This window comes from Siphateles boraxobius, unplaced genomic scaffold (genome assembly GCF_051911475.1).
Source record: "Siphateles boraxobius isolate OS27281-9 unplaced genomic scaffold, OSU_SipBor_1 7, whole genome shotgun sequence".
NCBI lineage: Eukaryota > Metazoa > Chordata > Actinopteri > Cypriniformes > Leuciscidae > Siphateles > Siphateles boraxobius.
In genome coordinates this window covers 7418925-7491013 of record NW_027509197.1, presented here as the reverse complement: position 1 = coordinate 7491013, position 72089 = coordinate 7418925, and the positions used below count along the sequence as shown (strand labels likewise).

The 72089-nt window shown below is 38.5% G+C and overlaps 2 protein-coding genes across 2 annotated transcripts; one reads left to right on the top strand and one right to left on the bottom strand.

Annotated features, from left to right (window-relative positions):
• The first annotated feature begins 18460 nt into the window (after window positions 1–18460).
• On the top strand, window positions 18461–28884 carry pou1f1 (POU class 1 homeobox 1). The gene is made up of 7 exons (XM_077216828.1): window positions 18461–18575; window positions 23041–23190; window positions 23306–23404; window positions 25330–25575; window positions 27305–27469; window positions 27591–27651; window positions 27741–28884. The coding sequence occupies exons 1-7, from the start codon at window positions 18461–18463 to the stop codon at window positions 27949–27951; spliced, it is 1047 nt and encodes a 348-aa protein (XP_077072943.1). The 3' UTR covers window positions 27952–28884.
• Window positions 28885–29777: 893 nt separating this feature from the next.
• chmp2ba (charged multivesicular body protein 2Ba) lies at window positions 29778–50748 on the bottom strand. The gene is made up of 6 exons (XM_077215505.1): window positions 50567–50748; window positions 40143–40234; window positions 36695–36889; window positions 34743–34845; window positions 32791–32897; window positions 29778–32382 (listed from the first exon to the last, which is right to left on the bottom strand). The coding sequence occupies exons 1-6, from the start codon at window positions 50598–50600 to the stop codon at window positions 32263–32265; spliced, it is 651 nt and encodes a 216-aa protein (XP_077071620.1). The 5' UTR covers window positions 50601–50748; the 3' UTR covers window positions 29778–32262.
• Between the last annotated feature and the right edge of the window lie 21341 nt (window positions 50749–72089).

The window sequence follows — 72089 nt, the reverse complement described above, 5'->3', positions numbered from 1 at the left end:
TTCCAGCAAATGTACAGCAGTTTCAGGGTCATTAGGGTTAGAATTATATTTTACATAATTATATTATATTCATTTTACTCAATTGACTTTATAAATCTCTCCAAACTAAGGTCAGTGCTCTCTCCAAACATTGAACATGACCATTGAAACAGACTCTTAATTTAGCAAAACAGTTCAATTCCACAGAATAATTAAGTACCTCTGACATTTATTCAAAGAAAATACTGACATCAAAGTGTTCTCTATTGATTACATAACACATTCAGCTACAGACACACAATATTCTTTTGAAAAAAAGCTTGCTCATATTATAAGTGATAGAAACTTTGGGATCAGTAACAGTGCGTAGGAAATTGCATACTATGGGTACAACTATGGGTTTTGAATTTACTTCATGCCCAATAAATATATGTTCTATATAGTATGAATGTGTCACGTTGGTTTGGGTTTTGTTTTCACTTTCACATTTCATGTCTTTTATTTTGTAATTTAGTCACAGTCATGGTTTCCTGGTTTGTCCTGTGATTCCCTATCCCGTCATGTGATCCTGAAATGTGCTTCCCTAGTCTCATTTTCTGATTGGATCCCTTGTTTCATGTGTCACGTTCTCATTGGTTGATTGTTCATTGCTTCCAGGTGTGTCTTGTTAAGTCATTGGTCTTTGAGTATAAATAGCCCTCATGTTTCCATTTGTCTTTTGTTGAGTATTGTCCCTGTAACCGTTCTTGGTGAGTTTCAAGTCAAGTCAAGTCAAGTCAAGTCAAGTCAAGTCACCTAACAGAGAACCTACCTACTTCACTGTCATTCATAAATTCTCTCCCGTGGCCTCATGGGATAGTAAAGTCTCCATCGAATGCATACTTCAGAATCTCATCTGGAACTAGTAGGACATTCGGGAACTTTGATCCATCAAATTCTGACATGCTACTGCTGTAAGTGGCTTACTGTTTTTCGCACACTATATAGTAGGGAAATATTCAATTTTGGACGAAACGTAAGTTCTTTGTTAAAATAAATTAATACGTTTATTCAGCAAAGACACATTAGAGTGATTTAAAGTGACTAAGGAATTTATATTAATGTTACAAAAGATTTTAGTTGGTATCATTACCAGCATATGAAAAAAAAACTGTGTAACTCATAACTTTTACAAAACTGTTTATGAAAATGATGTGTTCAGATGGCTATAGATCAGAGGAAATATGTAAAATCATTTGAGGAAAAACTGGATGTGTATTTGTTGGATGTGTAACACTTTGAATATAGCGTGTGGGCTCTGTGAAACCGCATAACGCACAAGTTTTAAACAGAGACGAGCAGACGAGAAACAGATGGACCGAAAAGAAGTATGACGACGGGTTTCCAGGCAGCTGCTGATTTTTGTTCATTACAGGCAGAAAACTCTCCTCATCTCTCTGTTCTCCAATCAATCTGTTCCTCGTACCCTGTCTGTCCCTTTCCCATTCTGCCTGCATCTTTACAGTCCGTCCTTCATTTCACAGAGCCTTATATCAAGTCATCTGATGTTTGTCCTGGTGGTTAAGGAGCCATAAAATGATCAATGACTGAGTGGGTTTTTTTCTCAGTCTTTTGTCTTCCACTAACAGCTTGTCACCAAAAGACTTTCCTCTTTAGCTTCTGCCATTAGTCTTGTGAGACATCACAGAACTAGGTAACAGGACTATCAATACTAAAAGACTAACATTAGTATTGACTGCAGCTGAAGTCAAGGCAGACCATTGTAGCGACGGTCTTTTATTCTCAAACGTCTACATTAGTTTTACAGTATCAGGACCGGACCCAATTCTCTTTTGAATTTGCTGGATCATTCCTACAGTTTGGTGGATTTTATGTCCCTATGAAACAATACTAACAATACTAACACTTTAGTTACATCATTAATGAATAACTACATAGAACCAAATGAGTAACGCAATATAAACATAGAAATACAGTAACACTTTACAATAAGGTTCATTTATTAACATGAACTAAGAATGAACAGTACTTCAACAGCATTTATAAATCTTAGTTAATTCAAATTTCAACATTTAAAAATACGTTATTAAAATCAAAGCTTGCATTTTGTTAACATTAGTTAATGTACTGTGAACTAACATGAAGAAACAATGAACATCTGTAGGTCTATTTGTATTAACTAACATTAACAAAGATTAATAAATACTGTAACAAATGTATTGCTCATTGTTAGTTCATGTTAGTTCATACATTAACTAATGTTAACTAATGAACCTTATTGTAAAGTGTTACTGTAACTACTTTTAACTAACAAGAAACTCTGATTAATGAATTAGTAATAGTTAAACGTGATAGCTCCCTATTAGCTAATCATTAAAGTCCCCCTGTGGTGAAAATCAAGTTTTTAATGTTGTTTATATGTCTATGTGGTGTTTTAATATGCTTTAAGACAAACCATGTGCAAATTCACAAGTCAACACCTTCACTGAGTATTTTCTCCTTAAAACTGCAGTAAACCAAAGACAGTCTCAAAAACGCTGTTTAAAATCGCTGGTGTTTCTGACATCACAAACTTGTAACCAATCACGTCAAAGTGTGATCGAGTGGATCTCTGAGCTACTGTGAGTGGAGGCGGGGCTATAATTTGCATATTCATAGAACCGCGCATATTAAATGAGGCAAGGTAGAGTTACATTCAAGCTATTTTAGGACATGACAAAGAAATTCGAGGAAAAACGTTTATATATGTCATTTTGGTGATCAAAGATAAGTTTTAAGGGATACAATTATTGACTAGGTTACTTTAACTTCAATTTTTTCCATACCTCACAGAGGTACTACTAAGAACTACTATATAAAGGTTCAGAATAAATGTGAACAATGCATAATTAATTCTAACCCGGTTAGTAATGAATGAAGTATTACCAAATCCTTCAGAATGAATTACTCATTATTTAGAACAGTATATTCCAATGTGAAATTCACGATTACTTTCTAATAAAGACTGAAGTCATTGTAAGCATTTGAGTTTTTTTGTGAGGTGTTGGATTGTAACGACTCAAGTGTTACTATGTCCTTCTAAAGGAATTACAAATTAGTGAAGATCATGGTGATGCAGCAATGACTCAAGTATTACCAAAAAGGCCTACTAATTATTTGTAACAGTATTATAAAGCATGAGAAACCATCACGGTCACACATCATGGCAATATTCCAGGATGACAATGTCAAGATTTATCAGGCTCAAATTGTGAAAGAATGGTTGGGAGGGAGCATAAAGAAATATTTTCACATATGAATTGGCACCTCTGAGTCCAGACCTTAAATTCATTGAAGGTCTTTGGGATGTGCTGGAGGAGACTTTACAGAGTGTTTGACTCTTGTATTGTTACGAAAAAAGTTATGCACCTCTTGGTGGAAATGAATGCTGGAAAGGTGCATACATTTTTGGTCAAGATCTTGTCAACTCATAATTTATACTCACAATTTGAGCCTGATGAACCTTGACATTGTCATCCTGGAATATGGCCATGATGTGTCTCATGGTTGTTGAAAAGCTATACACTTCATTAATTAGGGTTAGAAGAACTGTTGCCAAACACATACTGTAACATGCTAGAAACATTATAATCACCACAATAATGATCCAATCATATCTCTTAAGCATTTGCCTATTTAAATATTTTTGTTGTTGTTGTATTTAGTCAGCTTGAAGCAAAAGCTTGACAAGTGTTTTTCTGATAGACAGACATTTTCTCCCTCCGATAAGACTAAAAATAACTGAATTTTTCCACCAACTCTACTGAATTAGTGAATTAGTGAATAATATAAAGGTCCTTGTGGCAGCAGAGAAGTCCTATGTTTTTCCCCACTTTATTTATTCTGTTCACACCAAGTTTTGTTCTTCAAAGGCTGTTCAATATAGCACAATACACCAGTTGCACATGTTGCTAGATATTTTTTAGACATCTTTTGAAACCACTTTGTGGAAACTAAGGTCCCAGCCTCTCGCACATGCTGACTTTCAAATGGAGCTGCCGCTTGGGCTCTTGTGGATCTATTACCATAATGTTTCTGTCATTTCCTTTGCTTACGCCCTACACCGAAACTCTAATTTAAAGTGACTTTCCAGACACTTGTATTATGTAAACCCCAGTGTATCTGCTTTGAATGGAGATGAGGGGAGATGAGTCCCAACAAAGCTTAAACAGTCAGAATGTCATCAGCTCTTATGCGGCAATTTGCCATTTTACAAGGACACTTCACATTATCCTTTGATAACACTCTGAATGGTGTTATATCAATAAACTGGCCCAGAATCCAAAAGCTTACGGGGAACTGCCATGAGCCTGCTATAGTTAATCTTGAATCTCTGTCCGGTAAGATAGTGGTAAGCCACTTTGATCAGAAACTGTTTGATCTCAGCCTCCAGACTCATATTAAAGGACCAGCAGTAGCCTATCATTAGCCGTGGCACTTTTATCTGTAAAGGCTGCATCAAAGCCACTGCTCAGACAATACTATTCATAAATGGTGATGGAAATGCCATCTGGTTACCATTTTTACTGTGCAAAAACATTGAAAGTCTGATTGTTTATTAGCAGGGTTTTTTTTATTGTTTTTTTACGCAAACTTTATTTGTGCATTATTTTAATTTTAGCAACAAAAAAAATTCCCTTGGTTTCTAATCTTTAACCTCTTGCCTTTGCTGATTAGCGCCTGTCAACTAAAAGGAAAAGTGAAGCTAATTATTATCTGGGCTGGAAACACAGATGCTGGGTAGATGAGAGTGTTGCACTCTGAATATAAGATGAGGATGTGTCAGACCCATAACATTATGACAGCTTCTGACTGAGCCCTAAGGGCAACTGTCAATATTTACTGAGTGTCAAGCCCATTCAGATAACCTCATGATGACTCATGCCCACCACATATTTAAGTCAAGTGGATTTTGAATCCAACTCCCAGAAAAAAAGTATAAATTATAATGTATAATTGATAATATCTATCTATCTATCCTTTTTTCAAAACCTTCTCCTCCTTCTCCTTCATCAACCCTAACAGCGGACAATTTTGCCACATTCTTCATAAATAAATAAAACATCATCAGCGTCCAATTTACCAAACCACAAACTGACACACACATCTTACAAGCTAACACACACATTCTACCCTCCTTCTCTCTGCTTTTAGAGGCAGAAATCTCTAAACTCCTCCTTTCCAATCGCCCTACTACCTGTCCGCTTGATCCTATTCCCACTAATCTACTTCAAGCCATTTCTTCCTCAGTTGTGCCCGCACTCACGCACATCATAAACACCTTTCTTCACACGGGTACTTTTCCCACAGCATTTAAGCAGGCTCGGGTAACCCCACTGCTTAAGAAACACACTCTAAATCCAGCACATACGGAAAATTACAGACCGGTATCCCTTCTTCCATTTGTTTCGAAGACACTTGAATGAGTTGTTTTCAACCAGATCTCTTCCTTTCTTACACAGAGCAAGCTCCTGGACAACAATCAGTCTGGTTTCAAAAGCGGACACTCAACTGAGACTGCCCTACTCATTACTTCTTAGTAATTGAAGCTTTAAGACTAGCAAGAGCAGCTTCCAAATCCTCAGTTCTCATCCTGTTGGATCTGTCTGCTGCCTTTGACACAGGTAACCACCAGATCCTCCAGTCAATCCTAAATACGAAGGGCATCTCGGGGACCGCACTCCAATGGTTCAAGTCTTACCTCTCAGATAGGTCGTTCAGGGTGTCGTGGAGGGGTGAGGTGTCTAAGACCCAACATCTAGCTACTGGGGTGCCTCAGGTCTCAGTGCTTGGACCACTTCTCTTCTCCATCTACATGACATAACTAGGATCTGTGATTCAGAAACATGGCTTTTCCTATCATTGCTACGCTGATGACACACAACTCTACCTCTCATTCCAGCCTGATGATCCATCAAGGTCAGCCAGGAACCTTGGAGTTGTGATTGATGATCAATTGAACTTTATAGACCACATTGCTAGAACTGTCCGGTCCTGCAGATTTGGCTTATACAACATCAGGAGGATCAGGCACTTCCTATCAGAGCATGCTATACAACCCCTTGTCCAAGCACTTGTTCCATCCAGACTGGACTTTTGTAATGCTGTCTTGGCAGGTCTTCCAGCTTGCACTATCAAACCTCTGCAACTGATCCAGAATTCTGCAGCTAGATTGGTCTTTAACAAGCCGAAGAGAGCACACGTCACACCTCTCCTCACAAAATTGCACTGGTTGCCAGTTGCTGCTCGCATCAAATTCAAGTCACTGACTTTTGCCTACAGAACAACCACTGGCTCTGCTCCCTTTTACCTAAACTCATTACTTCAGACTTACGTGCCATCCAGAAGCTTGCACTCTGCAAGTGAACGCCATCTTGTGGTGACATCTCAAAGAGGCACTAAATCTCTTTCTCTGACCTTTACCTTGTCAGTTCCCTGCTGGTGGAATGACCAGAGCGGACCAGAGTCTGTGTCCATTTTCAAGAAACGGCTTAAGACGCATCTTTTTCGGCAACACTTTATCCATTAATACTAAATGAATAAATGAATAAATGTAAATGAATAAATGTAAATGTAAATCTATCTATCTATCTATCTATCTATCTATCTATCTATCTATCATCTATCATCTATCTATCTATCTATCTATCTATCTATCTATCTATCTATCTATCTATCTATCTATCTACCTATCTACCTATCTACCTATCTACCTATCTACCTATCTACCTATCTACCTATCTATCTATCTATCTATCTATCTATCTACCTACCTATCTATCTACCTATCTATCTACCTATCTACCTATCTACCTATCTATCTATCTGTCTGTCTGTCAGTCACTGCTGTCATCATCAATGTACAATATCTAATAAATTTCTATTACAGTTTTTCTCAGTCGCTTTGGTACATTTCTCGAGTCATCCTCGACATTTGCAAAACAGTAAGTGCATTTCTCAAAACAATTAGTACTAATGGCAAAACACCATGGATTACCTGTAAAAGCCAGTCTCATGCTCAAAATCCTTAGTTTATCTCTCAAAAGTAAATATCTGTTTTAATGAACATGTCAGTGCCATCAGAATGACAAGTCCTTGTGTCATTGTGTACGGATAAGACAGTCAAATTGCTTAGTCAAGCTGTCAATATAACAGTGTACTCTAGAGGGATGTTCTGATGTAAACTATGGCTAAAGTTTGATGACAATTATTGTAAATTGTAGGTTTCACCTTGTGGGAGTTTGATTGCAAAAGACTGGACAAGATTCACATTTATGCTTTTACTGTTTGTACTGTAACTTGACAGACCATGTCATTGCGATACAGAAAGAAAAAAACAGCACTACATAGCACAAAGAAGAAAAAAAAGTAGAAATGTGAACATAGGACAATCTCCTTAGGGAAAACTGTACATGTAGGCTGTAGGAATTACAGTGCAGTCTTCCTACACCTCCTGACGTTCCTGTCTGTTGGGCCACAAATTCTCATCCACATCGCAACGAATATCTTCTCTTGTGATGTAGCGTGGAAATAGAGTCTTATCCAGCCTCAGCAGGCGTCTGCTGTGATGTCATCACACGCTAAATCCATGGCAGCCAGAAGGGTCATCTGTTTATGTGGCTGGTGATCAAATACTTTCCATCTCCATGCTGAGAAAAATTCCTCAATGGGTTTAAGGAATGGGGAGTAGGGTGAGAGGAACTCCATCAGCATCATGTTGTGGGCCGCAAATCATTGCCTGATGATGTTGGAGCGATGGAAACTGACATTGTCCCAAACTATCACGTACTTTGGCAGGTCATCTCCAATCTGACCCCTCTCTTGTTCAGGGATGAGATCCCTGTAGAGAGTGTCTAAAAAGGTGACAAGACGCTCTGTATTGTATGTCCCAATAATGGGAATATGCTTTAGCACACCATTCTCAGAGATAGCAGCACCCATGGTTATGTTCCTGCCCCGTTGGCCTGGCACATCAACTGTAGCTCTGTGGCCAATTATCTTTCGCCCACACCTTCTGCGTTTTGTTAGGTTGAAGCCATGTAGATGAAGCTGTGCGGTGGTTCACTTGCTTCCAGTTCCATTATAAGCTAAATCCAGAAGACACAAAATGAGTTTTATGAATTACATGCATTTTCATTTTGGGCAAGATACAGTTACATCAAATGTATACAGCACATATTGCATCTTCTTTTCTACAGCCATAGCAAATTTGTAAAGTTCACACTTACTGTACTGTATATCACTATACGATGTTGTACTGTTTACTGTGAGGTGCAGTTGCTGCATGCTCATACATGTTTGACCTTTACATACTGGTAGCACAGCTCCTTCACTCTTTCACCATTTCTTTCAAATGGAACAGTGTACAGCAGCTTCTTATTCATTTGGTGTCTTTTCAGCACCCTGTCAATGGTTGAGATGCTGAATGTTCGGCTGTTTTAGTCCTCTATAATGGCACTCTTTATCTCCCTTAAGTCTTATGGCATCTACAACCATGGTGCGAATAGCCTCTTCCTGTTCAGGTGTGAAAAGGGGCCCTCTGCCACCCCTGTGAAGTTGTCTTGCAGTCCTATTTGGAAAAAAATATAGTAATGCAAAACACAAAATTGAGTAAGATAAAGTGTCACTTTTTAAAGTATACTTACTGTATATTGTAAAATACAAGTGGAATACTGTAATATTGTATGAAGCAGTACAGAAAGTATACAGTATTACAGTACAGTGCCTATTGTTAGATTACATACCTGTTCTGTCGATGAAAAGTCTGAATGATTGAGGACACAGTTGTTCTCCCAACATTTGGCTGCAACCTACAACCAGCCTCGGCCATAGTAAGCCCATGATTGAGAATGTGGTCGTTGGCTCTTATCTCATCAGGAACGTGCATATGTCCTCGGCCTCTTCTGCATCTTCCTCTGTTTAGCCTCCCAACTCCTCCGCCACGCAGCCTCACTCCTCTTCCTCTTCCTCTTCTTCTTCTCTCTGGCTGTTGACCCCGTCCAATTCCTTGTCCTTCCACTGTCAGACATTGTAACATTGTGTTGGGCTCTGGCTATATATATACTTGCCAGTTGATGGTTCATGAGATGCACCTTCGTTAGAGAAGTCAAGATTCACCTTGGAGCAATTTACCAATTCAGGGCAGGTTTAGAAAAAAAGTCTAATGGAAATGTATAGAAATATGCTTGACATATTATGGCAACTTGTCATAGTTGCATGTATTTTGCAACTCCATTTTGCATGTAAAGACTTGTTACATGTATAGTTATGACCTAATGCCTAAATGTTGCGGGGGGTGAGACTATTCAACAGAGACCCATTATAATACATTTTGATCAACATGACATAAGCAATTGATAATATAGGAAACAGCAGAGAATTGTACATAATCATTTGAATGGATGTACCAAAGCATTTGCAGCTTGTTCAAAGAAATGAGAAACTGCTTTTTTGATGTGCACAAGTGGCACAATGATGTGAAGATTGAACAGGTAGTTTTGAGAATTTCAATTCTGATCTGAGAAATGTACCAAAGCGACTGAGAAAAACTGTGAATACATGTAATAATATGCAATTAATATATTTATTTATTTCATTTAAATATATTTTTTATGTTTTTTTTTTAAATGTCTTGAAAATTCCCTTTATACTTGTATGGTTTGGAATTTAAACCCTACAAGCTACACAAAGTCTGTACCACTAGATGAACACGTTTCACACTCGTAAGAAGAACTGCTAAGTTATTAAAACGTGTTCTTTTCTTTGGTCGTGTCTTATCTTGCCTACAGCTCCCATGGTGAGTCAGGTGGATGAAGCCCCCTATATTCACAACTCTTGAAATAAGTCTAAGAATTCATATAGGTAAGCTAAATAGAATATACTTTTGAGTAAAATGATTAATGAGACAATAAATTGTTGTGTTGTATATAATGTACGAATATGCAAATATTGTAAAGATAAAAGATTTATATGTATGACAATAATAATAAGAACACTCTACCGCACACTATTGATTTTACTCTATTTTATTCAAAGCGAACAACGCGTTTCGCATACAACGTCCTCAGGTTCGCCCAGGAGCGACCAACGCGTTACACATATAGTGTTATATGTGTAACGCGTTGGTCGCTCTGTATAAAATAGAGTAAAGTCAATAGTGTGCGGTAGAGTGTTCTTATTATCATTGTCACTCAAGTTCGTTCCTGCTATCTACCTGCACCTAACCAGGCTGTGCATGGACCTTGGGCTGAATTGGAAGATTTATATGTATATTCATTTAAATGACTTGAAATTACCCAAATAAGTCAGTCTGGATCAGGGGTGTCCAAACTCGGTCCTGGAGGGCCACTGTCCTGAAGAGTTTAGCTCTAACTTTACGTGGTTTCCCTGTACAACTACGTAACTCCCTGCTTCACTACCATAGTACGATTCATCGTTGGAGAAATCAACTTGGCTAGTTAGTCAAAACTGTTTCCCGAAACCATATTGTCGCAAAGTGGTCGTTCAACCACCTTGGTTTATGAAGTCAATCAAGTGGTGGAGTAATAACTTCTTTTAATGAAACTGTTTGAGATCTAATTAACGCTAGATGTTTTGATATAAATTATAGACAAGGCATCTGAGGACTATTTCTAATTTTTCTCAGTTATTTTGCTTTATTTCCAGACTCAATCATAGGCTCGTTTTTACATAGTAGAGCATGTTCGCACATGTGCAGTCTTCAGAAACGGTGCTTTAAATCTCTTGACAAACTAAAAGACGTAAATGAAATTTGTATGTAGGCCTATTCTAAATAAAAAACACGGGTTGTACTGCATGTCAGCTTGCTTATTTTGCTCAAAATAAGGATTTATTGAGTCCACATGTCATGTAAACTAGAAACTATGCTTCTAACCACAGGTCGAGAGCTGTCGTTCCAGCCACGCAAGTTTGCGATGCTGTTTGCGAATATTTGTTGGAACGATGGTTTCGGGAAACACCGACTCGTTGAATAGCGACAGAACTTGCAAACATAGTTGGCTAATGATGCTTTTCGGAAACGCACCCCTGTCTGGAAGTTTCTAGTAAGCAAAGTAAGAACTTGATTGATTCAGGTGTGTTTAATTGGGGTTAGAGCTGAACTCTGCAGGACAGTGGTCCTCTAGAAGAAGAATTGGAGACTCTAGGTCTAAATACAGGAAGAAATCACAGCTTCTATCAACACTACTAGACGTACACGTCAGTAATTTGAGGTCATGCGCAGCCCTTTTTGTGGCTGTTGTTGAGTGCTCTGAATCTTCAGGCGGACATGAAAGGGCATTGTTCTGTGCCGAAGTATCACTTTAAGGTTCACAAGTAGACATTGTCTGGAAAAGCCTTTATTACTGTGTTTGAACCACTTTTACCTACTGTCGGTTTCTGAAGGTCATACCCTAACTAGACATTTTCCCTGGTTAGATGAGAGATTTTATCTTTTAAAAGCACATTATGAATACCTGTAATATATGATTGTCTATGAAAGAGAAACTAAAGATATTCCAACAATCATAAAATTATGTTTTGGTATACAGACAGGTTACTATCTAGTGTCCATTGCTAGACAGCAGCATGATATGCAGAGCGTATGTCCGTCCTCAGCAGCAAGTGTTCCTCACTCGGCCTGTTGCTTAGTTACAAACACTTTCTAAATGTTTCCATCTTACGTCGGTGGACGATGTGGATGTAATCAATTTTGCTGTGGATTTTATCCTTGTCACCATTCATTGCATTACATATACACTGATTTCGCTAATTAAAAGATAAAATGAGTATTTCTTCAGCACACATTATGAAAATGCACTAGCTAGTGAAATATTTACAGGAAATTGTCACGAGATTTGGACTTATTATTGAATCACAAAAATCAATATTTACAGCCAATCGCTGTATACTGCACAGACTGGACACATGATGAAAATCGAGAAGGTATGAATGAAGCATTTGGAAGCTGCATAATTAAAACATTTAAATCTTCACAACCCGATGTTCACTGATGAAAGATGTGAGACTGACAGGGAGAAAGAGAGTTTCATACAGGTGGAGCAACGCTAAACTTTATAAACATCAAGCATTTATTTCAGTAATTTGTTTTTAGGGAAATGATAAGTGCAATAGGGCTAGTTGAGCGCAGTTCAATTTGTTGAGAAGAGCAGACTGTCGCACCGATGGATGATTTTGGAGGCTTTTTAGTCCACGGGAAAAATATACAGAGAGGACAAAAAGTCATGTTCTGCTTGAGCGGTAAGTACTTATTTTCTATTTTGTTATATAAAAAACCAACAACAAATGAGTAACCTAATTCAGTAAGTCTGTATATGTCTATATTTTGTGTTTTTTTATTTCTTGAGTGTTTTCTCTGTGTAGTAAAAGGCCCAACTTGTGAAAACACAGATATTGTTTATACATTTTTTATTATATATGCCAAATCATATTATGCAAAACACATAGCTGAAAGTTGCTGCAAAAATATGAGATCAAAAATGTAATTGGAAATAAAATGCCCGTATTTACAGTATTAAAACAACTGTTTACTGTAAAGCAAGCTATATGTAATATGAAAATGCACTTATAATCCATGCACAATCTTCAAATAAGCAGTACCGAAGCTAATTGAGGTTGTAGAACAAACAAGTGGAAATGACATTGGATAAATAACTGATAAAATCATGTGGACTGATGTGGTGACTAGCAAACCCTCCCTGCTTTAACCTTTCAGAATCAGAGCTGATGTTGAATATACTGATGAAATTACCTTTATTGGCTCTGTTTTGAATGTTTATGCATTAAAGTCTGAATGACTGATCCCTCTCGGCAGATGTTTCAGGAATTAAACATAAGGTTCTCTCGATATATTCATCAGTACACTGGGTTCAGCAATAAATCATGTTTGCATAATGAATTAAGGTATTAAGGATGGGAGCTGCCATTTGCTTTGCTCCAGAGCGGTGGCCTGTTTACGTGCAGATGACATTCATCACATGCTTAATGTGCATGAAACGAACACAAGCAACAAGCTCCTGTCTAGAGAGTGAAACAGAAACAGAACGACGTTCTTTCAGCACTTTAGAATTATGATTTTAGCATTTCTCATCACACACTGTGAGAGTGAAAAGCAAGGGTAATAACTGTTCACCAATGTAATTTACAATGGCCCATTCCTTCTTTAATTTCCTATTGACCGGAGGATCCGTGCCTGATCTGTCTGACTTTGGATTTGAATTTATAAATGTTTCCTAATGCATAAAAATGGTTCTAGCTGTGAATAGTTTGCATTTGAACATTTGAAACTTGCTTACTATACATTTTAAATGGAAAATACAAGCAATTAGATGCTTTATGAACCAGACTTTACCAAAAATGTTCAATGTAAACATATACGTGTGTGTGTGTGTGTGTGTGTGTGTGTGTGTGTGTGTGTGTGTGTGTGTGTGTGTGTGTGAAGCATCTAATTGCTTGTATTTTCCATTTAAAATGCAAGTTTCAAATGTTCAAATGCAAACTATTCACAGCTAGAACCATTGATATATATATATATATACAAACTCAGTATATGCATGTATAATGCATCATTGCTGAATAACATAATTAATTTGTGCGTGCGTGCTGTGTGTGTGTGTAAAATCAAACATACAAATTAATTTTTTTATTCAGCAATGATGCATTATAAATGCAAAATAAACGAACAAACAAATGCACACTCAAACAAACAAACAAACAAACAAACAAACAAATACTGTTTATTTTATTCATCAAAGAATACTGAAAAAAATCCATCATGGTTCCCACAAAAATATTAAGCAGCACAACTGTTTTCAATATTTATAATAATAAGAAATGTTTCTTGAGCAGCCAATCAGCATATTATAATGATTTCTCAAGGATCATGTGACTCTGAAGACTGGAGTAATGATGCTGAAAACTCAGCTTTGATCACAGGAATGAATTAAATTTTAAAATCAAATAGAAAACAGCTATTTTAATATTTCAGTTTTTACTGTTTAATCAGTCTGGGTTAAAAAAGGCTGTTTACAAAAAACATTTAAAAATCTTAATGACAACTGATATAATATAATACAATATAATATAATATAATATAATATAATATAATATAATATAATATAATATAATATAATATAATATAATATAATAGTTTGAAGTGGTAAATGTGTTTGTATCCCTTTTTAAAGTTTATGTTCCGATTTTTGCTATCCTACTGTTATACAGTTAAAGCTTATTAACAGAATTTTACCATTGTTTTTCTTGTTGTCCGCGACCTTATCAGAACAGACCTGTGACCCATTTTGTGGTCGTGACCCACCAGCCAGTCTAATCAATAAGGTGTTCCATACACACACACACATTTCCAGAATTAGGATGGTGTACAGTCCATGTGTGCCTTGTGTTAGAAGGATGTGATACCTGTGAGAAGGTGTGTGATGGTGGTGTTCCCACTGCAGTGCTGGATCAGTGCGTGAGGTGTGTGTATGTCAGGCTGGGGCGAGGACCCGGTCAGGACAGGTGCAGGTCCTCAGCTCATGCTCCCTGCACTAATTACGTTTCGGGGCTTTGTGTGTCCGTGCTTGGTTACTCTGGCAGCCTACGAGGACTGAACGTGCAGGGATTTACCCGAGAGACGTAATAAACGCGGTTTTACTTCTTCAAATCACATGTCCTTTGTTCATTCTCATGGGAAAGGGTTTTCTTCATGGTCCCCTTAATCCTGTGCTTGAAGCCTGTTTTTATCACTTTTCCCTTTTCTCTCTCTCTCTCTCTCTCTCTCTCTCTCTCTCTCTCTCTCTCTCTCTCTCTCTCTCTCTCTCTCTCTCTCTCTCTCTCTCTCTCTCTCCATCTATCTGTCTTATATACCTACCATCACAGAAGCTTGTTGCTACAATAGGGGTTATTTTAGGAGCAGACACTAACTCACTTGGGACATGTATTGCACTCAGCTCCATCGGCCTCTTCCTTTGACAGTCTGAAGGATGGGAAGGTTCCGTCACATATTACAGGACTTAACGGCAATTACAATTCAGACTGTTTTATTGTTATAAATACTTAATTATTTTTAATAATAATATGTAATATCTGCATTCATTTAAAATTCCAGCCATTAATTCTTTAATAAAATTGTTAGTGGGACATTATTTTGTTGTGAAAATCTATGTGCAAAATTTAGGTAATTCTGGTAATTCCCCAGAAAGTGTGACTTTTGTGGGTCACAGAATCAGTGTTTGTTTTCACTAAGGTTTTCTCCAATTCCTTTGTGTTAGCATTCTTCTCAATGGCAATGACTTGGATCTATCTATCTATCTATCTATCTATCTATCTATCTATCTATCTATCTATCTATCTATCTATCTATCTATCTATCTATCTATCTATCTATCTATCTATCTATCTATCTATCTATCTATCTATCTATCTATCTATCTATCTATCTTTTAATTTGTCATCTTTACTCATGCACAACAGACGCATTTCAGCCAATCACTTGAGCTGTGAATGACAAATGACTAGTACTTAAATTATTATGGATAAAATTAACATAATTAACAAAACCTAAAAGACGTATTAACAGCTTTCCTGTAGCTCAAACAGTTGAGTGTTGGCGCTTGCAACGCCAAGGTCATGTTCGATTGTAAGAATGTAAATGTGTACCTTGAAATGCAATGTTTGCATGGATAAAAGTGTCTGCCAAATTCATAAATGTAAATGTAAAAAATAAAGATGAAGAAAAATAATAATTACAACAGGGGCTTGGCCCCTAAAACCAAGACAATAATAAAATTGAGAAAACACCACCAAATTACAAAACATTCTACTACATTCAAAATAAAAATCGAAAATATAAATATAAAAACTTTAATAGTTGTGAATAAGTTGTCATGAAACTCTAGTTGGTGCAGGTTGATGGTCCTTAACTCAACCTGCTTGTAATCACATCGTTATCTATAGGGCGTGATCTGATGGAGGTGAAACCCTCCACCCTCCCCAGCTCCACCTGTATAGATCTGCTACGGGTAATTCATGTACACTATATTGTACAGAAGCACCATGTCTTACTTGCTCACAGCAGCGTGTCGTGTTTATTCAGTCTTCAACAGCGTATCGGATCTATTCCACCAGACCGACCATATCAACATTTTCTTATCCATTAGCATGACAAACACTCAGAGACCTGTCATGACACAGTTTTCATAGTCTATTTTATTGCTTGCATCAAAAAAGTCTTAATAGTACGGACTCTAAATTCTGATTGGATGAGCTGTTTGTGTTCACTACTTAGACTAACAAACTATATCACTTAGTGTTAATAACTGTTCATTTCGGTTATTAATGTCCTTATTTATTGTACATTTGTTTAGGTTTTTTTTATATATTGATGGCATGTTATAAAATGACAGTGATTAGAACAAGCATCTCCCATGATAAATTCACTAACTCATGGCGTCTCATGGCTAATGGTGCAGTCATATTTACCTTTGTATACTGTGGCATAAATTCAGTAATCCTCATTATCAGGGGTTTTGCGTGAGGGAATCGTGAGGCAAAAAATTGTAAATCCATGACTGAGACCCAAATTATTTCCATTTCTGCAGTACTGGTTTATCAGTGTGAGATCACAGACTGCCATACAACTCTATTAGAAATATTCGCTGCGTCTTCCTCAGTATGCAAAGGGAGAAGTCTTCAGGCGATTACTTTGTCATTCAGACACAAACCATGAAGGCTCGCCATGTTGTGTTGATCTGAACTATTGTGCTGTACCTGAGCCGCAGTGAGTCTTCAGACAGGCACCTGCTCACAGTGATCTAGATGATCACAAATAAAGCAAGTTCTAACATCTCCGTCTCAAGACTAGGGCTTTTGAGGCTTATTTTTAACAAAAACATGAATGTGCCAGCACAAATGCAACAAAAACTAATTGACCAGTGACCAGATGGCCGGCTACACACAGGTCAAGTAAACATCCATCATGTGGAATCAAGCCAAAGCAGGTTTCACTAAACTAAAATGAGAACTTCTTCTGCATATATTACAACAAGTCATTAGAATGATTATATCACACTGACAGTTGATAAGCTTAAGATAAACACCTTTTTTTTTTTTGGAAATAAAAGAATTTGTGTTTGAATGTTGACATGAAAATCCAAGCAGTATTCATCCGCATTTTGACAATCTAAAATTACTTTGAAAATGTTTTAGCTAAAATTATTCCACATACATTTTTTTATGACCTCACATTAATTGAGAAACTAGATGAAATATTTGTGCTCAAAAACAACCATCAAAGCAAAGTTTCTTAAAAAAATGCTGTATGTATCTTAAAGTCTTTAAAAAAAGAATAAAGAAATAATAATAATGATAATTATAATTCCACCAATGGCTCCAAGAAAACAAGATTAACATTGACATTCAGCAATAGACATTCAGCTCAAACTCTAAAACTATAATGAAACACAAAACAATTAAATTCAAAAATTTGTAATAATAAAGAAAAAAAATATCAAATCAGTGTATTGGCTAACATAGAGTATGCGTGTATAATTTTAATGTAAAATCTTAACTTTTAATAAAAAACGTGGTTATACTGTATATGTTACATGTTTAAATAACCAGTGTCAATGCGAATTACATAATCAGATTACTTTATCAGTTACTTTTTCAAATAAATAAGTAATGCAAGATACTTTGTTCTATATTGAATGACACCTCTCCTGTGGCCATGAAATCACATACAGACGTGAATTTGCATTTCCTTCATCCTGAGGCTGATAGATTTCACTTTTGGTGTGAAAGGGCCTTTACTTTTGCCAAAAACAGAAATAGCACAAACAAACAGCCCAGCTTAGATGAAAAAGTAACACAAAAGCACTGTAACACATTACTATCCATACAAAGTAACACAATATTGTAATGCATTACTTTGTAAAAAGTAACTTTCCGAACACTGCATATAAATATAAAATGATTTATAAATATTGATGAGCTCCTTAAAAAAAACTTTATTGAAATACTTATTGAAGTAAGAAAAAATAAACCTATAATACAGTGGTTTAATTCTATAAAGCTAGTAATACCATAGATTTTTAATTATCATGCACTCATAAAGAATCCCTAAAATTGTCGATGATAACTCCATATGTATGCGATCAGACTCCCTCGTTGCATCTAAAATGTAAATGTAAACACATTCTGGAATGGCTAATTACTCTTAAGTCTCATAAGCCGTGGTTTGTCAAAGCAGTCACTGGTGTTTGTCGGAAGCCACACACAGTGGAAATGGACAGTATCAGATTGCACCTCTTTGCCCTGATTACCAGAGCTGTGCCGACAGCAAGAGCTTATTAACATGGATGAGGGGGTCTGAGGGGGCTCAGCATAAATACCTGCACACGCCCCGCTCGTGTCACACAGGTGAGTCATGACCTGCCAGGCCTTCAGCTCCAGCGATTCCTTCACGACTCTGAGCGGAGATTCGCTGCTCATGCACCACAGCGGAGCCGCAGACTGCCTGCCCGCCAGCATGGGCCCTCCAGGTAAATCTCATGCTTTTCGACAATCATAGCATTGAGGTTCTCAAACGCTGGTTTGCAGGGGGAAAACAATGCGTAATGCTAATAATACAGTGCAACTGATTGTATAATGGAGCGTAGTTAGGATAGCTAAATAAATAATCTTATATATTTTGTTGGTGGTGTCTAACTGTACAGTATCTTTGTGCAAATCCACCTGGCATTTGGTGATAATACTAATGCGATACTGGGTGTTTGTTCCGTGTGTTTGGCTGGTAAAACACTTTTTGTATCTATTATTTATACATAGCAATATATTTCCTTTTTTAGGCTCTGTCATGTTAATAATTTTTGCAGTTCATGGTAGTAAATTTCAATGTTGATTTTTTTTTTTTTTGAGTGTTATGAATTTGAGACAAAACAAAATGTGGGGGTCTGTACGGTTTTTTAATGTTGCTGAAAGAAGTCTTTTATGTTTGCCAAGCCTGCATTTATTTGACAAAAATTATTACAATTTAAAGTTACATTGGTTTACACTTTATTTGGTAACACTTTGTTTTACAGTGTCATGGTTACATTGTTATAAATTATGTATAATTACATTAAACTAACCCTAAACCAAACCCTAATCCTAAAGTAAGTATGTAGGTACTTAATTTTACTATTTAAATGTGCTTAAATGTATAATAACAGTGTAACAAAGACACCTTAAAATAAAGTGTAACCCTTTATTTTAAGGTGTCCATGTTACATTGTAATTATACATTTAAGTACTAAGTAATAATAAATAGCTTCATGTACTTACTTAGAATTGGGATTTGGTTTAGGTTTAGTTGCATGTTAGTATGCATAATTTATAGCTATTACTACAGTAACTAGATGTAATGTGTAACAAGGACACTGTAAAATAAAGTGTTACCTAATAATGTGAGACATGTTAAAATGTATTTATTCCTGTGATCAAAGTTGCATTTTCAGCATCATTACTCCAGTCTTCAGTGTCACATGATCATTCAGAAATCATTCATGCCGATTGGAAACATATTTTATTTATTATTATCGGTGTTGTGCGGCTTAATATTTTGTGGAAACTGATACTGTTGTTGATTCTTTGATTAAGAAAGTTCAAAAGAACAGCATTTAATTGAAATCGAGTTTCTTTGACATTATACACATCTTTAAGTTGAAAAAAGTTCCAAATATTATGGAATAAGTATTTGTTTTTATTTATGAAAAGCATAGAACAAGAGCAAGGTGATAAGGAGAGGCTGGACTGTGAACGAATGTCCTTTCGACCTATTCTATATGACCCTAAAGTTGTCCTATTATTTGGTATTATCTCCAGTTCTGGCTGCTGTCATCACTCAGCATCTGTCACTGAGGAAGTGACCTTTCCTGAGATCACATCTCTTTTTCCCAGGGGAAATACTTTTGGAAAAATATCAGCAAATCAAAAGTATAATGCATTGACCAGTGTCTTTTTATTTGTGACCCTGGATGACAAAACCAGTCTTATGGGTCATTTTGACAATAATGTTTCACATGAAAGCTGAATAAATAAGCTTTCCATTGATGTATGGTTTGTTAGGATAGGACAATATTCGGCCGAGATATTAACTATTAATAACTATTTGAAAATCTGGAATCTGAGGGTGCAAAAAAATCGAAATATTGAGAAAATCGCCTTTAAAGTTGTCTATTTATGCTCGCGATTGTGCTGCATTCACAAACAAATATAAATGTTTTATACATTTACGGTAGGAAATTTACAAAATATATTCATGGAACATGATCTTTACTTAATATCCTAATGGTTTTTGGCATAAAAGAAAAATTGATAATTTTGACCCATATAATGTATTGTTGGCTATTCCCACAAATATACCCGTGCTACTTAAGACTGGTTTTGTGATCCAGGGTCACATATCAGAAACACTAATTTCTCTTTTGTCTCTTATGTTCACCAAGGCAGCATTTAGTTGATCAAAATACATAAAAGCAGTAATAATGGGAAATATTATTACAATTTAAAATTTTTTATTGTAATATATTTTAAAAGGTAATTTATTCCTGTGATGCAAAGCTGTATTTTCTCCTGTCTTCAGTGTCACATGATCCTTCAGAAATCATTTTTATATGCGGATTTGCTGCACAAGAAACATTGAATGAAAACAGTTGTGCTGCTTAATATTTGTGTAGAAACCATGATACATTTATTTCAGGATTCTTTGATGAATAGAAAGTTCAAAACAGATTTTTTTTTAACATTATAAAATCTTTACTGTCACTTTTGATCAATTTAAAAGGCCCTTGCTGAATAAAAGTATTATTTCTTTTTTTAAAAACAAATGACTGACCCCAAAGTTTTGAAAGTGTACATTTAGTTCGATGTTTTTTGGCGACACCGCTCACAGCCACTATAGGGAGCAGAGAAGCGACTGCCAAGACAAACAGTAATTTGTTGCAATAATTCAAAATGATGTAGACGTGGCTAATCAGCTCAATTTGCACAGCTGTTACTTCTCCGTAGATAATTATCAAAGCAGACATATTATTACTTTGACATGTTGATTGTTAAATTATCGGGTACTTCTTTTCGTCCCGGCTTTGTCTCACAAGCGAGAGAGCATTAGTGAAAGTCTTGACAGTAACTCAATGCATTGCGTCAAATCTCTGCTCATTGTTTGCCATATAAATCACAGTCCTTGCATAATTACTAAAACCGTGCCATTTAGCTCGAGCTCTGAGCCAGAAGATGCAAAACTCTCGAATTGAAATGTTTTGGCATTTCTATTCATACACGTGACCTCTGTTAACTCAGCCGCGCTTCCACCTGCAGAAAGTGAAGCCTGAATGTCAGAGTATGCAGAGATCTGATAGTTTGAAGGGCTGTTTATCATAATGCGGCTGTTAATGTATCTGAACGTTTAAATCCTGATACTAATGATGGAATAAACCAATGTGTTTTTTTATAAGCTGATGGCGTGGTTCACTACTGGACAAGGCCAGGCTATATGAGGAGATCATCTCGAGTGTAGTGGAGGTTGTTCTCAGAAAGAGTTTGATTACCACCCACAGGTTTACTCTGATCTGAATCAAACTCAATTGAATGTTCTGCAGATCTGACAGCCGGAGGTCACTGCGCATAATAAGAACTATTATCTGCATTTACATACCTGCTTTCCTTCATTAAATGAGCTTAATTTTATTTTTCAGAGGCATTTGACGAAGGAAGAAATGATACGATCTGGTATTCATTATTACTGCAATAATGAATTATTTGTGTAAATGATCACCTTATGAGACGGGACTGTGAGGTTCGGGAAATGTGGAAGCGCTTCTTTTACCAATTTAGAGCAAAGTAATCAGTTTGCCTTTTGCACAGCTCTGTTTCAATCAGTGAAAAAGTTTGTTATTTGTATAATTTTCAATAAATTATATTATGCACGCATACAATATGAATAGGAATATTCAATTCAATTCATTTCAAAATTGCTTTATTGGCATGACTGTAAATAATACAATATTGTGAAAGCTTGGAATACATAGAATAATAATAAAAACAACAAAAGAATAGAATATTACAATATTATAACATAACTTAAATTTAAATAAAGAGTGTAACAAATTAGAACATGTGTGAACATTTGATACCATAGTGTTTTAACACACACACACACACACACACACACACACACACACACACACACACACACACACACACACACACACACACACATTGAGGGTCACTGTGGTGGACAGTAGGGAAACACACTGAGGTCACAAAACACACATTACGCACACATTCTCCTGCTGTCTCTCAGGCTGTGGCACATGGACTCATATCTGGCAGCCAGTGTGGCTGTCTGTCCCTCTCCTAATATTATCTTTATCTGTTGTCATGGCTGCAAATATCTTTATTAAGTTAGTGAGTGTGTTTAAGTAGAGGTCTCTGATTAAACTGTATTTATGACAGTCAAGGAGGAAGTGTGTCTCTGTCTCGATCTCTCCTGTCCTACAGTGAACACACTTTGCTCGCGGTGTAACCAGCTCTTTCTGTGTCTACACACACACAATTTGGCAGGGAGTCGAAATTCGGCACAACACCGGTCTCGATGGCTAGGCTGTGTTCACTCCGTCTCTGCTTTGTGTGTCTCACACTCTTGAGATATTCTTCCAATTCATAATTAGATTTCAGAGTTCGATAGAATTGTAATGCAGGCTACTTTGTGTTTTAGTTTATTGATCCCAATGTTCCAGATATGTATTTTTAGACTGTTTGATAATTGGTTTATTTTGATGTTTGTGTGAGAAGCAGTGCTGGTCTGAGACTGGTTAGTGTTAGTAGAGTTAGTCAGGTTAGTAAGATAGAAATATCTATCTATCTATCTATCTATCTATCTATCTATCTATCTATCTATCTATCTATCTATCTATCTATCTATCTGTCTGTCTGTGATCATCCCAATGATATTAGTGTCTGGTTTAGTCCACTCAGGTCTCCCACTGGTCCAGTCGTCCAAGCGCTCTCACATGCATCTGTCCACTTCCGCTCTGAGCAACGCGTCAGCCAGCCTGCACTACCCGATGCCCCCGTGTCACTATAGCAACCAGCAGACCACCTACGGCATGATGGCAGGTACGTCAACTTACGCACAACTTACGCAACTAAGAGAAGTATTGCTCTTCTGAGCATGTATTATCGCGCATCATAAACACACAGAGAAATACAGTGTGTGTGTGTGTGTCTCCAGCACAGGAAATGCTCTCTGCCAGCATCTCTCAGACCCGCATCCTGCAGACCTGCAGTGTTCCTCATGCCAACATGGTCAACGGAGCCAGTTCACTGCAAGGTACAACCTGAACCCGTGCCGCTCAAACCTTCAGACCCTTCACATGATGACACGACAAACACGGAGCGTTTCTCACTCCTGTCGAGCTGTTGCAAACACAACAGCCACACGTACAGATTGAAAAGTCATTCAGAATAAATCATTTAGGCTATCAACAGAATACAAATAGTTACCAGTGACAAAAACTGCAGCGCGTGTGGTGCCATTCTGCCTCTATTACTTTACCAGGTGATTTCCTTTTGTTTGTGCTTCCATCTAGTGTATGAAGCAATAAATAACAGTTCTATTCAGTACTCCATACAGAAGAGATCCTTATTGTTAAAAAAACACCCATATGTAATTTGTTTGCCTTACTGTGGTTCTCTACATATTTATTCAGCATGAATATTCTTCATATTCTGTAATTAAACACACACCCACAAAATTGCCGAATTCAGTAGCGGCAATAGAAATTGCCGCTACTGAATTCAACCGAGGCCAAATCTGAGCACAGTGCCATGTGATGCAGAAGCAACAGTGCACTGAAAACATCCCGCCACTAGAGGGAGATGCAGATCAATTTATTGCTATTGTAAAGATAGAAAATGTAAAGCCTCCGACTTAATTGGGACTTTTTCTATATCCCCGTGAGCCTATAATTAATACAATCATTTGGAAACATTAACATTTTTAATGTTTTTGAAAGAGGTCTATTATGCTCATCAAGCCTGCATTTATTTAATTAAAAATACAGAAAAACAGTAATATCATGAAATATTATTACAATTTAAAATACTTTAAAATATTATTTATTTCTGTGATGCAAAGCTGAATTCGGTGTCACATGATCCTTCGGAAATCATACGCTGATTTATTGTCAATGTTGGAAACAGTTTATTTTTTTGGTACCTGTGATACTTTTTTTAGGATTCATTGATGAATAAAAAGTTAAAAAGAACAGTAGCCTATATTAATAAGTAATAAATGGCTGATGAAAATTCAGCTTTGCATCACAGAAATAAATTACATTTTGAGGTAGGCTATATTAAAATAGAAACCATTATTTTAAATTGTAATGTTTTACAATATTACTGTTTTTTCTGTATTTTTGATTGAATAAATGCAGGCTTGATGAGCATCAGAGACGTCTTTCAAAAACATTTTAAAACAACTTATGACAGGTACTATATATATATATATATATATATATATATATATATATATATATATATATATATATAAAGATGAAAATCATCACAATATCACAATTACATGAGGGTGAATAGGTAAAAAAACGTTTATTAAGATATATTACAGGAGTTTCTTTTTGTTCTCTCTCTAATTGAAATATTTCAAAGGTCAAATCAGTGTCTCTAATATCACTTTCAATAGATATTCCTATAACATTCCTAAAGCCAGCACTTTAATATAGGCTATCATTTTTCACAACACATATTCATTTTTATAAAGCATAACAGCAATGACCCCAATACCTGACAGATCTCACTGAAATAGATAGAAAGACATTTTGGCAGTTTCACTTTATATTGATGGTCCCTTTAACGCATTCAGTTGACTATAAGTAACGTTGCACTTACATATCTACTAACTCTCATTAGAGTATTAGTAGACTGGTAGGGTTAGGGTTAGAATACGTTGACATATAGTTGCAAACTAACTTATAGTTAATTACAGTAGAATATCTGTTGGAGGACCATCACATAAAGATATAGCAGATATTAAGCAGACAGTCTGCCAATACTCTAATGAGAGTTAGTTGATATGTAGGTGCAACCTTACTTATAGTCAAGAGAATGGTCAAAAGGGGTCATCAAAAGAAAGTGTTGCAAGTGTGTGTCACAATACAGTTTTCTTTTGAAGTGAAATGATATTCTGTCTAAGAGTCATTATTCCCTCTAACCACTGTCTGTCCTGCTGTCCCGCAGGAGCTCTGGCTCCACGCCTCTACAAGTTCCCGGAGCACGGTTTGGGCGGGGGCTCGTGTGCTCTGACCCACAGCTTCCAGCCGCTGCCCCAGGCCCTGCTCACGGATGAAGCCTCTCTAGGGGACATCAAGCAGGAGCTGCGCAGGAAAAGCCGGCCCCTGGAAGAGCCCCCCGATATGGACTCGCCTCAGATCCGGGAACTGGAGAAGTTTGCTAATGAATTCAAACTGAGGAGGATCAAACTAGGTTTGTCTTTTGAGCTGGACTGTGTTGAAAGTCGTTTACCATATAAACTTTGTAAGCAACATATTTTGATTCGTTTATATCAAACCAGTTTAGCTAGTTTATAGATATAGTTATTTCTGTGATGGTCTATTATTATAAAGCTATCACCCCTAACCGCACATAAAAACACAATAAATATTTGGTGCGTCCCAATTTGTTTACCTATCCACTATTCTGTCATTTTGTAGTGTAAATGAGTGGGTGGTGTTCACACTGAAAATTGCACTTCAAATACCTGAATAATGGATTTAATTAACCGAAAAAGACTTCATTAACTCAGCTATTGCAGCTACAAAGAGTACTTATTATGAAGATAATATATATTAAAATAGAATTCTTGATGAATAACATATTTAAGTATGAACTAAACACAGTTGTAATGGTGAAGTTGCAATTTAGTACAATTAAAATTGTAAATGGAAGCATAATAGAGTTTTAAAATCATTTGTAATAGTAATTTCCACTGAAACAGGAAGACAGGGCGGGGCATATCATAGCCCCTCCTCTTTAAAAAAAATAGCCAATAGGGTTTCGTTTATATCCGTTGAGCTCGGCAAAGGCTAATTTTCCTCCTAATCTCTAACCGTTTCTCCTCCTAATCTCCTCTATATCGCTTTAAAATACAGCATTCTGTAGCATTCAAATGGTATCTCTCGTATACTCGTGACATTAGCATGAAACCAGATTTCATTCGCCCCAATGAAAAGCATATTTATACTCCCTGTATAGTGCATTATGTGCTATTTACCTTGTAGAAAATAGTAAATGTGTGAACAAATGACCAATTTTAGCCACAGCTTCAGCGTCTATTTATAATCAGGATGGTTAAAATTCGAGATAGCATTTGATTGGACAGAAAATCTGATGAGAAGCTGAAGTGCAGAGTGATGTCATCAAGATCTTTGATCCATATTGATCCCTATCCAAGTTTTGAACGCTTAAAATATATCTTCTAAATGTGAATTTTTGTCATTGTTTTGGAACACACTAGCGTATAGATAACAGTAAGGCTAACATATTCATACAAAATGCCAAAAAACTTCTGCAAAACAACTTTAATACAGTATGTCAACACATCGAAATAATTGGATTCCATTAAAGCGTGACGAAAGATTATTAAAACATATTTAAAATGTATACATTTTTAAATTTTACTTTTAAATTACTCACCCTCATGTCGTTCCAAAACCGTAAGAATTTTGTTCATCTTCAAAACACAAATGAAGATATTTTTGATGAAATCTGAGAGATTTCTGTCACTCCATTGACAGTCTACGCAACTACCACTTTCAAGCCCCAGAAAGTTAGTAAAGACATCATTAAAGTGATCAATGTGACTCCAGTGGTTTAACCTCAATTTTATGAAGCGACGCGAATGCTTTGTTTGTGCTAAAAAATAAATAAATACATAATTTAGGCCTACCACTTTATTAAAAAAATATTAATCCCCAACCACTGATCAAGCAACAACATCTGCTCTCGCATCAACACAACAAATGACACATTTTTATGGGTGAACTAACCCTTTAGTGACCTTCTTTTCCATTAATATTATATTATCTGCAAATACCATTAAAAATACAGGCTACTTTTAAGATTTGAAGTGCACATTCAGTACAACCAACCGCACATTCTTTCCCACAAGGGTTTGCTAGCAAAACTTTTCCTAACTTTCAGCTTTGATTGGCAGGTTACACACAGACCAATGTGGGTGAAGCACTGGCGGCTGTGCACGGCTCTGAATTCAGCCAAACCACCATCTGCCGCTTCGAGAACTTGCAGCTCAGCTTCAAAAACGCCTGCAAGCTCAAATCCATCCTGGCAAAGTGGCTGGAGGAGGCCGAGCAAGCCGGTGGTGAGTCAACACACTCCTCGGTGGGAATATTTATATATTTATTTACCACCACCATGCCATTATCCCTGAGTTTTGAAAGAAAACTTAAGATTATTAAACTCCAATTTGCGTCTCCCATCAGCTCTTTTTAATGAGAAGATGGGCATGCATGAGCGTAAACGGAAACGGAGAACAACCATCAGGTAAATGGGGAATTCGAACTAAACAAAAACCATTATATCAGCATCTCCCTCTCATTAATGCCTAATTAATTCTTAATTTCCTCTCTCAGTCTTGGGGCTAAGGAAGCCTTAGAAAGAAATTTCGTGGAGAAGAGTAAGCCATCATCTCAGGAGATCGTGCGAATGGCGGAGGGCCTCCATCTGGAGAAGGAGGTGGTCCGCGTGTGGTTCTGTAACCGCCGGCAGAGGGAGAAGAGGGTGAAAACCAGTCTACACCACAGCTCGTTCATGGCCAAAGAGACTGCAGCCTGTAGACCCTGAAGAACCAGAGTCTCCAGATGCTGTACTGGGATGTGATTATCATCCACAGGCAAGAATCCATATGAGTGGGTTTATTGTAGTGATTCACCAGCAGGAGTGAGTGAGGATATAATACAGCGACCCCAAAAAAAGTGTTTGAACACTTTTAAAAATGTCTGTATGTTATCTCATAGATATCAAAATATCCCATCAAAGGACATCTGCTAACACACTAAGACCTTCTGAAACATTTGGTCTCATTGAAACAGTTAAAATGTTCTCACAAGTGTCCTATCAGAATAACCACAGGAGTAATCCATAACATTAACTAACTACTGTATGAATATGATCTATTATGTTTTGCAAATACATACTGTCACAATATTATATATCCAGTTTTATTATCATTTAAATTGTGACATTTTTTCAAGTTTGAAAAGGTTAAAATAAATGCCAGTTGGTTTGATACTGTGTTGTATAATGCAATGCCATTTATAGATTTTTTAGGTATGCTTTTAGTGTCTAATACTTTCTATTTTATTTTATTTCATTTTAATTTATTTATATTATTGTTTATATTTATTTATTGCCTTTTATGAATTATAATTTAAGCAGCCCCCTCATTGAAATCTTCAGCTGTTCAAAGACATTTTAACCATTTTTTTTTTTTGCTCTGAAATGGGATATTTCTGTTGGTTTCTACATTTAAAAGTACCAAAAAGGGCAGAATAGATACTTTTTAATGTTGTTAAAATAATTTATTCACCATTCATATATTTAAATACATCAAAGTTTAATGTATTAGCAAAATATGCAAATGTTCCAAAAAACGTAACTGAAAACACATCCTGGAAATGTGTCATTGCACTGTAGAGTTTTGTATGAAGCATCCAAACCTTTTTTTTTTTTTTTGCGACGTTATTTGTATAGAAATTATGAATTTGTCAGAAATAAATGACTAATATTGTGGTCATGCTTGGTTTGTCATATTATTATAAGATCATAAGTCATTAGCTGCTCTAGCAAAAATCTGGGCATTGTCACGGGAATTTCATGCTTCGCATGAATCGTAACAAGATGGTAAGTGTGTTGTGATTCAGATTATTAAACATAATCAAACATCATTCCGATGGGAGGGAATTAAGCATCTATCATGTGCGTATATGTGGCATGTGTTAATTTAATGTGGTATGATCAGAGCCCTACTGGGTGTTACTGAGGGATTATTTACAGTATTGCATTGTTCCTGACAGTGTTATGATGAGGTAGCACACAACCGCTCTCAGCAGAGAGATATGGGTGATGATCTATATGATCATCATCTCCTGCCACAGACTGTGTCAGCAACACACCCCTAACCACCACATATGACCTAATAATGCAATAAATACAGTATACCCTGGGATAATGTTGACAGGGTTTGACATTTTCAGTATAAATCATACATAAATATGATCACTGGGAAAAACAATAAAACGTTGGGATTTGTCCGTGTGCATTCCAGTAGAAACGCTTGCAGCAGTTACACATCCATACCTCATTAAATTACTTTGAAATTAATGGACTGCACCCTGGTTCATTTGAGAAAGGTCACTCGACAAACTCATTAAGACCTTATTTAAAAATCACCATTCATTATGATTATGAATAATGATGCCTAATTTAATGAAATATGAAGTGCTCTAAAAGGCCATTAGAACAATTGTAAGGTTCATAACACTCAGCTTAAAGGTTTCCCACCGTTTCACAGTTCAGTTCGGGGAACCCTCTTGTTTTTAGTTGGCATTTTAATGATCGTACAAATGATCTGATTGTTAAATGCTGAAATACATGTTAAACACCAGTTATTCACAAATATGAAGGTACTTTATTAATCAGAAAATCAAATGAAAGCATAATCTGTACATTCATATACACACTGTGTTGGTTAGAATGAACGAACCTCTTTAGACCGTGCTGAGAAGTACATACAGATGAAGTTGAAAAGAAAAACTAAAGTTCTCCTAAAGGCTGGAATACACTATACGACTTTTAAAATATTAACAGACTTCAAAACACTAGGCATTATTGCAGACTATTTAAATGGTTACAGAGAAAACTGGGCATCGTACACTAAACGACTGAGGATCACACACTACCAGACGTTCAATTCACTATGAAACATTTGCCTGGAAACAAATGTGTGTTCTTAAAACATGGATGGAACTAGATGCAATGAGAGTGTCAAGCAGAGTTTGTACACTACGCTATTTTCTCCAAAATCAAACACAGTCAACGTGTTCCAATGGGAGAGGATTAAGCGTCTGCAGACTGGCTTTGAATTTCAGCAACTAGCGTTGACTCGTCCAGATTGAAAATCGTGGCACAAATCTGTACTAAAGTCATGCGGTGTGTTCCAGCCGTAAATCAACCACAATTTCTCCATGGTTGGCTCTTTCTACAATCCCACTCTCACAAATAAAGGTTACAAAAGGGGAATTTTGCAGTGATGCCATAGAATAACCTTTTTTTTTTTGGTTCCCCATAGACCCTTTTAGTGATCAGTTTGTAAAGGAACTTTGAAGTGTAAAGAACATTTTAAAATGTTCGGACACAGCATATGCTTAGATTCATGGGGTTCAAGATGAAGTTATTGGTTGTTTACTTCCAGACGACAGCCTTGCATATGTAGACCCTAATTATATTAAAGTATGAATTAAACTATATTAAAAAAAAGAACTCACAGCATTGATTTATTTCTCCACAACACCTGAACAATTAATCCTTTCCATAACACTGACATATGTTGCGCATCGTTCAAGTTTAAATGTGACCATTATGGAACTACAATTTGTTTCACCTTCCCAAATCATCACTCAACAGTTAAATGCTCTTAAAGGTTGAATTGTTTCAAGGTTGATTAGATTAAATCACATTATCATATCAACAAATACTCTCATGCAAATGTTTGTATGTAAGTGTAAGAAATACGGATTGTATACCAAACCTCACTGCAAAGGAAACTGTATTCCTTAACTTACTTCCTTAAGTCATACACAACCTAAAAAGACATAAAAATACACGTAATGAGCATCTTTTAATAACATAACACGTATTTCAGATGATTAGCCCTATAACACATGGGAATCCCATGTTGTTCCAAAATATTCCAATGTTGGTGTGCATTTGAAGGATTCAAAGGACAATTTGTTACCACAGTAAAAGCACCCTTTAAGTTAAAAGTGAAGTGTGTAATTTTTTTGGCATCAAACAGAATAATGGCTGTCCCCGAAATCGTATACTCTCTGAGTGATTAGGTACTTCTTTTGAACAAGTAAACTCTTCGCGACTATTAAAAAAGTACATTCTATGTAGCATGAATGTGTAGTAAGACATTCACCATGTAATTAATTTGCAATGTTGTTGTCAAAATAACCTAAATATCTACTACTTCCGCCAAGATTCAGAAGTGTGTATTCGATGGACACTTTAGGATCCCATGATGCCACAGGAGAGAATTTATGGATGGCGGTGAAGTGACACAACTGACACAGTAGGTCACATTTCATTCATTTTGAATTTCATTCATACTTCACATTCATACTATATAAAACATACTTTTTTTTAATATTCACAAAGTAAGTTGTACTACAAACCAAATGTAGTACCTACCGTACTACAGAACGCGATTTCAGACACTGAAATTGTGATGTGAATGTCGAAGGAAGTAGTAGAGGACTTTTCGGCTACTGTTTCATGAAAACTTCAGACATACTACTCCTTTCACATTCTGTTTTTCACCAACTACTTTGTGAAGTACTATACGATTTCACATTAGGTGTGTCCGACTTGATGCGGCACTCTCGCGGTACTTTCATGTCATTCATTCACTCAGTGCTGCGCCACTTCGAGTTTAACACACCCATTGACTATTTAACCCCTCCCCTCTCAATCTGCCATTGGTTTCCCAAACAGATAACCCTGCCCCAAGCTCACGCTATTGGTTGAGATGATGTTGTGCCAGTCATGCTGCTCAAAACAAATCACTGCAATTCCATTTGAAGCCACTAGTGGCACAAAAATTAGATACTTGGCCTTTAAAACCCTACAATATGTGCAGCAGATTTGGAGAGAATGTCAGTTTGAGTGTGCATTTTGTCAAAACATCTAGACTGTGATCTGCTGTATATATCTGACCAATGAATCCAATCCAGTGACTCATTGCGATGCTCCAACAAGAGTATGTTTCTTGACATTTTCCCTTCATTTATTACTTGGACACTCCGTGTTCCCACAATGAACTCAGTCTTTTTTTGTTGGTAGTGGGTGCACAGGTGTGGAGGATGAAGAGATTTAGTCCATTCCCAGAGCCTTCAGCTGTCTCTCGATCTCAGCGTCTGAAATGGTGGCTGCTTTAGACTTTGCTGGGGAGGCGCCAGGGAGGATCTTTCCTGCTGACGGGGCTCTTACCATCTGCGGAAACAATAGTTTACTAGAGCAGTAAAACTTCCGATTTCACAGATCACCTGGTGCTAAAACTCTACCAGCATAAGCCTCAGTTTAATTGTTGTATTGGGGAATAGATGTAGCACCAATCAAATATGATCATTGTTTATGCCAAATGTTCTACTACAACAGAGCCCGATCACTTTATTTGGGAATAACAGGACAAAGAATCTGGGGAATATGGTAATATGAGAATTACATTTTGGCCCAAGGGAATACACATCTGCTGCAATCAGATACGATGATTCTGCATCTCATGAATCTAAAGAAAGGCCTACAGTAATCACAGGCACAGCCAGAGTCCAGCCATCTGCTGAAAGCAGCCGCTGGGGCTGTCCCGACAACAGGGTGGACAAAAAGAAAGTCAAATCTTACCTTTCCTGAGATCTCTATGCCGATCTCATCCAGCATCTGGTTCACGATGTCCTGGCATTCTTCCTCATCGCCCGATTCATCAAAAATCTCATCCAGTGTATCGTTGACTGAGGACAGAAATTTTGAAAGTTGTTGAAAGTCGACAGAATAATCTAGTCTGCTGATTCTCAACTGGTTTTGTTTCAGGATCCAGATGCAATTAATCCACATGGAAACAAAGACGGTTTACAAGGTATCGGGTTGAAAGAGAGCTTCTGAGGATGAACTCGCTGGATATGACAGAGTTTGCCGGGTTTGGGCCATTAAATCATTGATAAAGTTTGTTTAAAGCACTTATTATGAACTAATTCAAATTCATAAATTTTTAACTAACAAATAATAAATTCAATATCATGAGGAACTGTTTATTTTGCCAACAAGTTATTGTTTATCTATACACATTTTCCTCAGTTTTTTTCAGTGATTTCTAAGAGACAATTCGCCTTAAACTGCACATAAAAATAAAATAAACTGTGGTTGGTCTCTTTACAGAATGGCCAGATCATCTCTTCCTGTCTAGATTGGCAGTGTTTGCCAACAATGTTGACTATAACTTTTGCGTTATGGTCTAGTTCTTCAAAACTAGTGGTGAGTCAACAGTGCCAAAATTGTTAATTGAACAATAATGAATTTCAATGGTTTCATTGCCATTGCCAACAATTCACCGCACAGAACTGATTGTGTGCACAAACCATGTCCTTGTTGCAAAATGAGCCCGTTTTAATGTTGTCCAATAGAGGGAATGCATTAACGTCACTTTCCCGCCGGAACACGCCCCCTCAGCCGGACTGAGTGGCAGAAGAACTGCTGCGTGACTGGATTTAATAGGGGAAACTGCGAAAACGCAAGTAAAACAAACGATTATCAGTTTAAACTAAAGAGTGGACTCAATATAGTGTTCCTTACAACTTACTAAAGATCCAGTGATCCATGGATATTAACATGCAGCCAGTAATCGTGTTTCCTGACATTTATATGTGCCTGATTTTGACACCGGGGAAATACATACAGCAAATTTGCCTGTGAACGCTTTATATAAATACAATATAGGCAGGTCTAAATCCAGGTGATCACTTATCAATGTTATATATATCATCATATCGTCTAGAGACTTAAAACTTGTATAATTTTTTGTCAGTGTTTATTTAAAAATGTCAAATTATACAGAATATACAGTGGTAAATATTTGATTGATGAGTTGTCACTGCAATATATAACAATACAATATATAGAGAATGATTTTACCACTAAATTCAGCATATTGACACAAAAATGATAACTGCAAATCCACCTTTCGCTGCCTGGAGTCCAGTTGTTTCTATGAAATGCAGCGATCTATTTGCTTCTCTGTTCTGTAGCTTTAGGTAGTCTGTAAAAATATTCCTCATATTTCTTGTCAAATCTAGTTGTACAGTCAGTCTCAAAGCTCTTTCCCGTTTTAGACGCGTTTTGTGTGTTTTTCCGCAGCATTCACACTGAAAACCAATGCTGCCGCTCAGTCTTTTTGCCACTTGTGGGCGTAACTGCAGTCACTCCGGCCAACGGTGACGTCACGTGCATTCCCTCTATTCATATTTTATTTTACTTAATGAGTTTTATAATGGTTTTTGAGGACGAGGGCATGTCACACAGCCTGTCCAGGTTGGCGCTTGTGTAATTTGGCTGCTTTACCAAGTGAATGATATAATTTATCTCAAACTTGACTGGACACCCGGCCTTTGATGCAAAGTGAAATATGGGAAGTGCTGACAAGCCTATTTATTTTGCTCTCCTGATGATTATGAAATTTAAAAAATACACCGAAACTTACCATATACCGTAATCATACATAGTCCGGAGAGCATTAAGCAGTTTTTTGCACTGCTAAAACCAACCATAACAGATCCATCATTTCAGAAGAACTTAAAACTTACGCATGTCCTCCGTCATTCCCATTTTGAAGTTCTCTTTTTGGAAGTCCTGCATCGTCTGTAGCGTCTTCTTGGGGTCCATTCTTTTATTGACAGTCTGCATAGTCTAAGAGACAGAAAGAGTTCAAGCAATCCATCACCTTCCCGGAGAATAAATAGAGCGTCCTTACGGTGCTCAAAACGGTAATAAAAATAACACAAGCTCTGACAAAAATCCACCACGGACGAATACATTTTGAATGCAGCTCAACATAAATTTCGACATCACACCATTTGGTGAGGAGGGGGAGTACAGTAAGTAGATGACACAGAACATAAAAATAGGTCGCGTGGAGAGATGTCTGTTTTACTATCCCTCTGGGTCTCTAGCACTGTGGCAGGGCAGACACACAGGAAGAGTCCTATCTGATTACAGAGAATTATTTACACACAGCCTTATTATCACCCATCTCATATCTATTACACAAGCTACCTGCTTATGATTGACTACAAATACCACCATATACAGCCGGGTGAGGAAATATTAATAGCTTCCTTCCTCATACAGTATAGATTGGATGGATACACACACAATGAATCCTGGAACGGCACAGGAACGGCTGTTGTGTGAGAAAAACAACACCCCATCAATGAGTAGTCAGAGGCTGAACTTAATTGGCTGAAATTGCATTTTATGTGATGATACGACATGCCTGTAGTGATTGGTAAAGATAAGACACGCTTCGTGAAATGTGTGCATTAGAAGTGCAGACTGTGAAATTGTCTCCTTATTCAAGAAAATAAGTGTCTCCAGAAGTAAAATAAGTGAACCTATCCCCATCTGATGCAAAATTTGAAATGTAACAATTAGGCTAGGTAGGTAGATGATTAAATATATTAATGATTAACTACATTACGTGAAAAGAAATAGAAGATAAAAAAAAAAACTTTAACATTATTTCATCTAGTTGCCTCAACTTAATTTACTAAAATAACAAAAACTGAAATACTGAAATATAACTAATGAAAATTATATATTAGAAAAAAATATATAAATGATAAAATATATATTAAAATAGGAAAAAAGACAACAAAATTACTAAAACTTTAACCAAAAATTAAATGAAAACAAAAAATATAAAAACAAAAACAATATAGTAGTATCTCAATGATACTATTATAACACTGGTATCAAGATGCTATTCTGCTCTTATAACAACTTTTATAAATGATCTCTTGAAGTTCAAACCATCGAAATCATCCCATTTTAGAGCACTATTTTGAAATATTTATATATATATATATATATATAAATATATATTGTATTTTAACATCTTTAGTTTACATTTCTATTAGAAGTTGCTTAAAGTATCTTATTATTCACAAAAGCAAAATTAAAAAATTTACAAGGTGCTTTTTCTGGTAAGATCTTTATTACAAAGTACTTAAGAGAGCTTGCTTATATATATATATATATATATATGCTACTTTATTCATTTTCTTCATAGGAAAGCTACATAGGTTCCATTTTAAGCTCCATAAGAACAACATGGCTCCTATTATTTTGTACAAGCATCATGGGAAACTCTAAATGAACGATAATGAGGAGACTGTGCATTAATACACAGAGAATGTGAGATTTGAGATCTTTATAAAAGTAGAGCAGAAACTGTAAAACTGGGTCACAATGAGACCAGTGAAGTAAGGAGCTCCTCAACAACATGATAATTAAACCCTGTTTAAGGATTCTTTTGAAGTTCTTTGCTACATAAGGGATTCTGTTTTTCCAGCACTTCCCGGGAACACATCGGGCTACATGTGAATAACACAGAGCCGTCATCAGTGGGTGGGGGAGAACTGGGAATGTTGAAGGGAATATTGTGATGAGGGGGATCCACTAAGGTCCTCCATTTTACAGCAATGAAAAAACTGAATCAGTAGTCATGCAGATCCACCGGGAGGTGTGAGGCTCTTACCTTCGCTGTGGTAGACATGGCTCCAGCCATCTTCATCTGGGAGTTCATGACCTTGGTCTGCGTGGACATGGACGTGACCTTTGAGCTTACGGCGTAGGTTCGGTTCTTCTGTTTTCTAAGCTGTACGAGCTGTTTGGCCAGGATCTTGCAGGCTTCTCGGTTTCCAGTCTTGGCCATTTTTTTGATTTCCATTTCCTGGTAAGGATAAAGACATCAACAATGGGTGTTTCTACATCTAATAGGAACAAAAATTGGGTTTTCACTTCTGGGACAGAACAACAAGGCACACAGACAAGGCACGACTGCAGACATGTTCATGATGTTGTGAAGCTCCACAACCCATAACAGCTGAAATGTGTGCCATGTTTACTTGTTTGGACCCAGAGGTCTGTGTTTCTTTACATTAGTAAAAGTCTGAGAACAGCTCTGTGCCCTGAGGAGCTTCAAGCAATTAGATGCAGTGTGGGAAACTGTGAGTGTGTGTTTGTGTATGTAGAGATACTGTGTGAAAGTGAGGGCGACCCATCAGAATTAAAGCCTGAGACTCACTGCACTTACAAAACCTTACAACAAACTTCAGTGCTAATGATTTTACAATAAAAACCTTTTTTTTAAATGTATTATTTATTTAAAAAAAGTGATTTTACAAATAAAAATCCCCTTCAAACAAGCATCTGGTAACTGGAAATGTTAGATTATTGGAGAGTCATAATCATTTGTTGAAGACCGTTAAAGGTGAAATAATAATAATGAAAGATAAAATCATTTTAATTTTTGGGTGAACTATACCTTTAAACTTTGGTTATGAGAAAGTATAACATTTGGAGTAATAATGCTGAAAATTCAGCTTTGCCATCACAGGGCTAAATTACATTTTAAAATAAATTTAAAACAATGAGCCAATGTTATCCGTTTTTACAATTTGTTATCGGGAAATAACACACCGCTGGATGGTGACCAATCAGAATCAAGTATTCCACAGAGCTGTGTAATAAAATATAATATTTTGCAATTCTGTTTGGTGCCACAAGTTGTGCAGAAATAATACACTTCACATTTAAGACGGACATTATTATTAAATCCATAATCTGAATCCCAGGCAATTCTTCTGAACATTTAACTCAGCAGATTCTGTTTTCTCTTGTGTGCTGTTAATGTTAGTCTCTCAGGTAAACACATGCTGATCATCTAAACAGGCATACTAGACAGAATAACTCTAATGAGACACACATTAGTCCAGGTGCTGCACTCTCCTCACATGATGCCTGCTAAGCAAAACACACACACACACACACACACACACACACACACACACACACACACACACACACACACACACACACACACACACACACACACACACACACACACACACACACACACACACACACACACACACAGCACTGTCCTACTTTAACACAACGGCATTTTTGTGTCAGCTTCTGAGAATATTGTCCATGTTTGCCTGTCTGTCACTATCAAAATATGACTGGAATGGGGCATTTTTTACTGTTACACCACGATAACAATGATATGCCATTATTATAAATATTCATGTACAGAGAGCTGAGTGAGACAGAGCTGAAGCATCTATTAGAGATGTTTTATTGTCACGTCAGCCACTAGGCAGCAATATGGACTGAAAAACTAGAATAAAAGTGAGAGACTGATGTGCTAAACAAAACCCTTACCTTCAGAGAACAGATCATGCTAAGTATGACCCAATTCAGTTGACTAATATTTATCCAGCAGTTGACAGATATGATGCTACCTTGAGCAGGGTTAGGGAAATGCGATATGATGATATTAGATTGTGAAATATTAAAAAGCCGCCACGATCTGCCTGTACAGAGAGAACGCTAGTATCGTCCTACAGTGCACATTTTATTATTTCCATGTCCTTTAAAGCCCTGCCAGTTTAAACTTTCAAAAGATTTTACACGCACATACATTTTTCTGTGGTTGTGAAATTGTCTTTTGCGTCTTAGTGCGCTTAAACTGTTAAATACAAAGGTTTACAAAGACACACTTGGTTATGTTTTAAGTGAACGTAAACAGCTGGAAGAAAATCATTAAATCCGTGCATTAGGTCTTAAAGTGACAGCGCCTAATATCACTGAAAATCACTCACTGCTCTTGGCTGAAGAACTTTTGTAGCATTAATAAGAATCAATATATATTTAATACAGTGAAGACTATGCAGTATTTTATTTTTACATTTTGATTATTACATTTCTGATATGAATGCTACAGTTTAATAGACCTAATGTACCTGAACATTTTTAAGTATTGTTTATTTTGTCAGCATCTTTCTTTTATTGTATTTTGTTGTATTGTATTTGTGCCATGTCAGTCACCCACCTCTACTTTGGCCTAAATGATCTGTCCTTTTTTATTTTGTTTTGTTCCCTTGTCGGGCTAAACATAATCATTATTATTTTTTAATCCATGTGCCTTGTAATCTTTAATCAAAATAACTTCCCCTTCTTTGCAGCGACATCTTTTCTCTTCTCGAATGATGCGTTTACTGATGCAAGGCCGGGACAACCTGTCACTTAAATGAGATAATCCAATAGCAAACAACAGCCATCCAATCAGTTTCTGATGCACGAAATCAAGCCCCACCCTACATTTTTTCTTGTTTGAGAGCCGTTTCATTCATCACAATAGAAAAGAAAAGATTATCGCAACTTCCATGTCATGCCAACTTTAAAAACCAACAAGAAAAAGAAACATGATAAGATTGTGGATAGTGAATATTAAAATTGTGATATGATTATTTGACCGCATTGCCCACCCCTACCCAAAAATTATACAAAAATATATATATTTTACCCACCATATAAAATTGGCGTTAAATTTCCAGTTAAGTGAGATTCTGAATCCTAGATTTTCAAGTGTTGTCAGACTTTGGGACGCCACTATAAGTGTAAATGGGGAATTTAAGCAGCAGCTCATGACCGCCCTGCAGCTATCTTTCAATATAGGTCATTTAAAAAAATGAAATAGATAAAGCAAAACCATGTCTAATTACAAAAAAGATGAAGAAAAAAAGAACCCCTTTTGGGAGGCAATTATGCACATTTCTGTTTACATAGAAACAATTAGCGTAAATGGAAATGGTGAGTGGAAATGTTGGATTCTTCTGAGCTTTAAAAGGGACGACATGAACACTGAAGTCAAGTCATCCTCATGAGTATTGAGCGATGAACATGTTCGCTTTAACTTGAAGCTATAAAGGCCACCTAATCTACCTTTTTCTAAATGCAATTAACAGAACGATCAAAACATTTATTAATTAGCTTACTCTATTCTTTGAAGCAATAAAAATGAAATCAAAGAGGGACTACCTTGCACAAGCAGCGACACGTGATGCTGGAAGGGACACGCACGCGGTGGACTTTGGGAGTTGAAGTTAACAGATATGAAACTGCTTTGTTCCACTTACCATTTGCCTCTCCTGTCTCTCCAGGGCGGCTCTGTCTCTGGTGATTTGTCTCTGGGTGCCTCTCAGCTCTTTGGACTGCTCTTTAATGATATCTGTGACAGGACGGGGCAGAGAAGAACATGCAATAACACCGTCTGGAAAATCCTCACACAGTTCACTGATCTGAAACAGAGGTTTTTTTCTCCTCCTTTTTTCCCTTCTCCCTCAGTCTCCATCTTATTCACACACACACAAAACGTTAAGGCGTTTGGCTGACTTATCATATGCTTCACAACGGAAAACTTCTGACAGAACTTTTATTTACACAATATGCAAAACTAATAAATAAATGTATATATACATGCCATCTACCACTGCGGAGTAATACCAATTACTACATTAATTACATTTAAAGGCCTATATATATATAGATATATATATATATATACACACACAATTGTGGTCAGAATAATTGGCATCCTTGGTCAATATGATCAAAGATGGCCATAAAAATAAATCTGCATTGTTTTTTATTTTGATCTTTCATTCAAAAAATTTCATGGAAGTAAAAGAATTGATATATTGATAATATAAAATAAACGTTTTTTCTCCAAAACACGTTGGCCATAATTATCGCCACCCTTTTATTAAATACTTTTTTGATAAAAGTTTGGAGAACACCTGACAAGAGATCAGAGACCATTCCTCCATACAGAATCTCTCCAGATCTTCAGATTCCCAGATCCATGTTGGCACTTCTTCTCTTCAGTTCAGCCCACTCATTTTCTGTTGGGTTCAGGTCAGGGAACTGGGACGGCCATGGCAGTAGCTTCGTTTTGTGCTCAGAGACACATATTTGTGTTGATTTTAATGTGTTTGTTTCGGATCGTTGTCCTGATGGAAGATCCAACCACGGCCCATTATAAGATTTCTAGCACAGGCTGTCAGGTTTTGATTTGTTATCTGGTGGTATTTGCTAGAATCCATGATGCCATGTATCTGAACAAGATGTCCAGGACCTCCAGCAAAAAAATAGGCCCAGAACATTAAAGATCCAGCAGTATATTTAATATTAATATTTATCTTTTATAGTTGTCATGTCTGACAGCTGAATATGCTGGATTTTTCTTTTAGATGAGCGAGGAGGATTTTTCTTGAAACCCTCCCAAACAACATGTGGTGATGAAGGGGTTGTTTGGTTTTAGGCTTTCTGACCCCAAGACTCAAATAATCTCTGCAATTCTCCATCTGTGATCCTTTGAGAGTCTTTGGCCACTCAATCTCTCCTCCTCACCGTTCATTAAGACAATATAGACACACATCCTCTTCCTGGCAGATTCATAACATCTTTAGTTGATTGGAACTTCTTAATTATTGCACTGATGGTGGACATGGGGGTTTTCAATGCTTTAGCTATTTTCTTATAGACACTTTCTCTTTTGTGAAGCTCAGCAATTTTTTTCTGCACTTCAGAACTTCAATCTTTGGTTTTACTCATTGTGTTGGATGATGGATTTGGCCTTTGTGTTTCCTCATGTATAAACTCCTATGAAACAAGAACTCATAGCTGGACAATTTCAAGTTCCTAGTCACCCTGGTGTGCTAAAAATATTAAACATTAATGGGAATATACTTCAGAGATATTTTATTCATGAAAAATTCTAGGGGTGCCAAATAAGGGGTGCCAACGTGTTACGGAGGAAAACGTCTCGGTTACGTATGTAACCCTAGTTCCCTGATAGGGAACGAGACGCTGCGTCAAACGCTGCGGGAACGCCCCTGCGTTGTGCGTCATGAAGCACGTATGGAATCAGCCCAATGGAGAGATGAAACGTCATAGGCGGGTGACGTCATCGACCAGGAAACTATAAAGCACCCCAAAAACACAAGCGCATTAGCTTCTGATAGGCTTGAAGGAAGCGCTAACGGGAGTGCCGGGAGTATGGCGGAGCGACGCAGCGTCTCGTTCCCTATCAGGGAACTAGGGTTACATACGTAACCGAGACGTTCCCTTTCAAGGGAACTTCGAGCTGCGTCAAACGCTGCGGGAACGCGAATACCCACGTCGCCATAGGACCAAATGACCGTCATGTGAGACTAGCGCACAGAGGACGAGAGCACCTGTGCCCCAGGGGTAGAGCTTAAGTCTAGGTCATAGAACTTAATAAAAGTATGCGGTGAAGACCATCCAGCCGCATCACAAACATCACTCAGGGAAACCCCCGACAAAAGAGCTTTAGAAGCAGCCATACTCCTGGTAGAGTGAGCTCGGACAACCAAAGGTGAAGGCTGGCCAGCCGACTCATAAGCAAGTGAGATAGCCTCAACCACCCACTTGCTCATTCTCTGTTTAGACGCCGGACACCCCTTCCTGGGTGGCCCGAAACATACAAAAAGTTGTTCTGATTTCCTCCACAGGGCAGCTCTGTGGACATAAGCGTCTAATGCCCTAACAGGGCAGAGTGAATTAAGTTTCTCCTGGTCCGATGACATAAATGGAGGAGGACAGAAAGCCTGCAGAACCGTAGGTCTAACAATATTAGTAGGAACCTTAGGAACGTAACCTGGTCTAGGATGCAGAAAAGCTTTAACCATGCCAGGTGCAAATTCCAGGCACGAGGGTGAAACCGACAGAGCCTGCAAATCTCCGATTCTTTTTAGTGAAGAGATAGCAAGCAAAAAGATAGTCTTAAAAGTGAGAAACTTCTCGGGAACTTCTTCGATAGGTTCAAAAGGAGCTAGGGAAAGACCTTCTAATACAATGGCCAGATCCCAAGTCGGCACCCTCGTACGAACTGCTGGCCTCAGCCTCAAAGTGCCACGGAGGAAACGAGTTATAAGCGGGTGTCTCCCAAGAGAAACTCCACTGAAAGGGACGTGGTAAGCAGCTAGTGCCGCCACATACACCTTTAGTGTGGAGGGGGATAACCCTGTGGAGAAGCGCTCCTGCAGGAATTCCAGCACTGCACCCACTGGGCAGTTAACTGGGTCCTGCAGGTGTTCTCCACACCAAGAAGTGAAAAGTTTCCACTTCAAGGCATAAAGCTTCCTCGTGGATGGAGCTCTGGAGTTAAGAATGGTCTCAACAACCTCGGTTGAGAGACCGGAGTCTATGAGCTGGGCCCCCTCAGAGGCCAAGCCCACAGTTTCCACAATTCTGGGCGGGGGTGAAGTATCGTGCCCCCCGCCTGGGAGAGTAGATCCCTCCTGACCGGGAGCTCCAAAGGAGAACCGTCCAGGAGAGAAATCAGGTCCGCAAACCATACTCGGGCCGGCCAGAACGGGGCTACTAGTAGTAGACTGACCCCGTCCCGGCGGACCCTCTCCAGAACTCCTGGTAACAGAGCAATCGGGGGAAAGGCGTACAGACGTGACCTCGGCCACGGCTGCACCATAGCATCCAACCCCAGGGGGGCTGGAAGAGTGATGGAGAACCACCGATGACAATGAGTGGTCTCCTTGGAAGCGAATAGGTCCACCTCGGCGCGACCGAAACTCAACCAAAGGAGCTCCACCACCTCGGGGTGGAGTCTCCATTCCCCTGGCCTCGGCCCCTGCCTCGACAGGGAGTCTGCTACCACATTCAAATACCCAGGGAGATACATTGCTCTCAGAGATAGTAGCTTCCCTTGGGACCACAGGAGGATCTGACGGGCCAACTTGTAAAGCCGGCGAGACCGCAGGCCCCCCTGATGATTTATATAAGAGACCACCGACGTGTTGTCTGATTGAACTAACACATGATGGCCTCTCAGGTCTGTTAGGAAGTGTTTCAGAGCCTGAAACACAGCCAACATCTCTAGACAATTTATGTGCCACGAAAGATGATGATCCTGCCACAGACCTTGGGCTGGGCGACCACTCATGACCGCCCCCCACCCTGTGAGGGAAGCATCCGTCGTTAGCGTTATGCGACGACAAAGAGCCCCCAGCACAGGACCTTTGGATAGGAACCAAGTTTCTCTCCACATGACCAGAGCACGAAGGCAGCGCCGCGTGACTTTGAACGTGCGGAGCGGATTTCCCCTCGGGGAGAATCCCTTGGTCCTGAGCCACCACTGTAGCGGTCTCATGTACAACAGGCCGCAAGGTATAACGTTGGACGCTGCTGCCATCAGACCCAACAGTCTCTGAAACTGCTTGACAGTGAGTAGCTGGCCTAGCTTCACTTGTTTCACAGCTGAGAGAATCGAAGCGATGCGGGTCGGAGAGAGTCGCGCCCGCATCGATACCGAATCCCAAACGACACCCAGAAAAGTGGTCTTCTGGGAAGGAGATAATACACTTTTCTTTGCGTTCAGCCTCAACCCCAACTTTCTGATATGAGCGAGGACGACATCTCGATGCCGAACCGCCATCTGCTCGGTCTGAGCTAAAATCAACCAATCGTCGATGTAATTGAGAATACGAATGCCCTGAAGCCTCAGAGGCACTAGTGCTGCATCCATGCATTTCGTGAAAGTGCGGGGAGATAAAGCTAGGCCAAACGGAAGAACCCTGTACTGGTACGCCTCGCCCCCGAAGGCGAACCTCAGGAACTTCCTGTGTTGTGGAAGGATGGACACATGGAAATATGCGTCCTTCAGATCTATCGTGACAAACCAGTCCTCGGACCTGATTTGAGACACGATCTGCTTGATAGTGAGCATCTTGAATTTTAGCTTCCCTACCGAGCGATTCAATATGCGCAGGTCTAAAATTGGACGCAACCCCCCATCCTTCTTTGGAACGATGAAATATCGGCTGTAATAACCTGACTCCAAACTGGGAGGAGGAACCCGTTCTATAGCCTCTTTTTGAAGGAGCGTTTTCACCTCTTGTTCCAATACCAGAGCCTGCTCGGGGCCCACCACTGTGTGCAGAACCCCTCTGAATTTTGGTGGACGACACCTGAACTGGATAGCATAACCCTTTTCTACTGTCTGCAGGACCCAATGAGATATTTTTGGAAGGCTTTTCCACTCTGCCAGAAATTCTACTAAGGGTACCAGCCTCTCGAGACTGGCCTCTGGTGTAACTTGAGCAGCAGACGCAGCGCCCTGTAACGGCGCACCGGCAGGGAACAACTGGTCTGACCGCTCTGAGACCCTCCTCAGAGGGAGCGAGCGTCCCTCGGGAAAGCGCTCGCTGGGATCGTCTGTGCCCCGGCATAAAGGCGGGGTTGGCAGAACGAGCCCCTGAGGGCACCGAGGAGGAATGGGCACCGTAAAAAGAGGTGAACACCTTTCCGCCTCGGTGGGGACCACCCTCAGCATCCTGAACGGCTTGGCGTCAGGACTTCTTCTTAGCCGAAGCCTTCTTAGCCAATATAACTGTCCTCAGATCAGTTCTACTGGGAGAAGGCTTCGGCTGAGAGTGTCGCGGCTGAGCCCACTGTCCAGCAGGGGGAGCACGAGACGCGACACTCTGCCTCTGCTGCGCTCTATGTGATGAGCTCGAAGACGGCCGGGGCTGCTCCCGCCCAGCAGCCCCAGGGACATGAACTTTAAGGGGAAGAAACTTTTTAAAAGCTGCAGTTTGTTTCTTTTCTTCTTGGAATTTATCGATAACTGAATTCACAGCATCACCAAACAACCCCATGGGAGAAAGAGGAGCATCTAAAAGAAAAGCTTTTTCTCTCTCTTTAATATTAGTCTGATTTAACCACAAATGTCTTTCTGCGGCCACCAGAGCTGCCATAGAACGACCCATTAATTTGGCCGATTCTCTGGTGGCACGCAGGGATAAATCAGCAGCCTGACGCAGTTCACGAACTACGTCAGTACTGACCTCCTCACTCTCACTCATGTCCCTTAGCAGATCAGCCTGGTATGCCTGCAAGATTGACATAGTATGCAGACATGACGCAGCCTGACCTGCTGCCGAATATGCTTTACCCACTAAAGCCGAAGTGTTTCTTAAAGGCTTGGTGGGTAATGCCGGTGCCTTAAAAGATGATGCTGCTTCGGGGGAGAGATGGCTCGCAAGCGTCTCTTCCACACGAGGCAAAGCACCATAACCATGAGCCTTGGCTCCCATAATATTAGCGTATGTTGAAGTCTGGGGACTAAACACTCTATATGACACCGGTTTTCTCCATGATTTCGACACCTCGGTGTGGAGATCATGGAAAAACGGCAGGCACCGGCGTGGAGGCTGCACACGTGACGGCAAAAATCTCTCATCCAACTTTGATTTAGAAACAGACTCCTGTCTAGTCACTGGCCATTCAATATTAAGTTTTTCAACAGCTCTTGTTAACACCTCCATAAGCTCATCACTCTTAGGAGTGTGGGGTGGCGAATCCTCCACATCTCCCTCAACACTAACAACATCAAGTTCCTCAGAACTGGATAGCTGCAGCATTGGTGCCTCAGCCCGAGCGGAAGAAACCGCAGCGCGTGCTTCCGAACCCGGGACTGAGGCACTGGATCTCACAGGTGAAGGGAGAGATAAGGCAGAGCCCGTCTCAAACCCCGCTGTGAGATCCATCTGCGATCCCCACGATAAGCGCCGCCGCTCTGCCTCGGCAGAAGCGGGACCCGAACCGCGGGGAGCGCGCACCGAACCGCTCTCCTCAAAGAGCGACCGGCGGGAGCGGAGCGTCCTTAACGGCAAACGCTCGCAATGCTCACAGTCTGCTCCCTCGAGAGCAAACTGGGCATGCTGAACTCCCAAACAAACAACACAAAGATCATGTGTATCCCCGCTCGTTAAATAACGCGAGCAGGGAGGAACACACTTTCTAAACTGCTGTTCGTCCGCCATAATCTCTCAATATATATATATATAGGGATAAATTGTTTGTGTGGTGCAGGGTATGTAAGACAGACAATATCACACAGGGACAGATTCACATGTAGCGCGACTGAAAGCACAGAAGCTGATGCGCTTGTGTTTTTGGGGTGCTTTATAGTTTCCTGGTCGATGACGTCACCCGCCTATGACGTTTCATCTCTCCATTGGGCTGATTCCATACGTGCTTCATGACGCACAACGCAGGGGCGTTCCCGCAGCGTTTGACGCAGCTCGAAGTTCCCTTGAAAGGGAACCTTTGTTTCGTAATGTGATTTTCCCCCCAATTTTAAATTTTATTACTTCAATGAAAGGTTCGATTTTTGCTAATTGTTTGAATGATCCACTCATTTTTTTCGATGGCACAGTGGATAAGATACATGCCGTTGGTGTGAGAGACCCGGGTTCGAATCCACTGTGAGACACCAATGTGTCCCTGAGCAAGACACTTAACCCCTAGTTGCTCCAGAGCCGTGCGACCTCTGACATATATAGCAATTGTAAGTCGCTTTGGATAAAAGCGTCAGCTAAATGAATAAATGTAAATGAATGAAAGATTAAAAGAATAAATAATGCAGATTTATTTTTTACAGCCATCTTTGATCATATTTATCAGGGGTGCCATTAATTCTGACACAACTATATGTATATAATGTGTGTGTGTGTGTGTGTGTACTATATATATATATATATATATATATTTAAATATATATATATATATATATTTTTTTTACACACACTGTAAACACACTGTGTACATTGTTACAATGGTAGACGTTGTAAACCGACACAATTATGAATAAGGGACTACTGATATAAACTTAATTTTTTTATATGTACAATAAGCAGAACAATTGCAACAAAAAGAAAAGAGTACTTAGAAAGCATGAAGGTCGCAGCAAGGAAACGAAAAGCAACACATTATGCCATAATCGTTGCATTATGGCAACGACATCTCAGGAAAAAGATTGACTTTCTAATGATTCGTTACAAAAGTGTGCATCAAAAATGCTGAACACGGAAGCTCGAATAGTCCTTTCACATCATGCGCACAGTAAATATTATTGGTTATTAGCAATATTTGTACTCATATTTAAGCTTTGTTGTTGTTGTTGTTGTTGAATGGCCAGTATTTGTGGTTAAGAAAAACTAGTATGCTCTGTTTGAAGAAAAAAAATCAGATCAGGCACCTTAAATAATTGCTATAATATATACACACAAGAGCACTTAAATAGACAAAGGACAAAAAGCTGAACAATAATTTCTTGACTCTCAATTCATCAGAGATTGAATAAAAACAGCCTCTTTTGGATCTGAATATTGCAGTAAAATATGCTCTAATGAGCCTGGAGAAGAAAAAAGAAAAAATTTGTTTGAATGCAAGGCAAGCAGAATCATGCCCTTCATGTTTTCATGCATTTAAGGGACAAGCTAAACACATGCACTTAACACATGCACCGAACATCAGGTTCTTCCTCTAGATGCCAGAGTGTGCAGCCACAACGCCTATAGGGAAGATACGCTCTCCTGCACACACACACACACACACACACACACACACACACACACACACACACACACACACACACACACACACACAATCAGCCCACCATGTGCCCTCATGAATGCCAAATCATACAATAACATCCCATGAGGTAAAATGGCCAATATTAGAAGCCACAGATGGTGGTTTAGCAGGGCAATGGTTTAATTATTTTTATTTTTGGACAAAAAAAGCAGTAAAGAGTGGAGTCTTGTGAGCTTCCCTTCCCTAGCGTTCCCTAACTGTATTTAAAAAAGGTGACATTTAAATTCAGAGGCGAAAAGATATGGTATAGGAGTCAACAAGTCGGGTAAATGAGTGAATGAATTATAGGAAAAGTAAGAAAACAACAAAAAAAATGAAACAAATGAATATGCAAATAAGTCGAAAAAGTAATTAGAAAGCGATAAATATAAAATAAATTTTAAGAATGAGAAAATGACGAATGAAAAAACTATTTAGTTGAACGTTTTAAAATTTACGATAAACAAAAAGGATTAAAATGAGAATATGACTGAAAAAAAAACAATGTTAGTTAAATGTTTTAAAATTTTCAATAATAAAATATTAAACATGAGAGTATAACTAAAAATAAAAAACAAGTTAAGTTAGCTAAATATAACATTTGAAAAAAAAAAATTTTTTCAATAACTTAGTTAAATATCAAATTGTTTTCAAATTTTTAATTAACAAAAAAATATTTAAAACAAGAGTATAAATAAAAAGAAAAAACAAGTTAAGTTAGTTATATATTTTACATTTTAAGATTATAAATCTGGAGAGAACTAATAAATGAATAAAGTGAAATAAAACTTTATTAATATTGTGCAAAAGCAGGAAAAGTACAAGAAAAGTTACAAAGAGTGTGTGAATATATTTTTTGTACTTAATTATCATTATAATTTTGTAACTTGCCCATCCCTAACCTTGATGAGAGAGTTTGTGTACACGTAGAAGTCTACGCAAAAGATGACGTATCGAAAACGTACTATTGAGGGAGGGTTATCGTCCACAAAACTCGGCGAGCTAAAGCAGCTCTGCCATCTGACAGGATACTTTGGCACGGTGACTCTCGACTCACCTTGGCACCAAGGTCACGAGGACAGCGCTTCGGAAATGATGGGAATTCAACTTGACCATGGAAAAAGCATCACAATGTGAGTAAAGGCTGTGACTGATTCTCAGTTTACCACCTACTCTTGTGCTTTACTGATAAATATCAGTCATGTATTATATAGACTATATCACATGTATGAGTTTGAATATAGCTATCCTGTAATAGCTGATTAAGACAAAAAATAAATAAATAAAATAAAATAGAATAGAAAAATTAGGATGTTGAAAATGCAGCATTTAAAAAAAAAATGTTTAAAATGAAAAGGTCAGTACAGCCAAACTCAACTTCATGACTTGTATGAATGAAGAAAGCTTCTATTTTTATTTTTTGAGACACCTGCACAGTTTCAGATGCATGTGTTTCAATGATACAGTGCTCAGTTGAGTCTTGAGGCAACTAACCAGTTAATGTAACCAGTTAACTGTGCCAAATCAGCACTGTCCATTGAGTGCATGTCTGTTTTAGTGGGGATGCAATTAACATCAATAATGCAGATTGTCTTCATAAACAAATTGATTGCAACAACTGTTTCAATGTAAAAAAAAAACCCAAAAAAACAAAAAACTAAAAAGGACCCATTAATAAAGGGCTCTAAGACAAATCTTGATGGGTGACTATGTTCTTTTGTCATTTTTTACAAAGAAATAAAGTACTTTTTCACTATTGTAACAGTGCCAAAACATTACTTTTATGATTAGCCTACTTTTATGTAAATAAAAGACATAACAGATCACGGACAGACAAACATGATACCAATTGTGTCATTAATCTAACGTTAAATGAAACACTAAATAATGCTATTGTCCATTCACAGTTAACAACCAAAACATCGTTATGTAGCAAATATTCTTACTTTTAATTGTGACTTCGCTACGTAAACAACATAAAAACTGGTCATATGTTGATAACAACAAGCTGATAAAGTTTCAAAAGATGCAGCAGTGAAACAGGTGTAATAAGAGGGATATGACCCTGAAAATCTATAATAAAACAGTTAACAAAGTGACTTACCGTCGACTGTCTTCTTTTTAAACAGAGATGCCATGATGACTTAACTTAGACTGGGTTTTATCTCTTTAATTCAAGAAAAACTAGTTTCTCTGCCTAACTGCCTCAACAGACTATCGATCTACTCAAAGGTCCCGAATTCCTTGTTTGTCAGTACAACTGACTTTCCAGCACATGATCCCATTGAGCCATGCAGGGCGTGACGTCACGCGCGGCGGGTTAGAGGTGCAGTTCTACACGCGTCCTGTAGGGGTCACTGTCTCACTCCTCTAAATACTCAGACCTGCTGAACGCATCCGGCTTCACTTGATGGACATGAAATCCTGTCACTTTTAGCAATAGGGAAACTCAGACTGCACATGGGTGATTGACAAGAATTTTCAAGCAGTTTCTGCTTCTTGTGTCCTGAGGTGTAACATGCTGGAATTCATTTAATACCACTTTTTTTCTTCTTCTTCAATTCTTCTATAATTATGTTACCTACAGTTTTTATGAACTAGTAATTGAGTTTTTGTACTCTAAAAAATGAATTCGTCACACCGACCGCAAGACAATTTAAATTGAACTAGTGGCAGCAGAATGTGATTAAAATTCTGGGTTGTTTAAACTGGTTGCCACCTAGCCTATGTGTAAATAAGTAAAGAATCATTGTAGTGTTTTTTAAATAAATACAAACAAACAAAAGATCAACATGTCAGCTAGCTGCATATTGACTATATTTTACAGTTTAATTTCACTATTTATCAAAACCATATATATCCCCCGATTCATTCCAATAAATGTATCGTTAAAGCACTAAAATTGTTGTCATTGAAATATAAACAAACTAGTAACACTTTACAATAAGGTTTCATTAGTTAACATGAACTATAATGAGCAGTACTTCTACAGCATTCATTAATCTTAGTTAATGCTTTCAACATTTACTAATAGGTTACATTATTGAAATCAAAAGTTGTATTTGTTAACAATAGTTAATGCACTGTAAACTAACATGAACAATGAACTGTATTTGTAGCATTAACAAAGATGAATGAATACTGTAATGTATTGCTCAGTGTTCATGTTCGTTACAGTAATACATTAACTATAACGTTAACAAATGAGACTTTATTAACGTGTTACCAAACCCTTATTCTTCTTGAGCTATCCATCACAGAGTGGACTTCAGTGCAGGTTATAGACACTATAGCATTGTCAATGGCAAATTTAATATTCTTATCAATTTTACGCTCCATCCGTCTGGACAATTTGTGGCTCAGTTCCTTGTGGGTGTAATTCTCATGGCATGGTAAAGTGGAGCAGACATGAGATTACTGCCCCACAGCAAAGAAACCGGAGCCAGCGAGACAGAAGTGACTTTGGGAGGGATAGCGGATGTGTGTCCCGCAGCACATTATACCCTCTCTCTGAGGAGGACATGGCGCATCCCGGGGCGTTATTCTCGTTAAGGTTATTAGGGAGATGTTTTCCTACAATCAGCAAGGTTGGCAACAGGGACTAGCACTAAATGTGCTAATAATGGTAATAAGCCCACTGGTGATCCATCTTGCCCCGAGCACACGGACCAATTCTACCCTGCAATAATGAGACAAAACTACACTTTTATTTGCTATACAGGGTGTCTTTAAAGTATATTAAAATCTCCATTTCATATTAGATAGAATCTTTCTCAGTGCATTTGGAGAAGTCCCACAGAGAGTCCCTCTGAAACATTTATCTATCCGCTCTGTTCGTGGAACTGCCCGAGGCTGGCAGGCGTTTAATGCTAATGTGCTAACTATGTTTCCAGACAGTATAATATAAAGTAAGATATCTCATCTGTGAAATTAGATACTTTCACTGTTATAGTGTTGATGTTTAGAGGAGGTGTACTGATCCAGAATTCACTGATAATCATTTTGTGTTGTGCGATCAAAACCAGGTTTATCTAAAGGGATAGATCACTCAAAAAATGATAATCCTGTCATTACTTTGCTTCAAAAGTGGAACACATAAAGAGATGTTTAGCCAAAGAAGTCTTTGTGTGAGGAACAGAAGGAAATTTAAGACATTAAATGTGTGGAATAAAAGTTGCACAGATGATAAAAACATGTGATAAAGAATTACATGGATCATGCCACTTCATAACTGCACATGGCATTTAAAAATCATACAATTTTGCATACAAAAACTATTCATATTAAGTTAACATTTGCCTTTTTGTTTATATTTCTGCTTTTCTCTTTGAAACCATGTCTGGCATTTAAAGTCAGCATGAAAAATGGAAGTTGTGATAGTCTTTTCTTTCCTGTTGTGACCTATATCTTAGTGAAACGGCTTCTCGAAGAAGAATAAATGTAGGGCGGAACTTGATTTTGTCTATCGGGAATCGATTGGATTGTTGGATCGTTGTGGTTTGCTATTGGTGGATCTCATGTGAGTGACAGGTTGTCTCGACCTCGAGCCAGTAAACACATCATCAGAGAACCGTATGGCGGTTGGTCAGTGTTTTATTTGTCCCGCCCCCTCCTCCACTGTGATTGGACGGATGGGTGACAGTGATTCTGCTTGTCACCAGACAACAACAACAAGCATAATTTAAAACAAAAGCCAGACCAAACATTTTACATTCTATCGACATTTTTATATTGAAACAGAAACAAACTATCTGGGAAATGAGATATTAGTAACAAGATACCAGTAATTCCATAGCAAGCAAAGCTTCTCAACTGAAAAAAAATAATAATAATTCTGCCGAAGCCCTCTCAAGCGTTCAGCTAGGCATTTTCAGCAGAGCGCCTATAGCGTTTTCAGCTGGCTAAAAAGGATTTGGTGGCCTTATATTAAATTCTACAATACAAAAAAAAACATTTTTTTATTTTAATTTTAATTTCGTGCTGACTTTAAAAAATGCAGAAAAGGCTATATAGATATCAACACATAATGAATTATGCATTGTAAAATGAATCACCTTAGATCCAGACTGCCAAATCATCTTTATGCCAAGTGTTCAAGACATGACTTTTAACAAGACAGACGTATAGCTGTATGCAAACAAGGAGAGGGGAATCTGGGTCTCATCACACTGATTTAGTGGCCACATCTTCATGGTGATGAATGCGTTTTGCTTGAGTGTTCTGGACTAGGTGGCAGGGAGCTAATATATCAAGTGACTGACTCCACTCCATCTGCCCACGAAGAAGAGTACAGCATCAGAGTGTCCCTTGCCATACTGCATTGGGCCAACCAGGGATTATGGGTAATGAGAGATTATCTCCCCTGTTGGGTTTGCCTTACACACACACACACACACACACACACACACAGACACACAGAGAGAGAGAGAGAGAGAGAGGAGTACAGCGACATATTCTGCATGAGTGCTTGTCACACACACTGTTAAAGACCACATAATTAATCAGTACAATGCATGGATAGTGGCACACAATGACACTCTCAGCCCTTGAAATGATCAAGTGAGGTGCTGCGCACTTAAAAAAACGGGGTCCCAGTGGCAGGTCTTCTTCTGCACTGTCGTATCTACAGCCCCAGGGTTAAACTGAGGCCAGAATTATTCAACTGAGGCAAATGAAAGGTATTTGCATGGGGAATTAGTATCATTAAAGGCAGAAGGGCATCGAGAGGACGAGCCCTTCATAGAGGGAAACCCAGTCCTTCATAAACAGAGAAAGTCTAGACAGACTTTGTGTGCCAGCACAGGTTTGACCAACGACGGAGGTAATTAGTAATTTCTGCAAAGATGGATGGGAATTAACCGCATTCTCTGTTAATTACGAAAAGCGCTGGCACAGCAGAGTAAAAAACCTGTGATTGAGTCTGTGAGGTTTATCAACAAAAAAGGGTTTGCTTGATAAGCCATTGTGTTCCAAGTGTCCTAAAATGGGACCTTTAATGTGTCTAAAAAGCTCTTTTTTAATGAAATCCCATTATCATAATGGAATGACTTGATCGGTGTGCTCAAGACAAAAAACGAGCATCTAAAAGTGTTTTTTTTAAACAATTCACCAAAACCAAAAGTACATTATCTGATATCTTCAATGACATTCAAAGAGAAAAGATAAGTGTGATTGTCTCAATCTTTTGAGGTCTTTACATTTTTTAACATGACATTAATTGCTTTTTTTTCCCACCACAGTGTGAGCAAATTTGTCAAAAGGGACATATTTAAAACATCCAATTATCTGCTGCTCGTAGGCCAATCTCAATCAGTGTTGAAGATGGTCCTGATAGAGTGGTACATTTATTTAAATGAACAATAATGAAGGTGACCAATTAACATGAAAAGCCTAAATCTGGACCTGCTCCGTGGTGGTCACACCAGCTGGAATGAGCTGCCTTTTAACAGTCACATATGCAATTAACATTCAAATTTGTAATGCAGGACGAGTGTGACCGTGTGATTTCTGAACCAGCTGGATTGTTTCTGAACAATTAAAAAATGTGAAGAGGATCTTTGTGTCCTAGGACATGCTTGCTGATGCTCCCATTAAGACCTCTGTGACATATTTCACCATTTGTCTTGGGGAAGGATTTTAAATTTCCCCAAGAAATGATGTTCTTTGATTTTGCCCGTGACACAAATTGAACCCCATTAAACCTTACGCCTCACTGATGTCATAGAGATAACTGTTAACACTGCCTGAGGGCATGATGGGACAGTTATGCACATGATTACCTCGTTCTGCTGGAGATATTTCTGTGTTCTTGTGAACCTTATAAATGATAGCTCTCTAGAGGATACAAGATTTTACATGAATCTCTAATTCAACACAATTTGTGGCTCATTATGTGGACAGAAGACAGTCAAATAATGAAAAGGTGTATAGAAATTTAAACAGATGCTTTACACAACTACACAATGGTTTCATTCAATCTTCATTTTAAAACCATCAGATTATTATAATGTGTCAATTGACTATTACATCACTATTCAACTGGGCTCTACTACATTATTGACAGCAAGAAGCCTGAAGCAAAACGAATGAGAAGCACGTGCTGCACTTCTGTTTGTCATCTGCCACTATAAATGCTTAAAGGGATAGTTCACCCAAAAATGAAAATTACGCCATTAATTACTCACCCTCATGTCGTTCCAAACCCGTAAGACTTTCGTTAATCTTCAAAACACAAATGAAGATCTTTTTAATGAAATCTAAAAGATTTCTGTCCCTCCATTGACAAATACGCAACTGCCACTTTGACGCTTCAAAAAGTTCATAAAGAGATCATAAAAATAATCCATATGAATTGCGAGGCTTAGTCCAAATTTTCTGAAGAGAATCGATTGCTTTATATGATGAACAGAATTTAGGCTTTTATTCACCCATAAACACTGATCAGCGAACATAAACAGAAGCTCAACCGCGCTTGACGCACAAGAACAAACCTGGTTCTTGCTGAAGCTCAAATGTGCTGCGTAACGAAGGAATGAACCTCATTGGTTCTTGCTGATGCTCAAACGTGCTGCGTAACGAAAGAATGAACCTGATTGGTTCTTGCTGAAGCTCAAACGTGCTGCGTAACGAAAGAATGAACCTGATTGGTTCTTGAGGAAGCTCAAACGTGCTGCATAACGAAATAATTAACCTGATTGGTTCTTGCTGAAGCTCAAACATGCTGCGTAACGAAAGAATGAACCTGATTGGTTCTTGCAGAAGCTCAAACATGCTGCGTAACGAAAGAATGAACCTGATTGGTTCTTGTTGAAGCTCAAACGTGCTACGTAACAAAAGAATGAACCTGATTGGTTCTTGCTGAAGCTCAAACGTGCTGCGTAACGAAAGAATTAACCTGATTGGTTCTTGTTGAAGCTCAAATGTGCTGCGTAACGAAAGAATGAACCTGATTGGTTCTTGTTGAAGCTCAAACGTGCTACGTAACAAAAGAATGAACCTGATTGGTTCTTGCTGAAGCTCAAACGTGCTGCGTAACGAAAGAATGAACCTGATTGGTTCTTGTGGAAGCTCAAACGTGCTGCGTAACTAAAGAATGAACCGGATTGGTTCTTGCTGAAGCTCAAACATGCTGCGTAACGAAAGAATGAACCTGATTGGTTCTTGCGGAAGCTCAAACGTGCTGCGTAACAAAAGAATGAACCTGATTGGTTCTTGCTGAAGCTCAAACATGCTGCGTGACGAAAGAATGAACCTGATTGGTTCTTGTGGAAGCTCAAACGTGCTGCGAAACTAAAGAATGTACCTCATTGGTTCTTGCTGAAGCTCAAACGTGCTGCGTAACGAAAGAATGAACCTGATTGGTTCTTGCTGAAGCTCAAACGTGCTACGTAACAAAAGAATGAACCTGATTGGTTCTTGCCGAAGCTCAAACGTGCTGCGTAACGAAAGAATGAACCTGATTGGTTCTTGCTGAAGCTCAAATGTGCTGCGTAATGAAAGAATGAACCTGATTGGTTCTTGTTGAAGCTCAAACGTGCTACGTAACAAAAGAATGAACCTGATTGGTTCTTGCTGAAGCTCAAACGTGCTGCGTAACTAAAGAATGAACCTCATTGGTTCTTGCTGAAGCTCAAACGTGCTGCGTAACGAAAGAATGAACCTGATTGGTTCTTGCTGAAGCTCAAACATGCTGCGTAACGAAAGAATGAACCTGATTGGTTCTTGCGGAAGCTACAAGGTGCTGCGTAACGAAAGAATGAACCTGATTGGTTCTTGCTGAAGCTCAAATGTGCTGCGTAACGAAAGAATGAAACTGATTGGTTCTTGCTGAAGCTCAAATGTGCTGCGTAACGAAAGAATAAACCTGGTTGGTTCTTGCTGAAGCTCAAATGTGCTGCGTAATGAAAGAATGAACCTGATTGGTTCTTGCTGAAGCTCAAACGTACTGCGTAACGAAAGAATGAACGTCATTGGTTCTTGCTGAAGCTCAAACGTGCTGCGTAACGAAAGATTGAACGTCATTGGTTCTTGCTGAAGCTCAAACGTGCTGCGTAACGAAAGAATGAACCTGATTGGTTCTTGCTGAAGCTCAAACGTGCTGCGTAACGAAAGAATGAACCTGGGCCAGGTTTCCCGATAACGATGTATCTTAGCTCTTAAGAGCGCTTTCTACGTGCAAGGTTGCGAACGCTCGCCGCAATTCCACGCGCGTTTCCCAAAACTGCACTTACAGTAACATGAACGCGCGAGAACGCGCTATACGTGCTACTTAAGAGTCGCTGTCCATTTGAGAAGTGCTGAAATATAACCTTATATGGAATCGTATTCTGAACGTTTAACCTAATAATTGTCATCTGTCATCTATATAAAGCACCTACCTAATACAGGCACTGACAAAATGGCTGAACAAAAAAAAAACAAGAAAAGATACCTTTCAAAAAGATGAAATTAATGTCCTTTTAGAGGAGATGACGAAGATGGCATGGGACCACATGACCAACCAAGAAATGCCCAATACATGGCTGGTTTTCATGCACGTCAGCAAGTCATTGACAGATTTTTTTTAAATCATCCCTATTTTGGCCAGTCTTTGAAGCATATTTTCCATATTACTTATTTTAATTATTTTGTTCATTCATTTAATTTAGATTAAAATTATTGAATTAAAATATTTCTTTTTTTGTTGTTGTTTTCTGCCCTTTTTAATTATTTTATTTATAAATTCATTTAAACAAAAAAACGAGTAATAAAGTGTACAATAAAGTACAATCAAAACCTTATATAATAATCACATTGCACTTGAATAAAGTTAAATGTGTAATGTGCCGGTTGTCCTGCAGGAGACCTCATAACTCTATCTTCGTACGATGCACTTGGGGATTTACGATTACTCCAGAGCACTCGTAGATCTACGATGATTTTCAAGTGCTACTTAAGTTACGATGCTTTTGGGAAACAGACCGTAATATTAAGCTCATTCGTACGATCGTTTTTACGATCTTCTTAGGCTTACGATGCTTTTGGGAAAAGCAGCCCTGATTGGTTCTTGCTGAAGCTCAAACGTGCTGCGTAACGAAAGAATGAACCTGATTGGCTCTTGCTGAAGCTCAAACGTGCTGCGTAACGAAAGAATGAACCTGATTGGTTTTTGCTGAAGCTCAGACGTGCTGAGTAATGAAAGAATGAACCTGATTGGTTCTTGCTGAAGCTCAAACGTACTGTGTAACGAAAGAATTAACCTGATTGGTTCTTGCTGAAGCTCAAACGTGCTGCGTAACGAAAGAATGAACCTGATTGGTTCTCGCTGAAGCTCAAACGTGCTGCGTAACGAAAGAATGAACCTCATTAGTTATCGCATATCAAGCGAACATCCTTTAGCTTCCATTTACCACAACACATGTGAATAAAAAGCCTAAATCTTCATAATATAAAGTGGTAGTCACATAGCTGTCAATGGAGGGACAGAAATATCTCAGATTTCATCAAACAGATCTTAATTTGTTTCGAAGATGAACGAAAGTCTTACGGGTTTTAAATGACATGAGGGTGAGTAATTGATGACAGATTTTTTTATTTATGGGTGAACTAACCCTTTAAGCTCTTTAAAGTCGAGTGGATTCTGATTGGCTGTCGATGTTATTATCATTCATCAGCTGGAAAAATCACTCTGAAAGTGATTCCAGTGATATAATTCATCTGTGTCCTTATTGTTATAGTTATGGTCTGGACATTCTCATAGAATTAAAAAGATTATTAAAACTTTAAAGTTATCATTATACAGTACTTATTTTCTCTAGTTATAGTTATTGTCCTTGGTGTGAACAGGCCTCAAATGATGGCAAATAATTGGTAAAATTTTATTTTGATGGCCCCTTTTGAACATTCTGTTAACTATAAGTAACTTTGCAACTATATGCCAACTAACTCTGATTAGAGTATTAGTAGACTGTCTGCTTAATATTTGCTATATCTTTATGTGATGGTCCTCCAACAGACATTCTACTGTAATTAACTATTAGTTACCATAAGTAACTAAATCTATAAGAGTTAGAAGACATGTAAGGTGAAGAAGAAGAAGAAGGAGAAGAAGAAGAAGAAGAAGAAGAAGAAGTTTTATTGATATACCGCCTTTCCTTAGCTCAATGTCGCTTTACATTGTACATTACAATACATTTACACACCCGCACACACATTACAATCACATAAGGACATATAGTCACATTAGGTGCAACTTTACTTATAGTCAACAGAATGTGTTAAAGGGACCATCAAAAGAAAGTGACACCAAATAATTTCATTGGGATTTTTCCTTGTGGATTGATATGATAAACCCACACACTAAAACAATTTGTTTTCTGCAATTGTTTTTCTCAGACAGATCGCTGAAGATACAAGCAAGTTCTCACCCATGGAGTGCTTCAGTAAGTATTAACAGAAAGGAGAGAAGCAAAGAATAAACATTTAAGAGCTCATTTCTTCCAGATACTCTTGGGATTTATCACTACCTGAGGGCTACGCTTCTACACGACCATCTGGAGGAGAGGCAGACACTGAAAATGGACCATACACATGCTCCCATGAATACATACTTTATTTGAAGAAACATTCTTTATTATTATATTTATTATTATTTTAGATTTTACCACAGGATTTTCATGGAGCACTGACTTCTAAAATGAATTTGAACAGGACGTCTTACAAATTCAGAATTTTGCAATTAAAGACCTTAAGGTACTTCTCGATATCCAAATATCGTTATTGCTAAAACTAAAACTATTAAAAATAGTTTTCATTAATTGAAATAAAGCTGTATAAAATTAACTATCTTATTAATTTAACTATGATTTAAATTATCTGCTGTGCCAAACTGAAATTGATAAGGAGAACTGTATGAAGTGTTTTGAAAAAGTAACATATACTGAGAAATTTGTCCTAGCAATTGTGAAAAACTGTAATTCTATGAGAATTGGACAACCACACCAGTAGACTGTTGGTGGCACTTTATTTTACAGTCCTGTTCCACATGTACATGTTCTTATTACAGCAATTACAAAAACTGGGTTATAACTAAGTACTAACCCTGAACCTACCCCTAAACCTAACCTTAACCCATGTTTTACCAGTACTTTCTACAGTGTAAAATCTGTAAAATCTTGGTATTTGTCTACAAAGCCCTCAATGACCTGACACCTCGATCCTTAACTGATCCGTATACTGTAACTTGAGATCTTGCGACCTACTCACAGTTCCTAGAGTTAAACTTAAAAATCGCGGTGATGGTACTTTCGCCACTGCTGGACCGAAACTTTGGAGTAGCCTTCCTCCCAATATTAGGCATCCCCCATCTCCTAACTATTTTAAATCTTATCTCAAGACATATTTAAGTAGAATGTCCAAAGTAGAGCATCAAACCCAGCTTCAATGGATATAAAACTTTTAATTCTCTCATCATTTACTCACCCTCATGCCGTTGAAAACTTGTATGCCTTTCTTTCTTCAGTGGAACACAGAAGAAACAAAATTGGTCCAAACTAAATTAGAACCCATGCATTTCATTATATGGACAAAACACTGTGACTGTGTTTGTTACCTGCCATTGGTGGTAAACATACATTGAGACATTGTATTTTTGAGGAGGTTCTCAGCCTCCCTTTTTTCTTTTTTTTCTTTTTTTGATGGATTGTAACTGGGCATATACAGAAAGAAAGAAAGAAAGAAAGAAAGAAAGAAAGAAAGAAAGAAAGAAAGAAAGAAAGAAAGAAAGAAAGAAAGAAAGAAAGAAAGAAAGAAAGAAAGAAAGAAAGAAAGAAAGAACGAAAGAAAGAAAGAAAGAAAGAAAGTGTCTGGTCCTGAAAGTGAGCATGCTTGGCCATCAGGCCCGCATATTATATTATATTATATTATATTATATTATATTATATTATATTATATTATATTATATTATATTATATTATATTATATTATATTGCATTAAATTAAATTAAATTAAATTAAATTAAATTAAATTAAATTAAATTAAATTAAATTGAATTAAATTAAATTGAATTAAATTGAATTAAATTACATTACATTATATATTACATTACATTATAACAAATGTCTAGACAATCAGACTGTGAGATTGTCATATGGATTTCAGAGTGTAGCTCTTATCTTCAGTGTCTAACAGATTTTGATAATGTCAGGTAATCCCACCATCATTTGCCAGTGCACTAACAAAGTTGCTGAGTTACTCTAATTTGCATTTAATGAGAGTTAATGCAGCTGTTCCTCTGAACAGAAGTCTTGTCTGCAGGCAAATTCTCAAATGCAAAGGTCTTTGCTGGAGTGATTGCATTTAGATTGCACAATACATCAACCTGTATGCCTTCTGTGCCACACCTGTGACAGTTTCCACCAGTGTGGATTGTAAAGTCTACTTGGCATCATGGCAGTGATGAGACGATCACTAAAATATAGCAGAATTCTCAATTCAACTGAACTAATTGTTTTTTAAAAAAAATTCATGCACACCAGTCTTCCTGTTATTTATGTAGGTCACTGTTTTTTTTTTCTTCCTGAAAGTACATTTATGTGATAAACTGGACAATATTGCCCCCTTTTCTAGCTGGTACTGGCATTGGCTTGAAAACCCTCTTTCTCTCTGCATTTGTTTCATCTACACACTTAAAGGTTCTTGTAACGTGTATGCTCTGTTTTGGTTTAGTTTTATTGTTTTGTTTCTATTTTCCCTGTTCCTGTTTGCCTGTGTACCCTGTAATTTGATGATAGCTGTATCCGAAATCACCCCCTATACCCTTAAATAGGGCACTATTTGAGGGAACAGCCATTTGTAGTGGTGTCTGAAACCATAGTGGACGTTATAGTGCACTCATTCAATCCCACAATGCACCGCAATAACGAGTGCACAACTGATGTACGCTCAACGGCTACAGAATACCTATAATGCACTGTGAAGGTCGTGCCGAATGAATTCCCGTGTCTGACCAGGAGATGGCGTCCGCAGCAGAACCATCCATACATCCATTCATTTTACAAACCGCTGGTCCAATGTGGGTACAGCGTAATATCATAGAGGTATAATTTCCTTTTTAATTGATTATTAAAATGTTTAATTAAGGTTTACACATAGTTTCCATGACAGAGTTCAAGGTAAATCTTTTCTACCTGAGATGCCAGTTTGTGCTTGCTGTTTAATAATCATTTTAAACTTCGCAAACTGGCAGCTCATTGAACCTAGCATGTAGAAACCTTAATTAAAGAATATGATAATCAATTGAAAAGGAATTTATACCTGTATGATATTATTTTGTAGCCATATTGGACCAGCGGTTTGTAAAATGAATGAATGGTTAGACGGATGATTCAGCTGCGGACGCCATCTTCTGGTCAGATGCAGGAATTCATTCAACGCACGACTCTCACAGTGCATTATGGGTATTCTTTAGACGTTGAGCGTACATCAGTTGTACACTCGATATTGCGGTGCATTGAATGAGTGCACTCGTTAACATCCACTATGGTTTTGGACATCACTAAAATGGCTGTTCCCTAAAATGGTCTATGGGGGATATTTCAGACACAGCCATATGGGCTGCATTCAAAATCGCATACTTTTGAATTATTTCATGATTGCTAAAAATGTGTCTTCTATATAGTATGCATATGTGTAGAATGAATGCTATCTGGACTTACTACATTCACCATGTTGTCCTTATCATGTGACCATACCAGCGTTTCACTGCAATTCAAAAATCCTCTCCTGTGGCCTCATGGGAAAGTGAAGTGTCCATCGTATGCACACTTGCATAATCTCTCAAGTCAAGTCAAGTCATCCTCATTTATATAGCGCTTTTAACAATGTAGATTGTTTCAAAGCAACTTTACAGAGATAAACATATAATTTACGGTAACAGAGATTGGTTTGGTTTTATAGTGGTTCTTGAAAAAATGATCTAAATGATCATTTGTTTTTAAATTAGGGGCCGCTAAGACGACACCGTTCTCTCTAAACAGACTTTAAACGCGAACCTGTGATAGACGCTGATGTCGTTCACATGCGCATTAAGAATTGATTCTATAGTTATGTGCGTTTGAATATATGTGCGTAGGTTTGTTGTAATTCCTTACAAACCATGCCTAAACAAACTACTTGTCTTGTCTATAAATTTTGATGCAGAATTTTATTTTATCTTATCACTTTTGGTAGGTACGCGAACCGAAAAATTCCACAACGCTTTATCTGTAGAGTGGAATAGGGATCCTCCATAGGGAGAGGCTAGTTGGCACTTCAGCACTGCATTGTCATCGGGTCCAGGCAAAAGTCCTTCGTCAGATCTGGATACGGCCTGGATCCGGCAGGCTGCGGGAAAACCTCGGGATAAACAAAGACACTAAAATTAGCGTAGATGCCATTCTTCTTATGATGTAACGAGTACATCAGGATATGAGGGAAGTGTTCCCAGTTCCGGCTGACCTAATCTAAGCAGCCTAATATTGAATTATAGAAGTCTATAGAGTGTTATGTGAATGCTAGGTCAAAGAGATGTGTTTTTAGTCTAGCTTTGAACTGACAGACTGTGTCTGCTTCCCGGACAATGTTAGGAAGATTGTTCCAAAGTTTTGGTGCTAAATAGGAAAAGGATCTACCGCCAGCAGTTGATTTAGATATTCTAGGTATTATCAACTGGCCGGAGTTTTGAGATCGCAATAGACGTGAAGGACTATAATGCGTTAAGAGCTCGCTCAAGTACTGGGGAGCTAAACCATTTAGTGCTTTGTAAGTAATCAGAAATATTTTAAAATTTATACGATGTTTAATAGGGAGCCAATGCAGTGTTGACAGAACCGGGCTAATATGGTCGTACTTCCTGGTTCTGGTTAGAACTCTAGCGGCTGCGTTTTGAACTATCTGTAGTTTGTTTATTAAGCGTGCAGGGCAACCACCCAGTAGAGCATTACAATAATCTAGCCTTGATGTCATAAACGCATGAACTAGTTGTTCCACATTTGTCAATGAAAGCATATGACGTAATTTAGATATATTTTTAAAATGGAAAAATGTGGTTTTACAGACACTAGACACGTGACTTTAAAATGAAAGATTGGTATCAAAGAGCACAGCCAGGTTCTTAACTGACGGCGAAGACTTAACAGAGCAGCCATCAAGTGTTAGACGGTATTCTAGGTTATTACATGTGGAAGTTTTTTGTCCAATAATTAGAATCTCTGTTTTTTCAGAATTTAGCAGTAGGAAATTACTAGTCATCCAATTTTTGATATCAACTATGCATTCCGATAATTTTGTGAATTGGTGAGTTTCGTTAGGTTTGGAAGAAATATAGAGCCGAGTATCATCAGCATAACAGTGAAAGCTAATTCCATGTTTCCTAATGATATCTCCTAAAGGTAGCATGTAAACAGGGAACAGCAGCGGTCCTAGTACTGAGCCTTGTGGTACGCCATACTGAACTTGTGATCGATAAGACATCTCTTCATTTACTGCTACAAACTGATAGCGGTCAGATAAATATGATTTAAACCATGCTAATGCAATTCCACTAATGCCAACATAGTTTTCTAGTCTATTTAAGAGAATGTTGTGGTCAATGGTGTCAAATGCAGCACTAAGATCAAGTAACATTAATAGAGAGATACAACCACGATCGGATGATAAGAGCAAATCATTTGTGACTCTAATGAGAGCTGTCTCAGTGCTATGGTGCGGTCTAAATCCTGACTGGAAATCCTCGCAGATACCATTTCTTTCAAGAAAGGAACACAGTTGTGAGGATACTGCCTTTTCTAGTATCTTTGACAGAAAAGGTAGATTTGAGATCGGCCTGTAATTGACTAATTCTGTAGGATCAAGTTGCGTTTTTTTAACAAGCGGTTTAATCATAGCCAGCTTAAAGGTTTTTGGTACGTATCCTAGAGACAAAGACGAATTAATGATGTTAAGAAGAGGATCTATGACTTCTGGAAGCATCTTTTTCAGTAGTTTAGTTGGTATATGGTCTAACATACATGTTGTCGATTTAGATGAATTAACGAGTTTGCAAAATTCTTCCTCTCCTATGGCAACAAATGAATCAAATTTTACCTCAGGGAGACTATAATGCACTCCCTGATGTGATGCTGTAGTAGACGGTTGCATAGTTATAATTTTGTCCCTAATATTATCAATCTTATAAGTGAAGAAGTTCATAAAGTCATTACTGCTGTGTTTCTTGGAAACTTCTGGGCTTGAAGCTTTCTTTTTCCTTAGTTTAGCCACTTTTTCAAATAAATACCTTGGATTATGTTTATTTTCTTTTAATAGGGTTGAAAAATAAGCAGATCTAGCAGCTTTTAAAGCCTCTCTGTAAGCAATCGAGCTCACCTTCCATGAAATCTGAAATACCTCTAGTTTTGTTTTCTTCCAGTTGCACTCCATTTTTCTGGCTGCTCTCTTAAGGGCCCGGGTGTGCTCGTTTTACCACTTCTTTAAGCGCAATGGAGCAACTGTGTCTAAAGTGCTGTAAAGGAGAGAGTTAAAAGTTTCTGTTGCAATATCAAGTTCTTCTAAGCTATCTGGGATGCTGAGACGATGAAACTGATTAGGAAGATTATTGATAAAGCAATCTTTAGTGGCAGAAGTGATAGGTCTAACATACTTGTAACACGGAGTTGGCTTTGCAGCTTTGGCTAAATGTAATTTACATGAGACTAGATAATGATCTGAGATGTCGTCGCTCTGCTGCAGAATTTCAACAGCATCAACATTGATTCCATGTGATAATATTAGATCTCGTAGTATGATTACGACAATGAGTAGGTCCTGACACGTGTTCTCTAACTCCAATAGAGTTAAGAATGTCTTTAAATGCCAATCCCATTGCATATTTTCCATTATCTACATGTGTATTAAAATCACCAACAATTAGGACTTTATCTGCAGTCAATACTAATTCTGATAGAAAGTCAGCAAATTCTTTGATAAAATCTTTATGGTGCCCTGGTGGCCAGTATACAGTTGCCAGCAGAATTCTCAAGCTTGATTTATCGTTTACATTATATACTTTTACATTAAGCACCAACACTTCAAAAGAAGTATATTTAAAACTAGATTTTTTAGTGGTTTTGAAAATATTACAATAAATTACAGCAAAACCTCCCCCTTTGCCTTTCAGGCGAGGTTCATGTTTATAACAGTAATCATGGGGGGTGGACTCATTTAAAGTAATGTAATCGTCTAGTTTTAGCCAGGTTTCTGTCATACACTGTCATCTAGGTTATAATCTGAAATCATATCATTAACTATGAGCGCTTTTGAAGTAAGGGATCGAATAATCAGCAACCCAAGCTTTATCGTTTGCTCATCTGTATTATATCTATTTTTTATTTGTTGAATATCAATTACATTTTTAACCGGTTTGGATCCGTTTTTTGGATTTCCAAATTCGGGGAACAGACACAGTCTCTATATGATGATATCTAGGTGAAAGCTCTATTTGATGGGATTTATCTGACCTTGGTGACGCGAGGCCGCTAGCAGACGGTCGGTTTAGCCAGTTTGTCTGCTTCCTGACCTGAGCCCCAGATTGTCATGTTTTGTCTCTAAGACTATGAGCCAAATTACTAGAGAGAAGAGCAGCACCATCCCAGGAGGGATGAATACCATCTCTTTTCAACAGGTCAGGTTTGCCCCAAAAACTTTTCCAATTGTCTATGAATTCTATATTATTTAGCGGACACCACTTAGACAGCCAGCCATTGAGTGATGACAATCTGCTAACTATCTCATCACTCCTTCGAACAGGAAGGGGGCCAGAGCAAATTACAGTGCCTGACATCGTACTTGCGAGTTCAAAAACCTCTTTAATATTAATTTTGGTGATCTCAGACTGGAGGAGTCGAACATCATTAGTGCCGACGTGAATAACAATCTTAGAGAATTTACGATTAGCATTAGCCAGCACTTTTAAAGTTGCTTGGATGTCAGGCGCTCTGGCTTCCGGCAAACATGTGACTATGTTGGCTGGTGTCCCTATTTTCACGTTCCGTATAATAGAATCGCCAATTACCAGGGCACAATCTGCAGAATTTTCAGTGGGTGTTTCACTGAGTGGGGCAAATCGATTTGTTGTGGTAATCGGAACGGAAGAGTGTTTTTTTGATCCACGACTAGAGCGATCCCTCACTGTCACCCATCTGCCTGGCTGCACAGGCAATAATTCAGCCGGAACCGAATCATGTAAAGAGTTCACTATGCTAGGCGCATCCAAAATAGAATCTAAAGCTCTAGCACACTTACTATCCTCAAATAAAGTTTGGATGCGTGTTTCTAATTCTGAAATCTTCTCCGTCAGCCTGACGGTTTCCATGCATTTATCACATAACCCTATATTGCCGACGGGGAAGGCTATGCTAAACATGTAACATGAAGTGCAGGTGACAATAACAGGACAAGACATTACTCACCGTGTTTGTTGACTGATTCTTACTCACCTGGGCTTTTTATGAACTCAGAGGCGCGGGCGTGCGAGAGAAAAACAAATAAATAACTGAGCGCACAGGTGGCGCGTTAACAGGCTAGCGAGTTACTAGCGTGTTGTGCTAACAATAACGGAAGCTAGCGATGTCAGGTTAATCTGAGATGTTGTCTAAGCTGTATTTAGTAGTATAAACAACTAGAAATGGTAGTAAATGATGGTTCAAAATAGAAAGAAATACAAAAAAGCTAATACGAGGCCTAGACGGAGCTTACAACCTCGAAGCAAACAAAACACAGCAGGCAGCTAGGCAGACAGGAGCAATCAATCAGGATCAGGAACAGCAATCGATCAGCAAGTCCAGACAACAGTCCATCGGGCGGCCAGGGCGGAGCAGACGACAGTCCGTCGGGCGGCCAGGGCGGAGCAGACGACAGTCCTTCGGGTGGCCAGGGCAGTGAAGACCCTTCGGGCGGCCAGAGCGGTGAAGACCCTTCGGGCGGCCAGGGCGGTGAAGACCCTTCGGGCGGACAGGGTGGTGAGGACCCTTCGGGCGGACAGGGCGGTGAGGACCCTTCGGGCGGACAGGGCGGTGAGGACCCTTCGGGCGGACAGGGCGGTGAAGACACTGCGGGCGGCCATGGCGGTGAAGACCCTTCGGGCGGCCGTGGCGGTAGAACAGGAACAGACCCTGGCTCAGGAACAGGCACAGACACCGGCTCAGGCACAGGAACAGGCACAGGAACAGACACCGGCTCAGGCACAGGAACAGACACCGGCTCAGGCACAGGAACAGACACCGGCTCAGGCACAGGAATAGACACCGGCTCCGCAGACGTGACGTGAACAGTCTCTTGATCGGCAGATGCAACGTGAACAGTTTCAGGATCGGCAGACGCAACGTGAACAGTCTCTGGAACGGTAGATGTGACGTGCTTGGGCGGTGAAGGCAAGGTAAGGAGCTTGGGCTGCGCCGGCAGGGCGAGACGCTTGGGTGGTGCCGTTAGGGCGAGGTGCTTGGGTGGCGCCGTTAGGGCGAGATGCTTGGGTGGTGCCGGCAGGGCCAGGAGCTTGGAGACGGCCTCTGGGCTGACCTCCGGGCACTGTGGGGTGCAGGAAGTCCTCTTCCTTCTCCGTTTCCGAGAGCAAGAGGGCGCAGGACTGGACGGGACCAGCGGCGAAGGCTCTGGGCTGGGCGGGACCAGCGGCGAAGGCTCTGGGCTGGGCGGGACCAGCGGCGAAGGCTCTGGGCTGGGCGGGACCAGCGGCGAAGGCTCTGGGCTGGGCGGGACCAGCGGTGAAGGCTCTGGGTTGGGCGGGACCTGCGGCGAAGGCTCTGTCATCCTGTTAGGAGACACAGGCGTGACTGGTGTATCCCACTGGCTCCGATGATGAAGGTATCCGGTGAACCCCCAAAAGTCCAGAATCTCCAGCCCCTTCATCTCCCACTCAAGTAATAGGTCATCAAGATAGACATTAAAAAAATCTTTCAATGCTGCATCATTGTAGTCCATACCTCTAGAGAGAGTCCAAAAAGTCTGAGCCAGACAACCCACCGTCTGGCCCTGCTGGCGTAGGTCCATCCAAATTTGGACTCATCCCCTCCTCTCCCTCTCCGTGTTAGGGGGAAGGATACGAAACCCCATAATGCTGGATCTTTATATTGGTGGATTCCTTCTGTCACGATACGCACACACAAACAGGTAAGATCCAAGTGCATTTATTGGGCAATCCGTAAACGTAAATCCAGGCAGGCAAAAGGTCAAAGTCCATAAAAAGCAAACCAAAACACGAAACAAACACGAAACAAACCTCCGAAGTGCAGTGACAATAAACAAGGAATCCACAATGAACACAAAAACAGACAGGGTATAAATACACACAGAAACTAACAAGGTGATGTGAAACAGCTTTGTGCAATAATCAATGAGTGACAAACAGGATGATGGGAAATGTAGTCTGAGTGAAGGACACCGTGGTGGAAAAGGACCTCTGGTGGAAACCCAGGGAAACACAAACCAGACACTGTGACACTTTTAACATCAATGGATCCTTTCCATTGCACTAAAAAGGTTCTTTATAGTGTATAAAGTTTATTTTAGATTTTTCAAATGTTCTTCACACTAAGAAAAAAAAGTTTTTTTTTTTTTAAGAAGTGTTCACCGAATTATTATTTTAGGAACCAAATATTGTTCTTCTGGCATCACTAAGTGATTACATGCAAGAGTATAGAATTACAGTTTTTTTCGATTGCTAACCACAACTGGAGCTACATGTGCAAAACTCTAACTACAGTCTGCACTTCCCACAGTCACCTGAACTAAACAGTTCACATCACCTGCAAAACTCATTCCAAGCAACACAACTCTTAACACATGGCTCAAAACAGGCTCAGTGAGCCAAACACTATACGCAACCCTCACTGAGATAGCACACACTGTCACTCAGAACACACTGAGAGTAAAAACACTAGCATCAAACTCCAATACAGAAAATACAAAATACAAAAACTTTCCATCTTTACAGTTTGAACAATTTCAGTGACTTCATACAAAGTAATATTTTCTTCAAAGATAAGAGTGACATTCTTTCACATGATTTATTTAAATTTTTAGAACATAAGAATTCTTTATGTAAGGTAAATGAAAATTACAGTAGCAGTTTGCTTCAATAGTCTGTAGTAATTTACGGAATTACAGTAATGAGAAAAAAAAGGTAGAAACTAAAAGTACATACTGTAATTCGAACAAATAACAAACAGGACACTGCTTAGCCTTTCAGCTGAAATTGCAATCAGCAGTGTTTAAAAAGCACAAGGCTGAAATCTATTCTGCTTTGAATGTGTGGTTCACAGTTTTGACAGCAATGTGTTAGCATTTGGACAAAGTGCTGTAAATCCACAGTGTTGTGCAGGTTGTGGTTAAAGTCATGGGAAAAGTGTGTAGAGTTTTGAAAACTGTGATCAAGCAATGCAAAACGAACTAGAGTTTGGTCCACATGAACTGCTGCTGTGTAGACTAGTTAGAGTTTTGCACATGTAGCTCCAGTTGTGCTCACTGTCGTTTAGCAATCGAAAAAAACTGTAACAAATGCATAAACTTAGACAGCATGCTTTGAACTCTATTGATGCCCTTCTTGCACAGTCAAAGATATGAAAGCAACTGAACTGTATTGCTCATTATAAGGAGTAAAGAGGAGTACGGAGAAAATAAAAAAAATATAATTATCACACTTTTTATTGTAGTTTAATTTTCCTTTGTTCTCAAGTAAAATGGCTCCACTGCATGGGGGATTTGATAAAATGTGTGCCAGTGGAATAATACAACATACCGTAGCAGTGTCTTGTGAAGTACCGTCCCACAGGGTTAGACTTTGAAGCATCCTTTATGAGCTGGTAGGCAATAGAGAGAGACTAATTCACTATGTGTTTCCTGCTCAAACGCTTATTAAAAAATGATGATAAACATGATATGTATTATCATAGAGTTAGAATAAAGTAGAATGCAGGGAGAAGAAAATCACTGTGGTGAGATTCAGTTAGGCCTGTAGGATTAACTTGGATCAACAAGCGAAGTGTGTGTGTGTGTGTGTGTGTGTGTGTGTCTGTGTGTGTGTGTGTGTGTGTGTGTGTGTGTGTGTGTGTGTGTGTGTGTGTGTGTGTGTGTGTGTGTGTGTGTGTGTGTGTGTGTGTGTGTGTGTGTGTGTGTGTGTGTGTGTGTGTGTGTGTGTGTGTGTGTGTGTGTGTGTGTCCTGTTATGGCTGTAAGTCTCTTCTCAGTGACTTTGCCCTGGCCTAGATAAACCATATCACAACACCACTGAAATATTCACATCTCCTTCTGCATCAAAGTGAACAACCAATTTGCAATGACAAGTTCAGCCATGACAACAACTGCATGGGAACAGAGCTGTGTAGAGTGAATTAATAATATAGTTAACTATCTTGTCTTTTCTAAACTCTTCCCCATTGCATTAGGTTGACACTGCTCTCCTGTTCTGAAGCTGGAACAACTTTTATGCACAATTTTTCCATTTCAGTGTCAGGAAAGTGCTTATTGTATTTATGTGGTAATAAAGTTGATAAAATTATTAAAATTTTGATCCATTACTTCATAATGGACCAGGAACACATTCACCTTTGCCATGTTTGTGAATG

Excerpts from the sequence above, each read along its gene's own strand:
- pou1f1 (XM_077216828.1), top strand. The coding sequence starts at position 18,461 with ATGACCTGCCAGGCCTTCAGCTCCAGCGATTCCTTCACGACTCTGAGC. Across the intron at positions 23,191-23,305 it reads CACCTACGGCATGATGGCAG|CACAGGAAATGCTCTCTGCC; the intron begins GTACGTCAACTT and ends GTGTGTCTCCAG. Across the intron at positions 27,652-27,740 it reads AAACGGAGAACAACCATCAG|TCTTGGGGCTAAGGAAGCCT; the intron begins GTAAATGGGGAA and ends TTCCTCTCTCAG.
- chmp2ba (XM_077215505.1), bottom strand. The coding sequence starts at position 50,600 with ATGGCATCTCTGTTTAAAAAGAAGACAGTCGACG. Across the intron at positions 36,890-40,142 it reads AGAGACAGGAGAGGCAAATG|GAAATGGAAATCAAAAAAAT; the intron begins GTAAGTGGAACA and ends TATCCTTACCAG. Across the intron at positions 32,898-34,742 it reads GGGAATGACGGAGGACATGC|TCAACGATACACTGGATGAG; the intron begins GTAAGTTTTAAG and ends TTCTGTCCTCAG.